The sequence below is a fragment of the Lolium perenne genome, chromosome 4, assembly GCF_019359855.2.
Source record: "Lolium perenne isolate Kyuss_39 chromosome 4, Kyuss_2.0, whole genome shotgun sequence".
Classification (NCBI taxonomy): domain Eukaryota; kingdom Viridiplantae; phylum Streptophyta; class Magnoliopsida; order Poales; family Poaceae; genus Lolium; species Lolium perenne.
Window position 1 is genome coordinate 68,883,625 of NC_067247.2, and position 71,167 is coordinate 68,954,791.

Below are 71,167 nucleotides of genomic sequence, written 5' to 3' on the forward strand. Positions count from 1 at the left end.
AGCACCGGTAGATGGCAAGGATTAGCAGCTAAGACTACACAGTAAATCCTAAGCTATGAACCATCAGTAACCCTAGATTTTCATCAGGCCAGCATATTGGCATTCATATCTAGTATGTTTCCCAAATATGCAAGCAAAGGTTGAGTAGCCACAAGATCCAACTAACTAAGTGAGCAACCAATCAGTAGCAAGGCTACTGAGGTCACATCACACTTAGCATCAATTAAAAGGAAGCCAAACCTAGCACATCATTATCCAGGAATGGATTCAGGTTCAATTGCTTGCTAAACACTCATGAATAGCCAAATCATTTGCAAGCAAGTCATTTAAATCATTCTTGCATAAGCGAGTTCATCATAATTTAATTAATACAAGCATGAATTTATCACAGATCCATGCTTAGCACCTGATAACATGCTATTAAGCAACACGGTTTAATCATCGCACCATAGCCATCGGAGCAAGTCCGGTAGCTTAAGTAAATGACATAGTGATGCTTGAGCATCAGCATCACAAGGAAATTGAATCACTTAGCCACAGTATTAATCAGTAAGCCATCACTGACATTGAATTGATCAAATGGATCAATTATAGCAAGCCAAGCTACACAGGGAAGTTAGCCAACAAGCAAGGAATGATCCAATGGATCATTGGCTTGCATAGATAGCACTGAAGCAGATCACAAGCACCACTGGCACACACACAAGTGTCACTGATGCATCACAAATACACCTAGACAAGCAAGTATGATATCCCAGTAAGAATAAGCAAGCCACAATCAAGCATAGCATGGCATAGCAAGCTTTTGAGCAAGCACAGCAGAGCATGGCAAGTACAGAGCATGCTAGGAGCAGCAGAGAAGCAAGCACAGCATAAATAGCAAGCAAATCGACATGTGCTAGTACCAGTAAATGGTAATTGGGCCATGAGCTTGCAGTAGACAGAAGCACAGGAAGATTGCGCAGCAATAGCATGGCTCTGCGTGATCACAGGACCACCAGAGAGCAACAGCGCATGAGGAGGAAGAAGAACAGTAACAAGGGGAGGCGCACAGATATGGAGAAGAGGAAGAGGAAGTGCAGCAACTTACTTGCGCCTGGAAGCAGAAGCTAGGGCATGGCGAGGCAGTGCTCGCGCGACCCTAACAGCTGCAAGTCCAGGGTAGGCGCCGACGTTACGCCGGCGAACCCAAACACGAACCAACATCACTGTAGCAAGCACCTGAGGCGACGACACGAGTACTGCGAGCAGCACCCGTGCCAGGTCAACCCCAGGAGCGCACCCATCGTCGGCGACGACGAGCGCTCGCCGGAGTTCGTCGAGGCGATTCTTCCCGAGATCCAGATCGGAGGCGATTCGCCAGGAGAGGAAGAGAAGGGGAAAACTACGCGGACAGATCGATAGATCTGCACGCGGCGGTTCTAGTTCGGTAGGTGGCTACGGCGGAGGAGCACGGCGATGGCCGGAGCGAGGCGGCGGCCATGGCGGCGACGCCATCGCCAGAGCGTCGCGAGAGGTTAGGATTAGAGGTGGACGAGAGAGAGAGAGGGCCGAGTGAGTGAGAGAGGGGTGGGCTGTTCGGCGCCACCGAGCCGCTATGGGGCAAGCCTTAGTGGGCTGTCCCATGGGCTTAGGTTATTGGGCTGGGCCCAATAAGGTCCAGGGGGGTATTTTAGTCTTTTAACATTTAATAAAAAGCCAAAACTTTACCAAATTTTAATAAATCAAATACAACTCTAAAAATCCATTAAAAAATTGGATTAATGAATGAAAAATAAACCTTAACAAGAATAAAATATGAAATGGAATTTATGAAACAAATTCAAAATTATGAATTTTCAGAATTTAAATAATAACTTGGAATTTTAAACTATTATTTCCTTGTATTTAAAAATTCAAGGAAAAATCTCAAATAAGTTCAAATACTTATTTTCAAACATTTCAAAATGAAATTCTAATATTCCAAGTCATTTCTATTGAAAAGGGTATTTTTCCAAGAAAAATACTATATCCCTTTTTATTCCAAAAACTATAAAGGTAACTCTATAATTTCAAATTATTTTTGGAATGACTAAGGAAATCATCAAGTAAAATAGTTTTACTTTGAATTGTTATACTTTGTGTGAATTACAATGATTAATACTTTTAAATCAATTGTAAATTACTGTCGAAGACATAAATCTTAAACGCAACCCTAAATTGATATAACTCAGCGGGGTAAAGGGATCCAACATAAAATAATACATCCATGATTGCATTATTTGGATTTTATAACATTGTCCTTACCGGACAATGATGCTTCTTCTGAACCGAGGTCCAGGTTCCATCAAGCGCATTGAACCGCACTATCTCGCAGTCCACAGGCAAGTTCACCCTTGCTCATGTCAACTTGAGTATTTTCTACTACTTTAATGCAAAGCTATATACTTATCATTCCTGCATCGCAAATAAAATGTTACTTTCCAACTATGAATATGACTATGTGGCTGGCAATGGAACCATGGTATGTGTTGATATGGTGGAGGTTCCATTGCAATGGGTTATATCACCCTAGGATTAATTACCAATGCCGTCCAGTGATTCTAGCGTCGTAAAATCGCGTTGACCATGAGATCTATAATGGCTTTGGGGAAGCCAGCCGTATCTTTTCCCTTCTGCACGCCAACGGATTGGTAGAGCCGGCGGGGTGTTGGAGGCACTGCCGTAGGTTGGGATAGCCTTTTAAATCCCCATCCATTAGTGATGATGGCTCTACGATCTATGAAGGATTGTCCGGAGTACACCGTGAGTAAAGCCGTATTATCGGGGGAAGTCTACTGGGGGTGTACGGTTGGACAAAAGGGTGGGTTTGCAGTCGCGGAGAAGGCGGTGTGGGCTTGGATCTTTATACCTGGCCTCACACCAAAGGAAGTGTGAACGGGGGCAAGTCCCTGCGGATGGCAAAAAGGGTGAGATCTCTTGTGGGAAAAGTAACGCACCTCTGCAGAGTGTATCAAATTGTGGTTGTCACTCCTTGTTCCGGGAAGGGAACTGAACAGCGGCAGAAAGGAACTCCACGAAGTTCTAGTCAACTTTGTGAAGACTGATGGGCATAGTTTTCATAATAAAAGCAACCTTTTGAAGAAATGATTGCAAAACATGCATTGACCTGAGATTTCCTGATCAATGGTCGTAGCTAGTGCATCAAACACTTTTTACTCTTTTAGAACTTGCTGAGTACCCCTATACTCACTTTCTTTCGACACCCTTGCTAGACTGTGATCCGGAAGTGGAGGCCATCAACGATGGAGCACCAGAAGGAAGTTACGAGCTGGTCTACGAAGAACCTGATCTTACCGGCGGAGTGGAAGGAGTAGACTATGGGATAGTCTATGGATCAGATGACACGGAGGTGGAGGAGTAGTGACATACCCTAGCATCATAGAGCCGAGCAACGTAGAACTTACCTAAATAAGTTGTTGAGCTCTCTTTATATTTGTTATGAGTTGTAATCGTACTTAAGTAGTATCTTAGGGTGTTCTCATAGGACCTGTGAGAATACCAACTTGTTAAGACAATGTTTGTAATAAAGTATGGAGTGTTATGACCTGCAATGTTTGTTGTACCACTACGGGGATATGGCAAATTGTGAAGAAGTCCCTTCGCAAAGATCATATCAACGACTTGTATACTACAACATGCAGCGGTATGCTGGGTCACCGCAGCTGGTATCAGAGCAAATGTTGCGACCTTAGGTTGGAAAAACCTAGTATAGGAAAGAAACCTGTAGGAGTCTAGTAGAAATAGTAAAGGATTCTCTAGAAATATGGTGATTATTCACTTGAGAATAGCAAAACCATATATTTTAGTGCGATAATTCTTTATTATAGCTATTATGATGCATTATCACTACTAATATTCTGCTTTTGTATACAGCCATAATGGCGAACACTTTTCCTAAGAGGACTTTGAGGAAGGTTGAGGGATGGCTTGGTGATTATGATGGACCAATAACGGCTCTCTGTGTGGGATCTTGAAGGAACTTCATTGTGATCCACGGATACACGTTATCAAGTATACCTACTATGATGGGGAAATCCTAGCCAAGTGCGAGTATCGGTCCAACTACCGGAAAAAGCTGCGATGAGTCGTATAATGCCATACGGAGAAGCCAAAACTATCACCACAGCCTACCACATGGGCCTATTCAAGGCAATCCTTGAGATAAGGCGGCATAAGTCGATGAATCGCTATGTTCGAGTTTTCTCATATACCTCATGCCGAGGAAGATGAGGATCCCACTACTGAATCATTTGGTGTTAGCACACGAAGTCCTGAAGGCTGCAGACACGGCACATGGATAGCTGTAAGTCTTTATTGACCACGATGTACCTTTTACACATGAAGATGAGAGGTGAGATTGACCACATGCTAGCTGAGTTCACGGACCCTGATAAAGTCCAAACTCGGATGCGTGATTTGAGGGCACAACCACAACATACTACACCTTTCTTTAGCCTAGACAGCTATGTAGATTTGAGTGACCAGTTATCCCATAAAGATCCACTCACACCCAACTTTGTTCCACATTATCCACATGTGTCAGCATCATATGAGTCTGGATATGGGGGAGATGATTCCAGGAACCTAAACTGCTCGGAGTCACCAATCGAGAATTCGACTGGTTGGCGTTTCGGGGAACCATTTGGAGATGAAGGAGAACCCATCACTTGTGAGTTAGAGGATGAAGGATGCGCGGTTAACCAGAATGTTAACCAAAGCTTTGGGCACGAAGAGAAAGACACCAACTCCATTTCTTTAGATTTGGAGATGGGGTTACCCAAAACATCCCAGTACGTCGTAGGTGAGAGTTCTGGAACCAAGAAAAAGAAGAAGAAGAAGATGAGGGGTCAAGTGAATAGGAATCCTCCATGGATGACAGGAGAAGATGAGTTGTATCCCACTGGGGATATATATGAGTCTTTATCTAGTTACTTTGGCATGACAGATCTCTGTCTCGGCACTTCGTCCGATTCAGACTACATACCTACGGGAAGAACCTTCATTCCGGACGGTGTTCGGAGGACAAACCGTTGTACCGGATGGACCCCAGGGATGTACGCGGAGGCGAGCTATGATGACGAGGAGTAGAGCTCCGAGGAAGAATAAAGTAATCTAGGTGGTATTGTAATAGAGCGTATTTTAAATTCCCGTTGGCTTGGGCTTTGAGCCAAATAAGTGGTTTATATATACCACATGTAATATAAGTTTGTGAGTGTGTTATGTATTATACAAAGTATATGCATAATAAATGTTTGTTTTGTATTTGCTTCTTGATTTCATTGTGTGACTAGTTCTGGGCATTGAGTTGAGCTCAGAAAGCATTTGCATGGTGTAATTATGAGTAATCGCTCTTTGTTACAGGACTAGGGGGAAATGGCATTAGTAGAAACCGAAGAGGCTCGCAGAGAGCGGGAAGCAAGAGAAAAAGAGGAGGCAGATGCAGCAGCTAGAGCAGAGAATGCACCACCACCACCACCACACCCAATGATGCACCCAGACTTCCAACAGTATATGAGGTCAATGGAGGAAGATAGGAGGCGTTACCAGGAAAGCCAGAGCAAGAACATGCAAGATTTCTTTACCCACGTCATCAATGATAGGGGTAATGAAGGCAAGGGAGTAACTCTATCGGACTTCCAAAATGCAAGACCACTACCCTTTACATCAGCTCCAGAACCAATGGACGCTGAAGATTGGCTTATGGATACGGAAAGGAAGCTGAAAACCGTTGGTTGCAACGATGAGGAGAAGATCAGATATACCACTTATCTGTTGTCAGGACCAGCAGCGTCATGGTGGGAGAATCTTGTAGCAAGACACCCTCGATAAGGTGTTCACACAGGGAGGAGTTCAAGAAGAAGTTCCGGGATGCTCATGTTCGGACGATGTGGTGGAGCTGAAGAAGAGGGAATTTGACGAACTACGACAGAATACTGCACCCATCATGCAGTATGTTCGGGATTTCAACAGGTTATCCAGGTATGCACCTGAGGATGTAGATACAGAGGAGAAGCGGAAGAAGCGGTTCATGAAAGGCATGAATCCATACATGAAGATGCAACTAAGGTTGGCACGGACTGCCGAATTCCAGGAACTGATTGACTCGGCAATCACTTTCGAGGATGATTACTGGCAAGTCCAAGAGGATAGGAGGAAGAGGGCTCGTATAGAGCCAAGGAAGTACCCAATCAGTAAACCAACACCTGATCGGAGTTTCAAACCCCGATACAGACCTACTACTGGTAATCAATACAACCGGGGAGGTCAGAATCAGAATCCAATCAGCCAAATCATCTGCAACAATTGTGGCCTAAAGGGTCATTTGCAGAAGGATTGTCAGAAACCCAGAATCATTTGTTATGGTTGTGGGAAGGAAGGACACATCAAGCCGGAGTGTCCAAACAAGGCGTCTTGGAGCGGACAGAGCTCTGGAGGACGAGGTGGAAACAACAACAACAACAACAACAATCGCAACAACAACAACAACAACAACAACAACCGCAACTACAACTACAACAACAAGAGGGGAAAGCCTTATGGAAAGCTGAATTGCACATCTTTGGAACAAGCGGAAGAGTCGGATCAAACAGTCTTAGGTACGCTAAGCATTCTTACTCATCCTGGCAAAGTATTATTTGATACTGGAGCAACCACATCATTTCTTGCATTGGAGTTTGTGGAAAAATTCGGGCTTAGATGTTCTAATTTAGAAACCCCTATAACTGTTCTATCCGCGGGGGGGACGATCTTAGTAACCCACGTGAAAGAAGCACAAGTCCTAACCATATGTGACTGTGTGTATTTCGCGGACCTATTCATCATACCCATGAAGGACATATCAGTCATCCTAGGGATGGATTGGTTGACAGAAAATGGAGCGGTGATTAACTGTGGAGACAAAACAGTATCACTTCGCAACTCCATCGGAGGTCGAATAGTATTCCAAGGAGATAAGTACAGTGAGTTGGAGATTGGATTGGAACTCAATAGTATGAAGGAGGTGAGAATTGAAGATATTCCTGTAGTGAATGAGTTTAAGGATGTATTTCCTAAGGAACTACCGGGAATGCCACCCGATAGAGAGATAGAATTCACAATCGACCTGATTCCAAGCACAGCACCAATAGCACAACCACCATATAAGATGGGGCCAAAGGAATTAGTGGAACTGAAAGCTCAGATTGATGAGTTAGAACAGAAGGGATTCATTCAAGAAAGTGTGTCACCATGGGGTACACCAGTTATTTTTGTGGATAAAAGAGATGGAGGAAAGAGAATGTGTGGAGATTACAGAAATTTGAACAATGTAACTATCAAGAACAAGTATCCTTTACCTAGAATCCAAGACCTTTTTGATCAAGTTCAAGGAGCGGGAGTCTTCTCGAAGATAGATTTAAGGTCAGGATACCATCAAATCAAGATCAAGAAGGAGGATGTACCAAAAACAGCGTTCGTATCAAGGTATGGACACCATGAATACTTGGTTGTACCATTTGGACTAACAAATGCACCAGCAATTTTCATGAATTTGATGAACAAGATATTCATGAAGTACTTGGACAAGTTTGTGATAGTGTTCATAGATGATATTCTAATCTATTCCAAAGATAAAGAAGAACATGCCAAGCATTTGAAGATAGTTCTGCAAACTTTGAGGGAACATCAGCTATATGCGAAGTTTAGCAAGTGCAAATTTTGGTTAGATAGTGTTGAATTTCTTGGACATGTCATAACCAAAGAAGGCATAGCGGTGAATCCAAGCAAGGTTCAGTCCGTATTGGAATGGAAATCACCTAAAAATGCTAAGGAGATACGAGGATTTCTTGGTATGGCAGGCTATTATCGGAGATTCATAGAGGGATTTTCGAAGATTGCAGGACCAATGACCAAATTACTCAAGAAAAATACTCCATTTGTGTGGACAGATGAGTGTGAAGCCAGCTTCCAAACACTCAAAGATAAGTTAACCATAGCACCGGTGTTAGCAGTTCCTGAACCTGGAAAGGATTACACGGTGTATTGTGATGCTTCCAAGAATGGACTTGGATGTGTTCTTATGCAAGATCGGAAGGTAATAGCTTATGGATCAAGACAGTTGAAACCCCATGAACACAACTACCCAGTACATGATCTAGAGTTAGCGGCAGTTGTGTATGCTCTGAAGAGTTGGAGACAATTTCTATATGGATCCAAGTGTGAGTTATACACCGATCACAAAAGTTCGAAATATTTCTTCACTCAGAAGGAATTAAACATGAGGCAGAAGAGATGGTTAGAGTTGATTAAGGATTACGACCTTAAGATCAACTATACACCAGGCAAAGCTAATGTAGTAGCAGATGCCCTAAGTAGGAAGAGTACGAAGAATCAACCTACGGAATGGGAGATTCCAAAGGAACTTCGGAAAGAGCTAGAGGAGGCTCATATTTTGTTTATTCAAGGTGATGATAAGGGAAGTATAGCAACCATGAGGATTATGGATGAGATGTATTCAGATTTGAAATATGAGATTATCCGGAAGCAAGCGGATGATTCGTTCATACAAGAGGAAATCAAGAGGATTGGTGAAGGAAGACCATCGGAATTCCATCTAGGGGATTTTGATTCATTATACTTCCAGAAAAGGATCTGTGTACCAGATGATCCAGAAGTGAAGTCAATCATATTAAAGGAAGCACATGAAACCCCTTATTCCATACATCCAGGAAGTACTAAGATGTATATGGATTTGAAGGAGATGTTCTGGTGGAACAACATGAAAAGAGAAATAGCACAATATGTCTCGGAATGTCATACATGTCAACGAGTGAAGGCAGAACATCAGAGTCCTGCGGGATTACTCAAACCACTAGAGATACCGGAATGGAAATGGGATGAAATCGGAATGGATTTTGTTACTGGTCTACCAATGACTAGTAAGAAGAAGGATATGATATGGGTAATAGTGTACAGACTTACCAAGAGTGCTCATTTCATAGCCGTAAACACAAAAGATACTGCAGAAAAGCTTGTTGATATATATGTGAAGGAGATTGTGAGTAAGCATGGAGTACCAAAGAAGATAGTCTCAGATAGAGGTTCAATTTTCACATCGGCATTCTGGAAACGACTACAAGAAGCTTTGGGATCCAAATTGGATTTCAAGACAAAGATATCATCCACAAACCGGAGGACAAACCGAAAGAACCAATCAGATACTTGAGGACATGCTTAGAGCCTGTGCTCTGAACTTTGGAGGCTCATGGGAGGACCATTTACCTTTAGCGGAGTTCTCATATAACAATAGTTATCAGAGTAGCATCCAGATGGCACCGTACGAAGCATTGTACGGAAGAAAGTGTCGATCACCAATTTGTTGGTTTGAAACCGGAGAAAACAAGGAGTTTACACCGGACTACATCAAGGAGAGACAAGAAGTCATCGAGGTGATCCGGGATAGACTCAAAATAGCTCAGAGTCGTCAGAAGAGTTACGCCGACTTAAAGAGAAGAGATTGGGAACCGAAAGTGGGAGACATGGTTTATTTAAAGGTTAGCCCAATGAAAGGACTTAAGAGGTTCGGAGTGAAAGGAAAGTTAAGTCCTCGATATATTGGACCATTTAAGATACTCAGTCAGAATCGAGGAACATCTTTTGAGTTGGAGTTACCGGCACAATTAAGTCAAGTTCATAATGTGTTTCATATTTCACAACTCAGGAAGTGTTTGAAGGCACCGGATGATCCCATCACATATGAAGAAATAGAATTGCAATCTGACCTAACTTATGTGGAAAGACCGGAAAAGATCTTAGAAGTACAATGGAAGAAGTTAAGAAACAGAGCAATCAAATACTGCAAAGTTCAATGGCAACATCATCCTGAGCGAGAAGCAACTTGGGAGACGGAAGAAGAATTGAGGAAGTCGTACCCCGAGATGTTTAGGTACCAATCTTAACTTCGGGACGAAGTTTCTGTTAAGGGGGAGAGGCTGTAATAACCCAGAACATAGGATCAACGAAGGGTAGATTTAGAAAGGGATTTCTAGTTTCGTGCCCCTGGTTCGTTAGTTGTACTCAGTTTTCCCCAGCCTCTTAACTTTTCCTCAGTTTTCCCCTCCCTCTAGTTTGAAACCCCTTTCAGAGGCTCGGACGGGAGGGTTGCCGTCTGTTCAGAGGCCTTCCGTTACCGGTGACGGCTAGGGAGCCGCGGTGGTTTTGACTTGACCGTTGCTTTCGAAATGTGTTGACTATTGAGTGGAAGAGCTGACCCAAAGCTTTCCCCTCTGTCCGAGACTGGAGGAGCTCACACACCGCCCCTCCGCCGCCACGCCATCCTGCCCACCTACCTTATGGCGTCGTCCGCCGCCGAGCCGGCCCTGCCCCCACCACCACCCCCGGGCTCCGCCTCCACCAGATCTGGATCTACCCCTGTCCTCTTTGTAATTCCGTCTGGTGTGCAGACTATTCCCGCCAGCCGTGGAGAAGATTGGGAATCGGAGGGATCTAACGCATGGATTCCATCTGGGTAAGCATCGTCTGCCTATCCCATGTGAATTAACAGTAGGCAGTTTTTGAGCGCCAATCGTTGTTGCTCAACTAATCGCGTTGCTTTTCGAATAGGATGGATCCAGTCACGGCTTTTCGGCTGGTGGTTAGGCTGGATTCTAGCTTTACGCGTGATTCTAAACGCTGTAAGACTGGGTTTTACTTCCCTGCGGTGGTTGCAACCACCATCTCGTTAAGGGATTTCAAAGCTAACATCTACGATAACTACACCTGGAGCTCTCTCGATGCAGTTCATTTCGAATATTTCAACAGCTCGGAGGGAAGATTTGTTCCACTAATTTCCGAAGACGATCTGGGATTTGTTTTTTGCTTTGAATGCTTCTTGCCGGTTCGGTAAAATTCGTATCCATGTGGACAGGGGCCAGGCATCATACGAGTGTTGGGGCATCATCGGGTGGTCGGGCATCATGTCTCTCTCTGCTGCTTGCCTCGCTAATAGTGTGCGTCGTGGCGCTCCTTGTAGGTCCACGAGCACCATCTGTCCTCAGGTGCTAGTGGTAGCGGATCGTTCGTACGGTCGATGTGGAGGACGATGCGAGACATTGAGGATCAGCCTCCTCAAGATGATGAGGATGAGTTGATGTTTCTGAATTGGTAGATCGATGCGGTAAGGGTGCAATGGAGGATCAATACATGGAAGATATGGCTTTTGGTGCCAGATTTGATGACACTGATGATGAAGAGAAGAATGAGAATGATGACAGCCTCGTTTTAGCCGATTACGAAGGTGAAGACTTGCCAACAATTGAGTGGAACAGGGAGAATCCCCAGCTTGTAGAAGGCACCGTGTTTCAAACGATGATGGACTGCCGTAATGCAATTACTACATATCACATTCTCACTAAGAATAATTTTGAGGTTATTAAAAGTGAGCCAGGTAGGTTCACAATTAAATGCCCATACCCAAGGTGTAGGTTTAGGCTGCATGCATCCACAATGCGCAGAAGCAGCTTGGTTCAGGTACTACGCCAACCAGTTGTGTATTTAGATTACGGTGTAAAATTTGTTATCTATTACTGACATCCCTTATCATACACATGCAGCTCTAGGAAGCATCTGTTTCATTTGGATGTGTTGTATAAACAAAAACCTGGGGTGAAGGAGTACTTGGATGAACATCATGGTAGGGTGTGGTCAAGAAGCTAATTCAATGAAATTTGCAAGGTAGACTATGTAACAAGTAACCTTGCGGAGAGTTTCAATTCAAAGGTCAGGTCATTGAAAGGGCTTATGCTGTGGCAAATATTTGATAAGATTAGGCAGATGATCATGATAAAGATCGATCTGCGTCAAAGAATTGCATCCACAAATTATGTTGGCCATCTCATGATCCCATCTTTGATTAAGTCTTTGCATGCCAGGGCAAAACAATTGAGGATGCAATGCGTCAGAAAAGGAATGGAGGCTGAGGTAACCTACACTGACAAAGAAAACAGGCAGTGGAGGTATCCAGTGAGTTTGGTTGATAGGACATGCCATTGTAGGGGATGGCAGATCCGTGGGATACCCTGCATACACGCATTGTTTTTCATGAGTGTTATAGGGGGTGAAGATGGTGAAGTTGATCAAGATGTGTCGAGTATTTCTCTGTTGCCAAATTTAGGGCTGCATATGCTATGAATGTTCCTACCTTGTTGGGAAAAGACCAATGGATGAAAGTCGATCCGGGCTTCAAACCGTACTCTCCAAGATTGACTAGACCGGCGAGGTAGGCCGAGGAAGAATAGGATCGAGCTAGTGCAGAGGGTGGTGCACCAATTCGAAAACGTAAGTGCAAACGTTGTGGAATCCCTGGACACATTGCTAGGCTTTGTAAAAATGGAGTTGACCCGGCTTTTGGAATGGAAGATCAAAGGGAGCGAGAAAATGCAGAGGAGAATGAAGCAGCAATTCAACTTGAGATTGAAGCAGCAGTTCAACATGAGGTGATTGAAGCAGCAAATGCAGAGGATATTGAAGCAGCAGTTCAACATGAGGAGATTGAAGCAGCAAATGCAGAGGAGATTGAAGCAGCAGTTCAACATGAGGAGATTGAAGCAGCAAATGCAGAGGAGATTGAAGCAACGAGTTCAACATGAGGAGATTGAAGCAGCAAATGCGAGAGGAGATTGAAGCAGCAATTGAACATGAGGAGATTGAACCGATGGATCGAGAGCAGAGGGAACAGATGGATGTAGAATGGCTTCAACCGATGAGTCTAGAGGAGAGGGAATGATAGTCGAGAATGCCTCGAAAGTAGTAAGGCCATGATAGAAGCTAACTTCGAAGAGTACATGGCGAAGAAAAAGCACAAGCTTTGCGAAGAAGAAGAAGAACAAGAAAGAGGGCAAAAGGAAGGTAGACACGGTAATATCCCTGGTAGGGTTACCCTGAGTAAGATGGTGGCCCCGCGAGTCACACCAGGAGCAAGAGAAAGATTTTATTACGAACAACTAATTTGAATTTGTATGAACAATTTGTATTGTGGTTCCCTTTGTATTAGGGATCCCTTTGTGTTGAACAATTTGTATTGGGGATGCCTTTGTGTTGAACAATTTGAATTTGTATGAACAATTTGTATTGTGGTTCCCTTTGTATTGGGGATCCCTTTGTGTTGAACAATTTGAATTTGTATGAACAATTTGTATGCCACATTTAAGCCACATTTATCATTTTAGGGTTTTAGGGTTTTAGGGTTTTAGGGTTCAATTCAAAATAATTCAAAACATGGTGGAACCTTCCCATGGAGCCTTGTTATGTTACCTACAACCTAGAGAAATAATAATGGAAAAGGAAATATAGAGATATGAAGTTTTTATGCCAAAAGCTTCGAAACCACTTCCTAGTCCATGAGCTACTAGATATGAAGATGCAGGGCTTTCTGCTCAATACACCTCCCAAATACCCACTATGCTTACAAACTTTGTCCAAATGAGTCCAAATTCGTCACACTTGTGTATCTTTGAGTTGCAAACAATATCTAGTCGGCCAAAATGTAATATATTGTTCAAATAACACAATTTTACAATTTTTATGCCAAAAGCTTCAATTTCCCTTAGTCCGTTTATTATTTGGGTGTCCCTGTTTTACTTAGTGTTACTCAGTTTTCCCCCTCCGGGCCCACTTGTTTTACTCAGTCATACTCAGTTTTGCCCTTCCGATAAACATTTCCTCACTTTTCCCCCTCTTAGTTCTACTCAGTTTTCCTAACTTGTACTCACTGGCTGATCTCTGATTGGTCGAGATGTATGTCACATGGATCTTGGTTAGTTGAAAGCTCAACGAACACTTGCACCGTTCGATCATTTATGATCGGACGGCCTGTATCTCTCTCTCTACCACGATGGACGCATACGGAGACAAGAGCAGAGCACATACCTACCAACCCTGGCAGTCGCATATTCCAGTCGCATCCTCCTCTCTCGTATTTCCTCTCTTACTACGGCGGATCTAACCGTGCGTGCGGCGGCGCGGATCTAACTGTGCGTGCGGCGGCGTGCGGCGGCGCGGATCTAACCGTGCGTGCGGCGGCGTGCGGCGGCGCGGATCTAACCGTGCGTGCGGCGGCGTGCGGCGGCGCGGATCTAACCGTGCGTGCGCTTGTTGCTGCCAAAACCCACCGGCGGGCAGCGACGGGCAACACCGTAGAGCCGGGAACAACCTAGGGCTGCGGCTGGCCGAGGTCCCTCCGAGCGACGGCCCGCAAAGCCTCTGGTACACACGTCCGATGCTGATGCAAGGGCGTGCCACCTGACCTATACCTGGTCAGGAAGGTGATGGAGATGCCTCGCTTAGTTTCCTGCATGGCATACACGTAAGCATTAAATACGAGCCTCGATCGGCTCTCAGGTTATCCTGTGAATCGGCTCAAGGAGCCGATCCACCCATGATTCGTACGAGGTGCACGAATATATGGTGGTCCTGCTTGATCAAGATAAAGCTAATGAGATCTACGACGATTTAGGGTTTTCACCGCATAATCGGATCATCCTACTCACGATTGGGCCTCGCGGCCACGCACGGTGATCGTAAGCCGATCCTAGGTAGGGCCTAAAAACCAACACGAGGTTGATCCCCGGAACATCCTGCCTAGGACTAACGAACGACACCCTACGTACCGCTGGATCCTCCAACCCTTTGTAAGGCCTAACTATTGCAGATATTAAACTAATCCTTGATGAACAAGGAGCAACCGTAACGGATCGGATCTACTAAATAATGATCAAGCGGGGTGCCGCCCCTACACCTAAGATAGGTGTAAGGGCGGCTAGATATGCAAGGGTTGCACTACGATAGCATGTTACGCGAAGAACTATGCTAACCCTAACACATCTATGATAACTACGTTGCTCGCCATCAAAAAGGCTTCAGTACGAGCAACGCATGAACAACATAAAGCTTATGCTGCCTAGATCGCAAGATGCGATCTAGGCAGCATGATGCTTACCGGTAGAAACCCTCGAGACGAAGGAGTTGGCGATGCGCCGAGATTGATTTGGTTGGTTGAACGTTAGTTGTTGTTTATTCCATAAACCCTAGATACATATTTATAGTCCAGGGGACTTTCTAACGTGGGAATAATCCCAACCGTGCACGAGGCCAATTCTAACTAAAACGACACGTAATCTACTATGTTACAGATACACGGGCCAACTAGCCCATATTTGCATATAAAGGCTGATCCACATATTTCTTCCATGTATATCCTTCAAATCCATCTTGATCGCGGCCCACCTCTGACTCGGTCAAATTCTGGTGATAACACATGCCCCCCTGGTTTTGGAATTGGTAATTCCAAAATCACTCTGCTTTTCCTTCGTTGGGTCATGTCGTGGCAGAACCGTTGCAGTATCCGTCATCATGATGCCTTGCCTTCTCAACTTCTCCGCGTGACCTGGCAGTTTTTTTTTTCCTTTAGGCACCACTTCCTCGGAAACTGCTGTGGCATTGAATTTCCACTATATCCCCTTTTATTTAACCGCTCCGCACAGTTTATTTCCGCATCTTCTTCGCATTAGCACTTCAAAAGCCCTCCTGCGCCACCATGTCTTCCTCCTCCTCTGCTTCATCGGATCTTTCCACCCAGTCCTCTTCCTCCCGCGAGCCGACGCCAGAGCCAAACCCGGCGGAGGTCCACGCAGCCAACACCCGCCGCGCCATTGAGGCCGGGGAGGAGTCTAGCCATGACTTCTCCATCTGGTCGGAGGACGACAAGTCCCTGACCGACGGGGAAAGCGACCTCTGCTTCCTCGCCGGCGGGGAAACGGAGGAGGAGAGCGACGACGATCGCTTCTCCTGCGACTTCACCTCTCCCGAAGAGGAGGAGGAGGAAGAAGAGGAGGAGGAGGACGACACCTCCTCCGACGAGCCACCGGCCAAGCGGTTCTGCCCCTGGCCGGGCAACCTCAGCGACTTCGACAGCGACGACGATGACGCTGACGAAGAGGACGAGGACAATGAGGGCCCGGTCGGCGGCCATTGGAGCGACGACGAGCCCGCCGGGAGCAGCGCCGACAGCGGCGACGACGGCGACGACGAGGGCAGCGACGGCCCGTAGATAGGACCTCTAGTATAGGACCAGTTGCAGTAGATGGGGCAATGTATCCCCTAGTACTTCCTTTTGAGAGCAATCAGCTCTTTATGTAAGAAATCTCGCCTATCAATGAAGAACCTTTCCCAATTTGATTTTGCCGATTTCCTTTGAGCTTAATTTAGCCGATTTCCTCTCCTACTGACCTTGCCGATTTGTCCCCTTTGCCAATGCATAATGAGCCGATAGCAATGCATCGGTCCTTTAAAATTTACCCTTCCATTCTTCAACTGATGATTTTGAAATCTGGTTGATAATGTAGAATCTTCAGGGAAGCCTTTGAATTCTTCCAACCAAACCTAATGGTCTTTTTAACACTCATCATTTTGTGAAGAAGGTTGCGATGAAAGATCAGCCGATGGTACCCCAATCGGCTCTTAAACAGAGCATCCACCAGGCCCGCTGCCCCCCGAGCCTTACTCGACGCGAGAATGTCAGAGAGGATGCACCAAAGCCGATCACCTTTCCTCCTTAGAAAGCCGATATACCCCTTCTGTCAACACGGCTGAATTAGTACCAAAGGTTGAGAATCCTCGACAAGAAGGTTCAGGAACCCGGATCGGCTCAAAGCAGCTGAAGAAGTTCTCATTGTTTTACCCCCGCGAAGAAGCAGAGGGTCCCACAGCTGAACTGGATTTGGTGGAGATCCGGTAAACCTCGTATAATTGCACTAGAGTCGATGGCTGCGCATCGGCTTCGTTTCTTAGTTCTAAAGTCGATGCCCTTGCATCGGCTGTAAAAAAATTTTTACTGGCCGATTTTTTCCTATCGGCCCCAATATTTCACTGCACACATGTTCTGCACACATGTTCTCCTGCACCTGTTCCCATGTTCATCGTGTTTAGGTGCCCCCCGAGCCGAATCTGTCAGGGAATGGCAGATATCGGCTCTGTAATTCGCACATCAGCTCCGATAGGATCAAGGACAAACACAAGCAGATCATGTGGTGAGGATAATTTTGGCCGATTACTGGGATCGGCCACCATAATGATTGAAGCGCTGACTGAAGGTTCTGTAATGTCCCTTCATAGAATTTTGGGGCCGATCACAAGGATCAGCCTCGTCACGTTTGCTCATCACTTTGCTTCAGCTACATGGTCAGGCCAGTGGATAAAACCAGCTTAACCCTTCCATTCGTCACGTCGATGCGCTCGCAGTCATCCAAATTGATACCTGAGAGGGGTTCTTGGCCTTCTGCTTCCCATGCGTTCATGCCAGCCGTTGAAATTTCGGCTGAGTCATCGGCCTGGACGACCTCTACCTCATCTCCATCCCACTGTATTATGCATTGGTGCATCGTGGAGGGAATGCGGCCGATTGGCGTGGATCCAATCTCTTCCTAGCGGAACAAAGCATAAGTGCTCGTGCTATCGACGATGAAGAACGTTGTAGGGATAGTTTTCCTTCCTATGGTCGGATCCACGTTCGTAACACCTTGTGCGTCGACGCTTGGCCGTTGAAATCGCTCAATGTCACGTTGGTCTTGATTAGATCCGAGCTAGAGCGTCCCGACGTAGCATAGAGTACGGCATGATGTTGATCGCCGCTCCGGTGTCCACCAGACATCTTATTTACAGTGCCTCCCATCGATATAACCTCGCAAGTACAGTGGCCTTCGGATGTCTCGTAGCTCCTTTCTCGTGGCTTCTCAAAGATAACCGGCCGTGGGCCGCGATCAAGTTGTGCCACGGTGCCTCGTCTAATCCTGGAGCACCTTTGAACTCCGAAGGAGGATGAACACCATGTTTGTGCCGCCGATGTTTCATCATCGGCTTTCCTTTGCTTGGGGCGCCACTCCATTTTCGTGGACGACCCTCTTCGTCCAGGTGGTTCGCTGAACTTTCGCAGCCGGATCAGGTCGTGCCTTCCTTAGCGTATGCAAGTATAACCTTTCGGCTTCCTCCAGGCCGCGCAATCGCTGAACCCTGCGCTTTTGGGAACGGCTGAGTCCATCAGGGCACCACCTTGGACGGTGGTACCTGTCTTCTTCTTCTTGTCCCTCGTCTTCTGAATCCTCGTGATCTTCCCATCGAGGGGACTCAGCGCGTTTACTTTGTGGCGGGAGAGGCCCTAAGCGCCTGAACACAGACACGTTGGCTGCCTCCTTCTTCTTCTGGTTGCATTCTGGGCAATTGCCGATTGTGGGCAATCGGCTCATTCCTGAATCCCGGCGATGTACGAAGAAAGGGCGGTCCGGTGCTGTCGTTGTCGTCTTGCTCCCTTGATTTTTCTTTGGCACGGCGCTCGTGCTCCTCCTCATCGCGATCATGCCGACGATATCTTCTGGCTTCTCTAGCCAGACGATCTCTTTCATCATCATCGCTGGATCGTCGGCGTTGGTCATACTGACTCACATACTTGTTGAGGAGGTGATCAGAGGGGTCGCCGATATCTTATGTTCTTCACTTCTCCTCTCGTGACGTAGCGCTTGCCATCATGACGGAGCCGATCGCGTGGAGCGGCCTCCTCGTGTCCTTGCTACGAGAGCAGCTGCCCTCGTCTCCATCTTTGCCGAGTGGTGCCTGTGTCCTACCATGTTGATGTCGAACGAGGACCCCGTCGGCAACCTTCAGGGTAAGTGCATTCTACCATGTTAACGGCGGGGAAGGGTTGGGTGTCGACCTTCATGGCGTACTGGTTGAAAATCAGACGCCCTTTTTCTATCGCCGCTTGGATGTGCTGACGCCACACCCTGCAGTCGTTGGTGGCATGGGAGAGCGAGTTATGCCATTTGCAATATGGCTTTCCGTTCAGCTCTTGTGCCGTGGGGAATTTGAGACCTTCAGGAATCGTCAACTGCTTCTCCTTGAGCAGGAGGTCGAAGATTTGCTCAGTCTTGGTCACGTCAAAATCAAACCCCCTGGGCGGGCCTGGTGGCTTTACCCATTTGCGGGACACGGGGTTCCCCCGAGTCCATTCAGCCACTGCTACCTCTTGATCTCCCGCAAACTTCGTCTTCCTCTCGCATCGACCAGGACTACGCACGCTTGAATTTGTCCCGCATGTCCGGTGGCGCTGTTCATATGCCGACGCTTTCTGAACCATGTGCGCCGGTGAGGGATAGTCCGCTTGGGAGGCCATGTCCTTGAGCGGTGTTGCAAGGCCCGCTATCCGCCAACTCGATCGCTTCCTTTTCGGTTATACGAACCGAATAACATCGGTTCCTAAGATTCCCGAAGCGCTGGATGTATTCTCGTCACGGTTTCTCCACGCTTCGACGTAATTGTGCTAGATCGGCAATGCCGGACTCGGAAGCCTACGAATGGTACTGCATATGGAACTGTTCTTCCAACTGCTTCCAAGTCCGGATCGAGTCCGGTGGCAACGAGGTGTACCACCCGAAAGCCGATCCCGTGAGGGACTGTGAGAAGAGCCTCACGCGTAGTTGATCCGACACTGAGGCCGGTCCTAGTTGTGCCAAATATCGGCCTACGTGCTCGATGGAGCTGGAACCATCTGATCCACTGAATTTGGAGAAATCGGGGAGCCGATATTTAGGTGGTAGCGGGATCATCTCGTAGTCGTCGAGTACGGCTTGGAATAGCCGATTGCCCTCCTTTTCGGCACCATGCCGAACTGATCTCTCGCATGGTACCGATCGATCCGTCGTGCCGGCTGCAGGAGTCGAACTACGAAGATTCGCCGGGGTGGCGTACTTAGCCAGCCATGTTTGCTTTTCCAGCTCGAGCCAACCGCAGGAGCTGAGCTCCGGAGGTTCGTCGGGGTGGCGTACTTGGTTAGCCACGTCTCGCTTCTCAAGATCTGTTGCCGACGTCCCTCCCGTTTTCCCGTAAGTCCCCGATGTTGTGGCCTGGTTTGTGAGCGCCCGATATCGCAACCGGCACATACGTGCACGTGTACCCGTGAGGGATCTCCTTAGGCGCCTCAAGCAAGAACCGGTAGTCACTAGGGTCACCACCGATCTTGTAGACGACGAATGCCGGTGAAGTCGGCACTTCGGTGCTGCCAACGCAAATGGCAGCGGTGGACGGGACTGGAGTGGCAATTCTCCTTGATGCGTCCCGAGAGCTGGTCCTGACGGCGAGTACTGGTGCCTCATGATCTCCTGGATCACGCGAAGAGCGACACGCTCCAACGTGTTTACCAGGTTTTCAGAGTGGCGGTGTAGCGAGTGAGCCACCAAGTAGTTGATCTCCTGCCGCAGGGACCTGGTGCGTTCTTCTGACGGGGTAGAGAGGTCTATCCCATCGAGTGCACCATTAGGCGAGAACCCCTTCCACCTGATGCCATGTGAACGGGTTCTGTGGAAAGAGCCGATGAGGTCGGCTTCGAGGATGACTTTGATCTCGTCATACTTCTTCTTGAGCTCGTCGGTCAGATCCTCGTACGTGATCAAGTGGCGTGCCGTCGCCATCTCGATGTAGATGGCGATGTGGTTGATGTGGAAGCTTGTCCCACCGGGCGTGCCAGAATGTGTTGCTGCCAAAACCCACCGGCGGGCAGCGACGGGCAACACCGTAGAGCCGGGAACAACCTAGGGCTGCGGCTGGCCGAGGTCCCTCCGAGCGACGGCCCGCAAAGCCTCTGGTACACACGTCCGATGCTGATGCAAGGGCGTGCCACCTGACCTATACCTGGTCAGGAAGGTGATGGAGATGCCTCGCTTAGTTTCCTGCATGGCATACACGTAAACATTAAATACGAGCCTCGATCGGCTCTCAGGTTATCCTGTGAATCGGCTCAAGGAGCCGATCCACCCATGATTCGTACGAGGTGCACGAATATATGGTGGTCCTGCTTGATCAAGATAAAGCTAATTGGATCTACGACGATTTAGGGTTTTCACCGCATAATCGGATCATCCTACTCAGGATTGGGCCTCGCGGCCACGCACGGTGATCGTAAGCCGATCCTAGGTAGGGCCTAAAAACCAACACGAGGTTGATCCCCGGAACATCCTGCCTAGGACTAACGAACGACACCCTACGTGCCGCTGGATCCTCCAACCCTTTGTAAGGCCTAACTATTGCAGATATTAAACTAATCCTTGATGAACAAGGAGCAACCGTAACGGATCGGATCTACTAAATAATGATCAAGCGGGGTGCCGCCCCTACACCTAAGATAGGTGTAAGGGCGGCTAGATATGCAAGGGTTGCACTACGATAGCATGTTACGCGAAGAACTATGCTAACCCTAACACATCTATGATAACTACGTTGCTCGCCATCAAAAAGGCTTCAGTACGAGCAACGCATGAACAACATAAAGCTTATGCTGCCTAGATCGCAAGATGCGATCTAGGCAGCATGATGCTTACCGGTAGAAACCCTCGAGACGAAGGAGTTGGCGATGCGCCGAGATTGATTTGGTTGGTTGAACGTTGGTTGTTGTTTATTCCATAAACCCTAGATACATATTTATAGTCCAGGGGACTTTCTAACGTGGGAATAATCCCAACCGTGCACGAGGCCAATTCTAACTAAAACGACACGTAATCTACTATGTTACAGATACACGGACCAACTAGCCCATATTTGCATATAAAGGCCGATCCACATATTTCTTCCATGTATATCCTTCAAATCCATCTTGATCGCGGCCCACCTCTGACTCGGTCAAATTCTGGTGATAACAGCGCTGTGGATCTAAGAGTGCCGGTGAGGATCTAACCGTCAAAAATAGTTGAAATGTCTCTCTCTGTCTCTCTCTGTCTCTAACCGGTGAGGATTCTATTCTCAGATCTGTTGAATGATGAAGAACACCAAGACGGCGGCCGTGCCGACAGTGGTCATCGATGCCACGAACATTGAAGCCATCGCCTACAACATCGCTTCGACGGCGCAGACCCAGCCTTCAATGTCGGAGCCTGTTGATGTCTCACTTCCGGTGCCGAGAGTGCGAATCGATGCCCAGACGATTGAAGCCATCGTCTACAACCGCGCTGCAAAGCCGCCGATCCAGCCCTCCGCAGATCCGTCGCTGATGAAGTACACCAAGACAGCGGCGGTTCCGACACTGGTCATCGATGCCACGAACATTGAAGCCATCGCCGATAACATCGCTTCAACGTTTGATGGCGCAGATGACCGTGTTCGACGCCGCAAATTGGGATAAATCATGATAAATTTGTATTTTTCAATTTCCAAATGGGATAAAATTGTTCGAACTACTACCTCCGTCTCAAAAAAAGCTTCTCCACGTTCTTGATGTGTCCATGTACATCCGTATGTATGATTTGAATTCTATCCCAACTTGATTGGGAAGATATTGATATGTATTTGATCCGGAGGCTGGTACATGCTTTCACTTTTGGGATCCCTTCACTTTTATAAAATGTTCATGCATTCTAAAATTATCGTGCGCATTACTTAGCACAAGTAGGAAATTGTACACCAAAATACAGTGCTTAGAGCCACAACAAAATACAGTGGTTAGAGCCATCTCTTGAATAACAATTCTATACTAAATCGTCTACCGAACCACATAACCGCTAGGACAGGGATGACACCTAATAAACCGCACGAGATGAATCTACTTTTCTCCTCTCCCATCACTTTAAGTTCATGTTCTAGATTTTCTACCACTTGATCAAATACGGCAAGATCTGTCTCAACTCTCAACTTCTCCTTGCGAATAAGCTACGAATTCTTCTTTTCTTCCTCCACAATACGCTTCAGCTCGAATATCATCAGGTTTTTACGGGCCAATTCATCACCTAAATTGGCCACCTTCTCCTCCAAATCCATCCTCTGGCTACACCACCGGGTTGATTCATCTTGGTATGCAATGTACCATGGATCATCGGCTTGTTCGGCTAACTGTAACAATAATGGAAAAAAGAACAACCGAAATCACCCCAACGAGGCCATGGCGGAACTTCAAATTCAACGGTAGTACAGAGAGCTGAAGCTAGATACCCGCACTTCCGACGAGGTAGGAGAAGTAGAACGTGGCCACGACATGATCGAATCCCCACCCTCGCCGGTGTACCCGCTACGACCGGACATTGAGGACTATTTCGCACTGCAAACTCCAATAAATTACGGGAACCGAATCGATTAGGGGGCGGGGAGGCGAAGCGGAGGTCTTACCAAGCTATACCAATTGGTGCGCGGAACAAATCGCGGTCGTCGTGGGCGGCGGATCCGCTTGCGGCGGACTTTCTGCGGTGGGTACAATGCGTGCGGACGAAACAAGTCTTTGGAGCCGTGGTTGACGTGCAGCGCCGCGATTCGTCCGACGCCGCCGGGGGACAGAGCCGGCGGCGCGACGAGGCGCCGGCGATGGCTGCTCCGTCCGACGGTGGGGAACGAGCTACCAGCGGTTCTCCGGTCTAGCTTAAGAATAATTAATTAGCGAACTTGTTGCTTCTCTCTATGATATTCTCTAAAGACATATATCAGAGCGGCAATATGTGAGTTTTCCTGAAAAATAGACGACCCACTGGTCATTGGCTGCGGCAGCCCCACAGAGCGGCAATATATGATTTTTTCTCTCTAAATAAGTAGACGATCCCACTGGTCATTGGCTGCGGCAGCCACACAGAGCGACAATATGTGTCTTTTCCTGAAAAATAGACGACCCCACTGGTCATTGGCTGCAGAGGCCCCACAGAGCGGCAATATATGATTTTCTCTAAATAAATAGACGACCCCACTGGTCATTGGCTGCGGCAGCCCCACAGAGCGGCAATATATGTCTTTTCCTGAAAAATAGACGACCCCACTGGTCATTGGCTGCGGAGGCCCCACAGAGCGGCAATATATGAGCTTCTCTAAATAAATTGACGACCCCAGTGGTCATTGGCTGCGGCAGCCCCACAGAGCGGCAATATATGTCTTTTCCTGAAAAATAGACGACCCCACTGGTCATTGGCTGCGGCAGCCCTATAGAGCGGCCCCATTTGTCATTGGCAGCACCGCGTATAAAATCATGAAATAAAACGGCCCACACGTCAGCGATAGATGGATGGCTGCTCCGACGTGTCTCCTGACCCTACCCGTCAGCACGAGACGGCCAGGGAGGAGCTGCCCCTGTGCGGCCCCACCCGGTCAGACTAACGGTCAAGGCCTCTGACCTGACGGCTACCGGCCGTTCCAGCACTTGTGCGTGTTTCAAACTAGAGGAGGGGAAAACTGAGGAAAAACTAAGGGACTGGGGAAAACTGAGTACAACTAACGAACCAGGGGCACGAAAATAGAAATCCCATTTAGAAATGGGATGTGCATTTCATCGCAAAACGGGGGAAATATTCGCGCCTTATTGCAACTAAACCTAAGAGGGATCGAGGTTCTCTCTCATTTTGCACTTAGGGTTAGGCAATGTGAGTTGGGGAAATTTCGACATGATCTCTTTTGTAACTTGTTACTTTGGGGAATATTTGCATTTGATAAGTGTTAAACAGTTAACTATAAACATCACACCATATAAACAATGAATTTAAAATTCAAACCTAAGATATAAATTCAAATCACTTTGAATTTCAAAGTGAATATCAAATAATATTTTATCAAGAATATAAACATTACATAATACAAAGCTCATAAACCAAAACTTGAGCTTTATTGATATACAACACAATTACAAAGTCTTTACAATATTCTTGATACAAGAATTGAGATATAATGAACAGAATAAAAGAAAAGGAAAGTTACAAGTTTAATTCTAAACTAAACCTAAACTAAGTGTCTTGAGGATGATCTTCTGGCCATAGTATAATTTAAACCTGCAAAATAACACAGAGAACAAGAACTAGCCAGAATACAAGTGTTAGCAAGATTCAGTTTAGGCAGTTAGCAGAAATAACACAAAGTTCAGTTTGGACAGTGAAATCACACAAAGACACTTGTGCTTGTCCAAAATCCCGGACAAGCACCAGATAAACATAGGCAGATTCAAAGACCGAGCAAGCCACAGGGGCTCAAGTTTCACCATATGAAGGCTGTTGCTAGGCAAGCAACAGCAAGGCAAGGCAAGGGGTGAGTCATAAAGTAAATGAGCCTGTGTGTCATGGCCAGGGAAGAAGTAGAGGCCATATAAATAGCACACAAACCCTAGAACCATGACAGTCGATCAGAATTGCAAATCACCAGGTAAGGGTGAAGCAAGAACAAGCACAGTTCATCCAGTTCATAACCAAGAACAGAAACCAACACAACCAACTTAGCCACCAGGAATCATGGTGACACGAGAAGATCAACCGTAACTGGAGGTGAAGGGTGTGAACAGAAACCCCAAGTCTGCATCAACCAAATATTTCACACCAGGAGGCTGGAACAAGGTATACCAAGTTCCTGGACAGATCCAATGGATTTGATCCATCACATATGCATGAAATAAGCATGGGAATGAGCAGATGCTCATATGGGTAGATCATCACTTGGTTTTCACCAAGGATTACTGCCAGTCAAAAGCTACTAAAAATAGAAAGCATCTAGATACATATCTTGTACACAGAAACTAGCACATATGCACAGGTGCACACACTAGCCAGATTAGATGCACAGATAGCACCAGTAGATGGCAAGGATTAGCAGCTAAGACTACACAGTAAATCCTAAGCTATGAACCATCAGTAACCCTAGATTTTCATCAGGCCAGCATATTGGCATTCATATCTAGTATGATTCCCAAATATGCAAGCAAAGGTTGAGTAGCCACAAGATCCAACTAACTAAGTGAGCAACCAATCAGTAGCAAGGCTACTGAGGTCACATCACACTTAGCATCAATTAAAAGGAAGCCAAACCTAGCACATCATTATCCAGGAATGGATTCAGGTTCAATTGCTTGCTAAACACTCATGAATAGCCAAATCATTTGCAAGCAAGTCATTTAAATCATTACCGCATAAGCAGTTCATCATAATTTAATTAATACAAGCATGAATTTATCACAGATCCATGCTTAGCACTGACAGTAACATGCTATTAAGCAACACAGTTTAATCACTGCACCATAGCCACTAGAGCAAGTCCAGTAGCTTAAGTAAGCAACAGCATAGTGATGCTTGAGCATCAGCATCACAAGGAAATTGAATCACTTAGCCACAGTATTAATCAGTAAGTCATCACTGACATTGAATTGATCAAATGGATCAATTATAGCAAGCCAAGCTACACAGGGAAGTTAGCCAACAAGCAAGGAATGATCCAATGGATCATTGGCTTGCATAGATAGCACTGAAGCAGATCACAGGCACCACTGGCACACACACAAGTGTCACTGATGCATCACAAATACACCTAGACAAGCAAGTATGATATCCCAGTAAGAATAAGCAAGCCACAATCAAGCATAGCATGGCATAACAAGCTTTTGAGCAAGCACAGCAGAGCATGGCAAGTACAGAGCATGCTAGGAGCAGCAGAGAAGCAAGCACAGCATAAATAGCAAGCAAATCGACATGTGCTAGTACCAGTAAATGGTAATTGGGCCATGAGCTTGCAGTAGACAGAAGCACAGGAAGATTGCGCAGCAATAGCATGGCTCCGCGTGATCACAGGACCACCAGAGAGCAACAACGCATGAGGAGGAAGAAGAACAGTAACAAGGGGAGGCGCACAGATATGGAGAAGAGGAAGAGGAAGTGCAGCAACTTACTTGCGCCTGGAAGCAGAAGCTAGGGCATGGCGAGGCAGTGCTCGCGCGACCCTAACAGCTGCAAGTCCAGGGTAGGCGCCGACGTTACGCCGGCGAACCCAAACACGAACCAACATCACCGTAGCAAGCACCTGAGGCGACGACACGAGTACTGCGAGCAGCACCCGCGCCAGGTCAACCCCAGGAGCGCACCCATCGTCGGTGAGGACGAGCGCTCGCCGGAGTTCGTCGAGGCGATTCTTCCCGAGATCCAGATCGGAGGCGATTCGCCAGGAGAGGAAGAGAAGGGGAAAACTACGTGGACAGATCGATAGATCTGCACGCGGCGGTTCTAGTTCGGTAGGTGGCTACGGCGGAGGAGCACAGCGATGGCCGGAGCGAGGCGGCGGCCATGGCGGCGACGCCATCGCCAGAGCGTCGCGAGAGGTTAGGGTTAGAGGTGGACGAGAGAGAGAGAGGGCCGAGTGAGTGAGAGAGGGGTGGGCCGTTCGGCGCCACCGAGCCGCTATGGGGCAAGCCTTAGTGGGCTGTCCCATGGGCTTAGGTTATTGGGCTGGGCCCAATAAGGTCCAGGGGGGTATTTTAGTCTTTTAACATTTAATAAAAAGCCAAAACTTTACCAAATTTTAATAAATCAAATACAACTCTAAAAATCCATTAAAAAATTGGATTAATGAATGAAAAATAAACCTTAACAAGAATAAAATATGAAATGGAATTTATGAAACAAATTCAAAATTATGAATTTTCAGAATTTAAATAATAACTTGGAATTTTAAACTATTATTTCCTTGTATTTAAAAATTCAAGGAAAAATCTCAAATAAGTTCAAATACTTATTTTCAAACATTTCAAAATGAAATTCTAATATTCCAAGTCATTTCTATTGAAAAGGGTATTTTTCCAAGAAAAATACTATATCCCTTTTTATTCCAAAAACTATAAAGGTAACTCTATAATTTCAAATTATTTTTGGAATGACTAAGGAAATCATCAAGTAAAATAGTTTTACTTTGAATTGTTATACTTTGTGTGAATTACAATGATTAATACTTTCAAATCAATTGTAAATTACTGTCGAAGACATAAATCTTAAACGCAACCCTAAATTGATATAACTCAGCGGGGTAAAGGGATCCAACATAAAATAATACATCCATGATTGCATTATTTGGATTTTATAACATTGTCCTTAGGACAATGATGCTTCTCTGAGAACCCGAGGTCCAGGTTCCATCAACTGCATTGAACTGCACTATCTCGCAGTCCACAGGCAAGTTCACCCTTGCTCATGTCAACTTGAGTATTTTCTACTACTTTAATGCAAAGCTATATACTTATCATTCCTGCATCGCAAATAAAATGTTACTTTCCAACTATGAATATGACTATGTGGCTGGTAATGGAACCATGGTATGTGTTGATATGGTGGAGGTTCCATTGCAATGGGTTATATCACCCTAGGATTAATTACCAATGCCGTCCAGTGATTCTAGCGCCGTACAAATCGCGTTGACCATGAGATCTATAATGGCTCTGGGGAAGCCAGCCGTATCTTTTCCCTTCTGCACGCCAACGGATTGGTAGAGCCGGCGGGGTGTTGGAGGCACTGCCGTAGGTTGGGATAGCCTTTTAAATCCCCATCCATTAGTGATGATGGCTCTACGATCTATGAAGGATTGTCCGGAGTACACCGTGAGTAAAGCCATATTATCGGGGGAAGTCTACTGGGGGTGTACGGTTGGACAAAAGGGTGGGTTTGCAGTCGCGGAGAAGGCGGTGTGGGCTTGGATCTTTATACCTGGCCTCACACCAAAGGAAGTGTGAACGGGGGCAAGTCCCTGCGGATGGCAAAAAGGGTGAGATCTCTTGTGGGAAAAGTAACGCACCTCTGCAGAGTGTATCAAATTGTGGTTGTCACTCCTTGTTCCGGGAAGGGAACTGCGAACGCGGCAGGAAAGGAACTCCACGAAGTTCTAGTCAACCTGTGAAGACTGACGGGCATAGTTTTCATAATAAAAGCAACCTTTTGAAGAAATGATTGCAAAACATGCATTGACCTGAGATTTCCTGATCAATGGTCGTAGCTAGTGCATCAAACACTTTTTACTCTTTTAGAACTTGCTGAGTACCCCTGTACTCACTTTCTTTCGACATCCTTGCTAGACTGTGATCCGGAAGTGGAGGCCATCAACGATGGAGCACCAGAAGGAAGTTACGAGCTGGTCTACGAAGAACCTGATCTTACCGGCGGAGTGGAAGGAGTAGACTATGGGATAGTCTATGGATCAGATGACACGGAGGTGGAGGAGTAGTGACATACCCTAGCATCATAGAGCCGAGCAACGTAGAACTTACCTAAATAAGTTGTTGAGCTCTCTTTATATTTGTTATGAGTTGTAATCGTACTTAAGTAGTATCTTAGGGTGTTCTCATAGGACCTGTGAGAATACCAACTTGTTAAGACAATGTTTGTAATAAAGTATGGAGTGTTATGACCTGCAATGTTTCTGTTGTACCACTCTGAGGGATATGGAAAATTGTGAAGAAGTCCCTTCGCAAAGATCATATCAACGACTTGTATACTACAACATGCAGTGGTATGCTGGGTCACCGCAGCCATCCCCCCGACATCAGTCCCCGAAGCTAGGAATAATTGAGCAGCTTGGGGAGGAGGAAGAAGGGGGGTATAAATACCCCCTTCCAAAATCCAGCCGTTGGCACATTTCGGGGGCCGTATAATCCGGTGTAAGTGAGGGCCGGAAAATCTGCCCCCCTGGAAAATCCTGCCTCAGGGGATTTCTGGGCAAATGTCCAGCCTCCATCCAAGGGGTTACTGAGCCACATCGCCAAAAGTCCTTAGCCGATTTTGGGGGGGGGGGGGGGGGCGAATATTTTGCAAATATCCAGCCTGGAGAATATCAGCCTGCTTCTTTTTATATTGTTTTTCCACACAAAACAACCATATATATACACATATATATTCTCTGCACAATCTCATCAAACATTAGAGTATCACATATATTGTCATGAAACATTCAAAACATAAACGGAGAGATGTTCTTTCAACTAACCACTCGCGGGAGGTTTTATCATGACCCCCATCACCCATTACCTTTTCTCGAGTCTGTTGAAAAGGGGGCCACAACCTTGGTTTTATTTTCCTATGCCATGTATGCCATGCTTTAATTACTGTTGCCTTCAGGTGTTTACCTCATGTTGCCTTCGGGTGTTTACTTCCTGTTGCCTACGGGTGTTTATATTATGTATTGTACATTGCAGGACGTTTAGCAAAGCGTGTGGTTTTCACGCCTAGCCGCCGGCGCAAACCCTGAGTCCGCCTCGGAGTTCGGCCGATTTTTTTCACGGGTTGCTTAGTGGGGTGCCCCCTAGAGTTTCTTGCAGAACTAGGAACGGTCTTATCGTGATATCTTTCCTTCGTCTGGTTGGAGGATAGAGCGTGCGTGTATGGGAACAGTAGTGCACCCCTGTAGGGTAAATCTTTTCGGAAAGCTGTGTCCGCGATTATGGACGACTTGGAGCTGTTTTAACTCGATCATAGAACAACTTACACCTAATAGCCATTGTTAATAAACCTGCTAATAACTTGCGTAGTAAGTTAGCATTACTTCAACGGTTACAAAATAAAATTGTCAAATGTGTGTGTGCCTTTGCTAGTACTTCTTCGCGAAGGGGGATCACATCGGCAGGGGATTGTTTGCACAATATAGAACTGTTAGCTTATGCGCTCTCTCATCTTCTCTGATAGACGATTGTTGTAGCATGTCTCTATAAGTTAGTTCCTGCTTTGCTGCCGCTAAACTCCACATATAGCCGGGCAAAGTTTATACAGCCCACCGGTGAGCACAGTCGGTCTAGTCTCGCAAGTACGTTCCATCGATACTTACGCTCGTTTTTCTTTCTCTTTTTCCGGAAACCGTTGTTCGACAAACATGTACGGCAGATGTTGATCAGTACGCTAGAGGATACTTCATTGAGTTCACGGACGACGACCTCGTCGAGTAGCAGGATCACTCCTAGGCAGTAGCATGTGGCTTGTTGGTTATGGACCCGTCTGGTTATTTATGGACTCTTAGTTCGATTTGGATCTTGTCTGTACCCAGACTTTTTTCTTCAGCTATGTATGATGTACTGCTGGGACATGTTGTCTGTTGAGTGTCATTTGGATCTTGCTCAGTAGAGCTTTGCTATATAAACATTATTTCCATATTTTATGTCGTAGTTGTTTATGCTGTGATATTATCTCGGTATTCCACCCTTGTACCCTGTGCACCATGCGTGTATGTTTGAAGTGCACAGAAAGGTGAAGCACCCAAGCCTAGGAAACTAACCGTGAGCCTATGAGGTCGGTGTTGCGTGTATGAGCGTGTCGAGCTTTGCTTGGCCTACCCATAAGCTTGGGAATGTGAGGCGACCTGGCGGTCCCTTGTAGTGACCTCATACACAGAAACCCCCTCATACCTGCGCGCTCTTGGTTTCTCTACTCTTGGGGCTTACAATTGAGCATTGTCTCATCCTCTCTTTGGTTGTTTCGAGTCGCCACCACTGCATGTCGAGGACTATGTTGTCGTTGTGGTGACCTTGATCTGCGGTTTCCTACTTGCCTTGGACTGTTACGACGTGTAGATCTTGCGGGTTCCGGGGCAATCTCTCTGCCAGCTATCGCTGCCCCCATAACACCGATACCCGTCATTGCAGTTTGATAGAAAGATGCATGGGGATCACTAGGAGGTGGCCTGGTTGCCATCATATATGCATGTGTTGCCATGTAAGCTGCTTCTCGCGTCTTTGGTGTTATATTTCCTCTCGAATATATCAACAAGAAGGATGTGTCGAGATCTTGGACCAAATGCTTTCCTCGCTGATCTTCGGGTATGTGTGCCATTCGAGATCGTGTTCTTCCTCCAGGTGCCCTGTTGTTGTTTGCTGAATTCCTCGAGTGTGCACTCAGGTTGGCCCGACGTTCGCTGGATGCGTCAGCTCCAGCCTTTCTTGCGTCTAACTTATCTTGCATTTTCTCCAATTCGCGTCTTGTGCGACTGAGTTTATATTGATATGCCATAAGCTCTGCTGCTGCTACTTGCATCGTCATTGGTTCTGCATCGCTTATTGCCCTTGCAGCTCTGTCCCATGCAGCTTGGGGGAGTTGCACTTGCTCTCTTGGTTCACGTCCTTGATATTTACTTCCTGGTCCTCTGGTGAGATCCGAGGGATCGACGAAGGGATTTCCCAACGAGTCAAAAGCCTCTGACTACGCATCTTCGTCTGTTTGGCGACCCGACACTGTGATCACGCATATATGGTGATGGCTGGAGTCTGCCTATCCTCGAACTCGTGGTTCCGAGTCACCGAGTTTCCTCCCTGCGGTGCCGAGTATGGCATCTGTATGTCACAAACGGGATAGGTGACACCATCATATAGATCGGTGAGGACCTCCTCGTTGTCGATGAAGTGTTTGTTGCTGAAGTCGAAGTTGATGAAGTTGTCGGAGTCGTTGCTCCACAATGGGTTGTTTTCGACGGTTGACCCGAAATTTAACCCGCCGAATAGATCGACGAGTTTACCGCTCTCAGCGGGCTTGGTGATGCATGGCGGCGATGTCTCCTCATCACCCGAATCGTTTGATCATGTAGACGATCCGGAAGACTCCTGGCTGGCCGCTGACGGTCCCAAATAAATTGGGGCCGAAAAACAGTGTGCTCCTTCTCTCCCGACGAGAAAGCGAAAGCTTCCGAACGTCATGTCTATCGCTTCTCCCAGATTAGCGTGTGCAGACAAACAAGCGGGAGGGTGAGGAACAAAATCGATAGGGCCAGATTGGATCTATTTACCTCCTTCCATCGCGTTGCTTGCTGCCGACGATGATGATGATGTCATCGAGATCAGGACCTTGCTGCCTCAAATCCCCACGGTCGGCGCCAATTGACGAGGGTTTAGTTCGTCAATGCCTACGGATCGTAGACTTAGGGTTTCTTGGAATATGAGGGCAAGTAGATCTCGAAAGTTGTTGATGCGGCCTAAGGCCACGTGGGTTGCCCGATCTCACGAATTGACCGAGGAAAACGCGGGGGAGAGGAAGAACACGAAGAACACGGCGAAGAACATGATGAACACACGCGAACGCACGCAACACAACCCGATACAATTCCGGTTTACTCCCGATAGCCCGAACCACTATCCCGATAGAATCTCTCAAGGGAGAGACACATGGTAGAATCCCCGAGAGGAAGATCGGTATACGATCGGTGGAATCACACGAGTGAGAGACCGGTGGTAGAATCACAAGTGTGAGAGACTAATCATATAAGGAGTGCCTTGTACAATAGATTTTGATAATCTAAGGAGGGGGTTACCCTAATCCCAAAGGGATGGTGGAGACATGAGCCTAATTCTCTCAAGTTCATTCCTAACCTAATGAAGGGGGAGGTGGGGGCCTATATATAGGGAGCCACTAAGGAGGGGTAGTTTAGGCATACAAAGAGCATAGTGGGGTGGTTTATATTATGAGCTTCGCAGTGGGAACGGCGGTGTCAGCGTAGGCATGGCGACAGTGTCGTCTTCCTCCGGCGTCGAGCAGGGTGTCAGTGTCGGCCACTCCATGGCGGTGGTGCCAGCCTTCCTAGACGCGTCTCCTTCTTCCGTCTCCTCTTCCATGCTTTCGTGACGTCGGACTTGAGCGTAGTTCTTGATGATGACCATGATGCGGATAAGACCGAAGGTCGCCCCGTATCAGTTGTCAAACGAACAAAGGCGCCTAACTCGAAAGTTTACAGTAATTGGTGGGTTGATGAATAATCGATCCCTCTTTCGGCTCTTGGCCTCGCCTTTATATAGGAGGCGAAGCCAAGGCTTTCTGTGTCGTACAAGAAGTCATACATCGGGTCGGTTTGGACCTTTCCATATACTATTACATATATTTCCTATATTGACTAAGTCTCTTCAAGCCGCACGTTCTGATATTCGTGAGCCTTCGATTCTTCAGGTCCAGGGGCCTTGATCTCCTTCGACACTAAAAATATAAACCAGAGACATATATATGACATGTCCATTAGGCATAGCTATGTTAGTAGCCCCCGAGATTTTATTTGAGTCGTAGAATTGAGTAAAATCTCCATCCTTCATCTACTGTCACATCGCAATATCGCCATATATGCCACCGATGCCGTTAGATTAGCACAACATGTAGTTCCATCGTCGTAGTGTTATTTTCAGGCAGAAGGGGCAAACAGAGGAGTCGTGGCTCTAATAACGCTTCGGCTACCCTTAATCGTCTCCGGGTAATTGACGTGGAACAAATATCGTGTGGTTGCAACACTTTTGACTCCGGTGTCGCCGCTGCCTCATACTTGTAGATATACCATGTAGTTCCATAGTTTTAGTTTCTTTGAAACGAAGGAGAAAGAGAGAAATCGAGATTCCTAATAACACCTCGACAACCCAAGATCGTTTCAGGGTAACGTGGAACAAATAACGTTTGTGATTTTCCAAAACAACAAGTTTGGGGTTTTGACAATTCTGTCTCAATTTTGATCCTTCTCCACGCCTCTACTGTCACATCACAATATCACCATTCTTGGTGTTAACATTTATTCTCACACCATTCTTTCTGGTCGTCGTCCCTCTTTCCTCTCTATTTTTTTTTCCTTTGAGGAGGTGACTTTTGTTCTTTATTTTAAATTTGACTATTCTTCTCTATAACACAACGAGAGAGATGTATACTTCATTGAATAGCTTCGAACGAAGGACCATGCACTCTTGGTTTCTTAAGAATCAACATGTAGTTGGATGGTTAGGAGGACAGTAGCACCCGTAGCTCACCAGGGACCAAATCTTATGTTTGACTATTTGGTGTCTCATAAAGACGAAATATTCTTTCAGTGGGAGGCAACGTTCCCGTCAATAGTGAGACGCCTGTGGTTACTTCGTCAATCCCAAGACTTGCTGGATGAGTGTATCAGTTTTGTATGTGCTCATAGGGATGAGATGTATTTCCATCCATAGGGATGAGTGTATGTAGATATTTAGGAATGTTTTCGAGAGAGAAAACCTTGGTGTCTTGAAGATAGAGGAAAAAGAACTCTTGTTCATCTAGTCTGTTATTGTAACTTTTGATTTCAACCTTTTAAAACCTTAATGAAAGAAGATGGGGCTGGCTGGCTACTAGCTAGCTAGGTCTCGTTTTCAACCCTCGCTCGCTCGCCCGGCCCGCACCTTTCCTCTCTTCCTCCTCACCGCATTCGCATCTCCGGATCCCCTCCCCCGCCGCGCCGCCATTCCCGCCGCCTCGATCTCGCCCCTCCTGATTCAACGAGGAATGCCGCTAGGACGCGAGCTGCCACGCGGCTAATCTCCTCTCACGCCGCTGGGAGCCCTCTCTCTCTCGCCGACCTAGAGGGATCCCGTCGCGGCTGCACCACCCCCTCGTCCCCATCTCCCCTGGTAGTAGAGCCACCACCAGCATCCCCGTTCTTCTAGGGTTTGCTCGGGGGACGCCCTCCCCGATCTCCTCGTCCCCGCTCGCCTCTTCCTCCTCACGCTCGCCCGCCCGCCCGCTTCGTCTGGCCCCACGGCGGCAAGAGGGTCTTCGTCACCGGCAACTTCACCAGGTTCGCTGTTTATCCCTCCCCCATCCCGACCTATCATACCCCCTCTGATTACTGACTGCCATTCTACCTGCTAAGTTGGACAGAACTTGTCTACCATGGCAAAATAAAACGCAAGACATCAGTCAAAATCATGAATCGAGCGCAAATTGTAACAGTCCAAAAAAACCCCACTCCCCCCCGCCTGATGCACCTGACGCTAGTCACACTAGTGTGATCGGGAAAAAGGTATTAGAGCTAACACTTACCCCAGCGACAGTGAGAGACACACTTTGATGAATCATTCCGGGGTAGGGTGTTTGGGCAGAAGCGTATGATGTGGGGGGCGTCATACTAACCTAATGAGAACTCAAAGCAGGTAGAGACCTAGCTGCAACAGATAGAGACTGTGCACCGGCATGCCCACAATCTGCGGAGGGCAGTGGGGTTTAAACTAATCCCTGGATAACAAAAGGCCCATACCTCAAAAAACCAGTGGCCTGCAGTGCGGGCGGTGGGATCGAGCCAGCGGGAAAGCGACGTCCTGGTGAGATGGAACGGGAACGTCGCCGATGACGCGCGTGAGCGGCGGAGAAAGGGGGTGGCGGAGGGGACGGGACTGAGACGCGGGCGGAGCTACGACACGGCGGCAGCTCTAGGCTAGGGTACAGATTTTACAGGATTCGGGAATGAGCGATGGGGAACGAGTGTTCGGTTTTCTTTTTCTTCTTCTTTCTTTTCGTTATTCGGTGACCGATAGCCACGTCCTCCAAACTTTCCCCAAAGTTCCTCCTTCATTTCTCTCGTCGCGCCTCCTTTCGTCCTCTCGCCACGTTCCAATGTCATCCTCACGCAAGAGTATCCTCGCCGCGAACGACTTCGAACGCGGCAGCCTCACGGTGTCGGAGGCGTGGTCGATGTACCACGCGCGGTACCCCGTCCCGCCGGACATGCGCCTGCCAAGCAGCGGCGGCTGGAGGCTGGCCGTCAAAGGGATCGGCGCCCCGCCGCCGACGCCGGGCACCGATCGTTGGAGGGAGGCGATTAGAGCCCAGCGCGCGCGCCTCAGAGCCGAGGAGAGGGCCGATCCCACCTAGGCCACCACCGGACTGGTGGGCGAACTTCTTCCAGGCGCATTACAACGCCAACATGAACAGCACCGACGGCCTCGTCGGCCGGAGGAACACGTGGAACAAGGAGGGGCGCGTCCGTTTCTGGGGTGTTCCCGTGCGCACCCTCCCGAACATCGTCGACGGCATCCACAACGGCGCTCCAAGGCTGGAGATGCCACCTTCCCCGCCACCATCTCCTCGGGCTTCGGCGCGCTGGCAGCCGAGGAGGACGTACTCGTCCTCCTCGAACTCTTCTTCCTCGGGGATGGCGCGGTCGATGCCTTCTTCCCGTGCGCTCGATTCATGATTTTGACTAATGTCTTGCGTTTTATTCTGCCATGGTAGACAAGGTCTGTCCAACTTAGCAGGCTGAATTGTTGCTCAAGAGTAGTTTACTTGTAGGCGATGTTCTAATGTGTGGCAACGAGACATGGACCATGCTATTGTTTTGGATCATCTACTCTACTGTCATGCTTAGCAAGTGTAGGCGTTTCAAGTGCCAAGTCTAATTTGTTTTGTTCTAGTAGGTGATCAAGTTTCTGATTACCTTTGGCCCTTCGGAAATCAATTGATTGCCCACTACTGAGAATTTCGAGCACATTCGACGACAAATCCTCATTCCTATGAAATGTCACTGCTTAGTAGATTTTTCTACAAGCGGCCTCCCGATGGATTACTGGAGTTCATTGACAGGATCTACGGTAAGCTTGTGAAGGATTATTGGTTTGTTCATTTTTACACTGGTGACCTCATTTGTTTATTTTCTATACCAATTGATTTTGTACCTCGCCATGTTGTGCAGTTTTTGATTCATGCTTCTGCACTGAAGTTTTGCCGCATGGAATGTACCCTGTCTATTTGAATGGGATCATTACAGAGTTGCATGAAGAACACACAGAGTCTTCTTTTCTGGCGATTAACTTCAGAGATGGGGATAAGAGAAGCCAGCTTGCTGATATCCTACATGAATACGAAATTCCAGTAATTGACTACCCGCGTCATTTTGAAGGCTGCCCAGTGCTCCCTCTATCTCTTATCCACCATTTCCTTCGTGTCTGTGAACACTGGCTATCTACTGGGAACAGCCAAAATATTATACTGCTCCACTGTGAGAGAGGGGGCTGGCCATCATTGGCATTTCTGTTATCTTGTTTCCTTATTTTCAAGAAGTTGCACGGCGCAGAACATAAAACTCTAGACATTGTTTATCGTGAGGCGCCTAAAGGGTTCCTGCAGCTTTTTTCTGCACTCAACCCAATGCCCTCTCAGCTCCGATATATGCAATATGTAGCCAGAAGAAACATTTCTCCAGAGTGGCCTCCATTGGAGCGGGCACTCTCTTTGGATTGTCTGATTCTCCGAGCCATTCCAAATTTCGATTCTGATAATGGATGCAGGCCATTGGTCCGCATTTTCGGTCGAAATCTTCTTGGCAAGAATGCTAGCATGACCGACATGATTTTTTCAATGCCTAAGAAGAAGTCCTTGCGCCACTATCGGCAGGTATGTGATAAATGTAATTGAATGCAATCTTGATTTCTTTTTTGATCTTGCATTAATCTGCATTGTTTTCATGCAGGAGGACTGTGACGTGATAAAAATTGATATCCAGTGTCCGGTCCAGGGAGATGTTGTTCTGGAGTGTGTGCATCTTGATCTTGATCCAGAAAAGGAAGTTATGATGTTCCGGATAATGTTCAATACTGCTTTTATTCGTTCAAATGTACTGATGCTGAATAGTGATGATGTTGATATACTATGGGGTTCAAAAGATCGATACCCGAGGAGTTTTAGAGCAGAGGTAAGAGCGATGCACCTACTCTTTGAAATTTTCTAGGGTAAGAAATCAATTACTGATGCATATTTGGAAGTACAGGTGCTGTTTTGTGAAATTGGAGGCATCTCTCCTCCAAGGGCTCCAACAGCAACATTGAATGGTGATATGAAAGGTGGTTTACCAATTGAAGCCTTTTCAGCTGTTCAAGAACTCTTCAATGGCGTTGAATGGATGGAAAGCAGTGACAATGCTGCCTTTTGGTTGCTCAAAGAATTCTCAGCAAACTCGCTCCAAGATAAATTTCAAAAACTAATACTGAGCGACATGAAAGAGCTCTCAAAGTTCCAAGCTAAAGTTGGTCTGCAGATGCCACTGATGTCCCCACTAGATTCTGATGAAGAAAAATATTCCGTGGCTTCTGATTCTGTTTCTTCAACTGATTATGAGAAGGATCGTGCTCTAACCACTGAAGATTCTGAATCTATCGGTACATTGATCGTGCTCTTACTCAAGTCATTTTCCATGTTAACCTTTATTGCTGTGTTCAATAATTTGTGCAATGCGCTTTAAGAACACTTGCTTCTGTTTCTGTGCTTGATGATGCTCCCTGTTATCTCTTTTTTTCTTGAGCACGTGCCTAATTGCTCCACATTCTCTCTCTGGTATCTTTATTAGAGTCTGATTCATAACCATCACAATTTGTGCAGCTACTTCCTCAGTGAACGCTTCATCTCCATCTCCTCCACGTGGCCGATCTTCTAGCCTTTCAACTGAACAAAGCCTGCTGCCAGCAGAATTACAGCAGGAGTTACCAAGTACCAGGCAGCTGCCGCAATCATCAGCAGAAAATGGAGATAAACGTGTAATATCTGCACTGGTGCCACCACCAGCCACCGCAAATGGAAGCGAACCTGTTTTCTTGGCACCGCCGCCGTCACCACCACCACCACCACCACCACCACCACCACCACCACCAAGTGGCAGCAAACCTGTTTTCTCGCCACCGCCGCCGCCGCCACCACCGCCACCACCAAGTGGCAGCAAACCTGCTTTCTCACCGTCGCCGCCACCACCGCCACCACCACCGCCACCACCAAGTGGCAGCAAACCTGCTTTCTCACCGCCGCCGCCACCACCACCACTACCTCAGAGTAGCAACTTATCTTCTCCACAGCTTCCACCTGCTCCACCTCCGCCACCCCTACCAAATTCTCGAACAGGAACACTTATATCTGCACCGGCACCGCAGCCACAGCAAAATGTTCTTTTTCATCCAGTACCACCACCTCCATCCCAAGCTAACGGAATAGCTAAGAAATGCCCTCCGCCTCCTCCACCCCCACCCCGCCCCCCTCCCTCTTCTAACAGAGCACCTACAACTGCTGCTGGCACTCTGTCCAAAGGACCACCTCCTCCACCCCCACCTCCACCTCCACCTGGTGCTCATTGCCCACCGCCACCTCCACCTCCACCTGGTGCTCATTGCCCACCGCCACCTCCACCTCCACCTCCACCGTTGCCAGCAGGCGCTATTCAAAGAACTCCAGCGCCACCACCTCCTCCCCTGATGACAGGGAAGAAAGCTCCTGCACCGCCACCCCCACCACCTCAAGCACCAAAACCTCCTGAAACTGTACCCCCTCCAAGCTCAAAGATCTCAAACGCACCTGCACCACCCCCATTATTGGGAAGGGGAAGAGCAGCAACTGGATCAGGAAAAGGTCGTGGCATTGGATTGGCGCATCAAAGTAACCCCCCAAAGAAAGCTTCCTTAAAGCCTTTGCACTGGGTGAAAGTTACACGCGCAATGCAAGGAAGTCTCTGGGCGGATGCACAGAATCAAGGAAGTCAGGCTAGGTAACTGATATGCTGTTAATTTTTAATGATTTAATTAATTTTTGATGTTTTTACATCATTGATACCGCTAGGTGATACAAAAATATGGCAGTCATTGTTTATGGACTATCATGCTGCTTTCCCCCCTAACTATATGAACTTGATTGGTGCATCTGTTCTCTCATGCTAAATTTTGTTATTTAAACCTTGGTCTGGAATTCCTTTTCCTTGTTTAACATGTGGACAGTCTCTGCATTGAAACTTTATTTACTCGTGCACTATTTTGCAGGGCTCCTGACATTGATTTATCTGAGTTGGAGACCTTGTTCTCCACTGCTGTTGCAACCAATGCAAGTGAGAAAGGAGGAACAAAGCGTGCCTCAGCTGTTAGCAAGCCAGAAATTGTTCACCTGGTATGGAAACTTTCACTTTCTTAATGTACTGATTTGCTGTAGAGTACTCGGAAGTTTTTGCCCTTTCATTCTTGTGCTTTTACCTTAAACACTTGAATTCTCTCAAAGTTGTTTCAGTAACCTTGTTATTTGTTTTTTCATGATATGTTATTGAGCTCCGAGTCTCGGATTTGTCAAACCATTCTTCTTCATTAGAACCATTGCATGATAATACGATTTACATGATTACTGCTCTTTTTTAAGTCTATCTATCTATATATTTATTTTTTCCTTGCATGTGCTCAACTGAGTGACATTGCATCTGTGTGTTGTATTATCCATTTAAAGTTTGAAAATATGGTTTTCATATGTACGGTACTCTATGCTGCAATCAATTTCCTTATAAAGTGTCATTTAAATAGTTTTTCTTTCTTATTCTCGCCAGTATACTGGTTTCACGTTTTGACATCTTCAGTCATTTGCAGTCAACATAATTCTATTCTTTATATGTTAATAGACTAGCATGGTGATTATTCTGTCAGGTGATGAACTAATTGTTCCTGCTACTTGTATTACAGGTTGATATGAGAAGAGCAAATAATTGTGAGATCATGCTTACGAAAATCAAAATGCCCCTTCCTGATATGATTGTGAGTATCCTTTGTAGGTTAACTACTCTGTGACAAAAAAAGGAGGCACGTTGATTTTTTTCCTGTGGAATAGTTTCTGAATATCTAAAGCATGTATTCATATTATTTTGCATTTTTTTCCGTTCTGCTCTTTATATGTTAATAGATTCTGTGGCGTACACATGTTTTGCTAACATCTTCCACACACTAAGCATGAAAAATTCTTAAAAGCACAAAATTAGATGCTATAACTCGTATTGTTTAATCTCCACGCATACAGTGTTATAACCTTTGGGCTGCCTAAGACTACAGAATCTTTTTACACTCTTCTGGTAAAGTAAAACCACTGTATATGATTATTGTATGTGCAAGTTACTGATGATCTGTGTTGGATTTCTCGATCCTTGTTTTTTATCTTCTAGGCAATTTATCACTTTGATGACACTATTATTCTACTCAAATGATGCTGTTAACAACTGTCTGTCAGCCTGCTACTTTGTTATGTGCTCCTATGTAATTTTCTTCTGTAAATGGTTGTTCTCGCAGAGGGCGATCTTGGCTTTAGATACTTCTGTTCTTGATAATGACCAAGTGGAGAATCTCATTAAGTTTTGCCCTACAAATGAAGAAATCGAGATGTTGAAGGTACTTCTGAATTATGATAGCTATTTTTGCATTTCATGATATGTAAATTAGACTTTGAGTTAGCATCTCATGCTGTTTTGTTCTAAATTGTTATTGTTTTTGTCCGTGCGCTCAGAACTATAACGGCAACAAAGAAATGCTTGGAAAATGTGAACAGGTTTGTTTAATATTTTGGTTGCATATATAGTGCTCCATTTTGAATATTGATGGAAGCATAAACTCTGCTGCAGTTTTTCCTGGAGCTAATGAAAGTTCCCCGCGTGGAGTCCAAACTAAGAGTTTTTGCTTTCAGAATTGCATTCACGACACAGGTCCGCTGTCCTCCTTCCAGTTAATTTACTGGGATTATCTCAGTTTCTCTATGAATTGCAGTTTGTAATTGTGATGTCTTACCTTTTGTCAGACGGATGAGCTAAGAACTAATTTAACCACCATAAATGATGCAACAAAAGAGGTGCAACATCGTATATCTCATCTTGGGTAAATTTTGTACATATATATTCTCATACACTGACTTGTCTTAATTTTTCACTTCATGCAGGTGAAAGAGTCTCTGAAGTTACGGCAGATAATGCAGACCATTCTCACATTAGGGAATGCATTGAATCAAGGAACAGCTCGAGGTATCAAATGATTGTAGAAAATTAGCATTTGTCTGATAGTTTGTCTGATATGGTGATGGGTTGAACAGGTTCTGCTGTTGGCTTCAGATTAGACAGTCTTCTTAAACTATCGGATACTCGAGCTAGGAACAATAAGATGACACTAATGCATTATTTATGCAAGGTATGCGCTTGGTGTAAAGTGTTAATTAACTTAATAGTTTTGTATACTAAAATTCCCTGATCAATCTTCATTGCTGGCCATACCTCGCAATAATTCAATGCTGGTTTGGATTTAATATCTTACTGCAGTCAGTGAACTGTGCCACTTCTGATGGACTTATGGTACATAATCATGTTGTCCTAGTGCAGAACAGTAATTTACCTGAGCCCTTAGTGTTGAGAATCATGTATAGGAAGAGAGACCACTTTTCAATCTAAACTGTGTCAGAAAGTCATTTTCAACCCTGAACACTAAAATTGAAGAATTGCAACCCTGAACCATTGAAATACACGATGGCTTTTGGTGCCGATTGCTGTAGTGTGCTTGATATTATCTTCCACGGGTCAGCTCTGGGTTTGTTCGCTCAGATCAAGCAAACAATTATAGGGTGCTCTGAAGGCCAATTATCAGTCTGTCACCAGGATATGTTTCAACCTGGTGGCTTGCCTTCTTCATTATTGGTGAATTACTGGTTTGTTGAGGGAGCATCTGATTGGTTCAGTTTTTCTCAAAAGCAGACCCATCTGATATTTGATCCGAGCTTAGAATTAGAACAAGTCTGCTTCAGGCACCTCAATACCTTTCCTGGATATTTAATCTTGAGCTGCCTTCATTTGAGAATAATACCCTATATAAATTACAATCCCAGGTTAGGTAGGTGAGAGGTCGATGGCGTAGATGGTAATTGATAGCTTCCACAGGAGATGTTAGTTGGATGTGAACTATTGTTGTATAGATGCAATTAATGGTATGATTGCAGATAGGTAAGCATGTGAATGATATTATGAACTGTTGATGCATATGCCACCTAGGTTCACTTACATGTTTTGAGGCGCTCTCATGCACTATTTTTCAAGTTAGCTGTGTACGAGGAATAGATGCACTACTTGAGTCTTGGTTTGAATGTGATCAGTTTGGTAGGCCTCATAATGTGATGCTTGGGCCGTTTAATACTATAAGCACATTTTAAGAATTCCGTCAGCTCTCAGTAGCTATTGCAAGCTTGTTGAACTTAGCTTATCTTTCTTTATTACATGCTAGCTTCTCGCTGAAAAGTTGCCTGAGCTTCTTGATTTTGACAAAGACTTGATTCATCTGGAAGCAGCTTCTAAGGTAATGCAGATGGATTGATCTGTTAATAGCAATTCTGGGTGATCATCGAGCTACTCACCAAAGATGTTTCTCTGTGATTGCATTTGTTAATCCCCCCCAGATCCAGTTGAAGTTGCTTGCTGAAGAAATGCAAGCAATAAACAAAGGTCTTGAGAAGGTCGAGCAAGAATTAGCTGCTTCAGTGAATGATGGTGCAATATCTATTGGCTTCCGTAAGGTAAGAATACCTTTTGTCTACTTTTCACAGTTGTTGGATGTTGGGCATATTTGTTCTGTTTACGATTAGTCCACTGCTTAAGGAGCTTATAATTTTACTCATTCAGGACAAGAAATGGCATATATAACTTAAACAGACCAAATTATTGAATTAGCTGCCCCCTGATATTCATTGAGGACTTACTATGTTTTAGTTTTTCTCTGATTTGTAATTTTACATACTATAGTAGACAGCAGGATAAGTGCATACTTTTTAGTACCATTCATTAATCACTTGTATAACGGAATGTAAATAAGTACACAGCCTGACATGCATTTGCACCTTTTCTTTCACAAATGTATTGCTCAGAACAATCATGAATGTACAAGAGTAGATTGACTTACGGAAATATTCTGCTACCTACCGAACACAATTGTTACACCATTTGGGAAACCGTCGGCGTGCACTTTTGTGATCCAGCACAGCAATAACGCCGTGTACAGTCCGAACTCTGGACTCGATAGGAGTAGTGATGTTGCGGGACCCTTAACTCTAAAGCAAGAATACCTGCTGAGACTTTGCAAGTGAGCAAAACAAATGGTGATTCTTTTACGAGTGAACTAAGATCAGTTGCTTTTACAGGCATTGAAAAGCTTTCTTGACTCAGCAGAAGCTGTGGTTAGGTCCCTCATTTCCTTGTATGCAGAAGTGGTGAGGCCCTGCTCTGAAGTTATATTTTTTTGTTCGCGCCTTGTGTTTGTGAAAGATTTCAATTACATCTGTTTTGCAGGGAAGAAATGCTGATTCCCTAGCTCAGTATTTTGGTGAAGATCCAGCCCGCTGCCCTTTTGAGCAAGGTTTTGTGTGACCTTTATAAAATTTTGCAGCTTTACTAGGCCATTGTTCTCTTAATTATATGCACAGATGTAACTCATCCGATGACGAAGTTTTTGATTGCACTAGCACAGTTAAAAAAACTTCAAAATGTTATCTCTTGCCCCTTGAGGAAGTTTCGCTCCAAACAGTCATTTACCGGAATATATATTTATTGGGAATGATCTATCAAGTGGCATTTTCTTTCATTTTAGTTCCATTACGAGTTGAATCTATTGTTTGACTGATATGAACTCAGTTTTTTTTAGCATAGCTGTATTTACTTGGGGATCTTTCCTTGATGATTTCTTGCTCTTTCTATTTTCAGTTACATCGATTTTGGTTATATTTGTGAATATGTTCAAGAAATCACGTGATGAAAATACTCGAAATGCGGAAGCTGAAAAAAAGAAATTGGAAAAGGCGGCCATAAAATGATTGGAGTGAGGATATATCTACGCCAATATTCCATCACCGTGCGGTCGGACCATGTTTGGTCCCACTGAACAGCTGCAGCAGAATCGACGTGCAGGCTGCTTTTTGATGCTCAATACAGTATATATGCAGAGGTGTAATGTCAGAAGGCTCGCTGGGTGAGCATCATCCACTAAAATGGTAATGTCTTTAACTGCATTCCCTGTTTGAGCTATTATTAGGTTGGATGTTCACCAGTAATCAAGTAGTAGTGTTATACTACCGATATGGTGACTGGTCCGAATGAACTTTGTGTTCCAGAAATCATGTATCTTGATAAATAGCTATTCTGATAAATAGTTACTGGTTTCAGTTTTCATGCTTATTTTCTTAATAAAAATATATGCAGGTTGCTCTCAGATTACAAGCTATGGAACTTTTTGTGATAAGTCACCAGCAGGGATGAGAGGTCTTCATGCCGCTGTAGTGTTGTTGTACATATAGCAGTTGCCGATATATAGCTGTCTTGTATGTACATAAAGTTAGCGCAAGTGGAAACAAAAGCAAAATGCATCGTTGTAAAATTCTCTTGTATTATCAACAGCCCCATTTTCTCATACAATGTACTGTGCATTTAGGCAATTCTTGTACCCTCCTGAGGGTGGTTTCTGGTGAAATAGGGTTCAATTTATCAATAAAAAATATCTAGAAAATGTTTACCAATACTTGATTTTACTCTACTCACCGATATAACACTCGGTAAGGCACCTGAGTTGCAACTGAGATGGTTCAAGGAAACACGCAGAGAAGGCCTTGGAGACCAGAGTGGATGCAATTACAACATTCTATTGCAAACATGGTACATTTTCCTTAGGTACTACTTCAGACTAACGTGGTATGTTTATTTGATTATTTGTTCATTCATTCACCAAATAACTATTTCTTTTGGACAGGCCCATCCAGTCAGACTCGACAGCCATTTCCTGACGTTCTGCTATTCATGTCCGTGACATGCCGAGGAAGGTGAAGATGAACCGGACGTAGTCGTATCGGTGCGGTAGAGGTGGCGCATCATGGCGATCTTCTGCTCGTCCCAGAAAAATTTGAAGCAAATTTGAAGCGTGGCCTCTGATGTTGCCCTTTTCAAGTCTCGGAGCTCCTGAAAAATCAAAAATACTAATAGAAGGTGTTTTCTGCTATACAGAGTTAATATTAGAGGAGAGGAGATTGTTTAGAAAATCCCAAAAACAATATAAAACATGGAAATAATATTATATAAGATGTAAATATGTGAGAATATGTATGAATGAGTTTTAAAGTTCATGTATGCATTTTACATGCATCAACATCCCCATGCTAAATCCATGCTCGTCCTCGAGCATATATGTGATAAAACTAACATGGAATTTAGAGTTTATTGCATTGCTTTTATATCAATATCATGCAAAGTTTCATTAAGCATTTTGGTGTATCAATGGAACTGGAAGGTAAAGGGAGACCCCCACTTAGATGAAGAGAAGGAAGCATGTTCAGCTGGCCCGGTGCAAGCTGTGGCACCGGCTGGCTCGGCAACCACCGGCTGTGGCACCAGTGCTAGCCGGGCAAATTCCAGGGAGCTTGCTCAGCTGGCCCGGTGCCTGGTGACATAGGCATCCCAAATGGGCCTGCCGAAGATGGTACCCGGGGTTTACTGGAGGCCCAATACCCGAAGAATAAGAAGATTCGGGAGCCCAAGATTTACTAAGGAAAGATAGAGTTGTAATAGGAAGTGTTGTTTGTAATCTGGCGGGACGAGTTAGAAACCGTCCCGGACTCTGTAAACTTGTATAGCACGAATCCCTCGGCTTCACCTCATATATAAGGGGGAGTCGAGGGACAAAAGAAAAAACCCGAATCATTGTCTGCAAATCCTAGTTTTCACAATCGTCGAGTACTTTTCGGCTGAAACCTTCGAGATCTACTTACCCTCTACTTCTAACTAAACCCTAGCCTACAATCCATAGGCATTGACAAGTTAATCCCTTGTCAATTGGCGCCGTCTGTGGGAATTAGAGGCGTAAGGAGCTGATCTCGATGGCACGCTCAAGATCTTCGACATCGTCAACCGCAAGCAACACAATGGATCGAGGTAAACAGATCGCTACTGGTCTTGTCGATTTTGTTCCTCACCCACCCTCCCGTTTGGATGCATATGCGTATCTGGCGGAGCCCATGGAGATGACGTTCGGAAGGTTCCACTTTCGCGTCGAGAAGGAAGGATCGTATCGTGTCGAAATTCCGATTTCGTCGGGATCATCAGTGGCCGATTCCGATTTTTCAAGCTATGCATCGTCAAACGAGTCAGGAGAAGAAGAAACCTCGGCTACACGCTACGTCAGTATCAGAGCAAGAGAGAAACTCGCCAAGATCTTCAACGACATATCGTTTGAGTCATCTGCGGACTCGTATATAAGCGATGGCTCAAGCGATGTCGACGATCATGACTTCATCGACAAATCTCTCACGGTGGGCAAGGTCTTCATCAATCTCAACGATGATGTCACCAAACCCAACATAGATCCGAGTACAAGGTATCATCAGATTTACGCCATTGAAGGTCAAGAGGAGACATTCGAGGCTTTCGACGGTTTGGGAAATCCATACGTCGATCCCTCCAATCTGCGACAAGGCTTGGGCAACAAATACGTCGGGCCAGAGCCGCGAGATAGAGTTCAACTTTCACAAGCAGCGTGGGACAGAGCTGCGAGAGCTATGAACGGCACAGAACCAATGGCTACCACAGCCACACCAGAAGAATTGCAAGCATATCAATATAGGCTCGCACGAGCTGCCAGGGAATTGGAAAAACAGACATTGAGTTGAACAGGAGAAAGGAGGCAGCTTACGCATCCGGCGGGAGAAGGGCAGATCTAAGTCGACAATCTAGAACTACGGGTGACAGCCATCGGGAGGCGCGGAACAGAGCAAGATCAAGGCTGCAACACATACCCGAGGCAGAAAGAGAACACTTGGTTCAAAACCTCGACATGTCCTTTTTGTCGATAGATACAACAGGAAACATCATCCCTAAGACACCAGAGGCTGGGTATATGGCGACACATGCTTTTATCCTTGCATCTAAACCACCTCCGGGTGACCCAAGGGAAACAACGTACAATATGGCGGTAGCAGGAGTTGGAGCTATGGGGACAGCGTTTATATCAACGCCTCCGAAGGAGTGGCAAGGCAAAATAGTCCGCGACCCGCAAAGAAGACAACGGCGGCAGCACCTGAAGGGCCAAGTGGAGCAAGAGACACAGCAGCACAAGCAAGAGTCGACAGAGCGCGGCAAAACAGAAGGGATCATCGGCAATCCCCAGAACTCAACGACGAAGATATGTGCGGCTTACCATGCTTCACGAGGAGAGTCCGAAAACGCGAGTCCCCTCGGGATTCAAGTTACCCGATAATTTCAAGAAATTCGACGGCCTTCAAGATCCGGAGGATTGGCTAGTCGACTATCCGGAGACGGTGAAGCCGACGGGAGGAACTAGGGCAACAGCCATGCAAAGCATCCAGGTGCACCCGAGTGGTGCCGCACGATCATGGATAAAGAAACTCGCTCCGGGATCCATCGACAGTGGGAAAGTTTCGAGGACGTGTTCGTCAAGAACTTCAGATCCACGTGCAAAAAACCCGCATCGTTAGAGGAGTTGAGAGCGTGTCGACAAAAGCCAGATGAGCCAATGAGAAAGTACATCCAGAGATGGAATATCATCAAAAACTCGGCAGAAAACATATCTGACGAAAGAGCAATAGATGCGTTTGTCGCAGGAGTCAGGCGTGGAGACTTTGTCGAGGATTTGGGAAGGACCAATCCAAGGACAGTATCCGCGTTAATGGAGATAGCAAATAAATGGGCAGATGGAGAAGACGCTGTCCACAACAAACGACACAGGTCGCCAGAGGAGGACCGTGGTCGAAACTATCAACCGAGGCGAAGATTTCCTCGGACGTATCAGAACTACGACGCTCCAGGACAAATTTCGGCAGGTTTTCGGACAAATACAGGAGGCAATAGAGATGATTACCAGAGAAGCAGTGAACAACGAGGTGATAATAGGGATGATTCACGCAACAGGCAAAATAGTGGGCCGAGGTTTCCAAGACCTTTCGTGTCCCCCGAGGAAATGCTGAACGGACCGTGCCAGATGCACTTCTTCCTCGACAAAGAACGGGAAAAGACAGTCAGGGCACTGCAGAAAGACTGTCGAAATTTTCAGGCAATGTTCGGATACGCGAGAAAATGCTCACGCTCGAGCAGCACAGAGAAACCCTCGGGAGCCTAGGAGCGAGATTCATCTACCGCCACCTCCCGCGATTACAGAGGACAATCGACACCAGCTAAGAATAGCGGCAGCACTCGCACCACCACCCTATGTTGATCCTAACTCCAACGGAGCAGTGTTGATGATTCGAAGGGAAGGCCGTCCAATAGAGCTCAAAAAGTAATCTCACGACAGGTGTTTATGGCAGAGAAAATGCCTCCACCAACAGTTGAGTACCTTAATTGGTCGGGACAAGATATCGGCTTCACAATAGCAGATCATCCGCAGCAAGTTCCTCGACCAGGGTCAGCACTTATTCTCGGCCAGCTATCGCAGGATTTGATGTCTCTCGAGTGTTCATAGACGGCGGCAAGAGCTTGAACCTCATGTATGCAGATACATTGAGGAAGATGAACATATCCTTAGCAAACTTGAAACCAACAGACACAAGGTTCCACGGCATCACACCAGAGAAACCAAGTTATCCATTGGGAAAAATCAATCTCGATGTTCAATTTGGGACCCGAGAAAATTATAGAATCGAGAAGCTCGAATTTGAAGTCGTGGATTTTCCATCACAATACCACGCTCTGTTGGGACGACCAGCATATGCTAGATTTATGGCAGTACCACACTATACATACCTGTTGTGGAGGTTGCCGGACCAAGAGGACCAATCACAGTCAAGGGAAGCTTTGCCTTAGCCGATAAGTGCGACAAGGATTTTCACAGGTTGGCAGAAACTTTCGGGATGCAAGCCGAGTACTTGGCGTCAAAAAGCATGACTGATTACGACGTACTGCCAGACGTTGGAAGGCCAAATAAAGAATCAACTTTCAACACAGAGAAAAATTCTAAGGAGGTGCAGATTCACCCGACGGATCCAAAAAAGACGACATCTATCGCAAACGATATGGATATCGCATAGGAAAGCGCGCTCGTCAAGTTCCTCCGTGAGAACTGGAAAATCTTTGCATGGTGTCCAGGTGACATGCCAGGAGTACCAGGGAACTTGCCGAGCACCACCTAAATTTGGATCCAACAGCGAAACCAATCAGACAACCTTTGCGGCGTTTTTCGGAACCAAACCGCAAAGCCATGCTTTCAGAAATAAATCGACTCGAAGAAGCTGGTTTTATCAGAGAAATATCTACAGAAGCCACATGGGTAGCTAACCCAGTGATGGTGCCGAAGAAAAACACGACAGTCCTTCGCATGTGCGTCGACTTTACGTGTCTCAATAAACATTGTCCTAAGGATCACTTTCCCCTCCCAAGGATCGATCAAATTATCGACTCCACGGCAGGTTGCGAACGTCTTTCCTTCTTGGATGCATACTCTGGTTATAACCAGATCAGATTAAAAGAAGATGATGAAGCCAAGACAGCGTTTATTACACCTTACGGCGTGTTTTGCTACAAGACAATGCCCTTTGGTCTAAAAATGCGGGAGCAACATATCAGAGGATGATGCAGAAGTGTTTAGCAACACAGATCGGGAAAAACGTGCAAGTATACATCGATGATGTCGTCATAACATCAAAAAAGGGGACAACGTTGATCGAGGATCTCAAAGAAACTTTTGACAACCTCGACAAATTCTGCCTCAAGCTGAACCCGACGAAGTGTTCTTTTGGCGTCCCAGGAGAACTTACGGGGTTTCTAGTTTCGGCAAGAGGGATTGCAGCAAAGCCCGACAAAATACAAGCCATAGTAACAATGAGAAAGCCAACAAAGTTGAAAGAAATACAGCAGCTAAGCGGGCGAGTCGCAGCTTTGAGCAGGTTCGTCGCCGGGTTAGGAGAAAAAGCGTTACCATTTTATGCGCTGATAAAACAAGGAGATAAATTCCGGTGGAACGAAGAGGCCGACAGGTGAGCTTTCGAGGATCTGAAGCGAAAAATCTCGACACCACCAATCCTGGTGGCTCCAAAGGAAAAGGAACCTCTCCTGCTATATATTGCAGCCACGCCCCAAGTGGTTAGCACGGTATTAGTTGTCGAAAGAGAAGAAGAAGGGAAAATCCATGGAGTGCAGCGGCGGTATACTTCGTGAGCGAAGTCTTGTCACCTTCAAAACAAAGGTACCCTCAGTACCAAAAACTAGCATATGGAGTGTTCACGACAGCACGAAAATTGCGCCACTATTTTTCGGCACACCCGATCATAGTGGTCAATGAAGCTCCCTTATCAAATATCTTGAATAACCCGAAGCTACGGGTCGTGTCTCCCTTTGGGGAATAGAACTTTCCCTCGGGACATCACGTATGAAAAGAAAAGCAATAAAGTCGCAAATACTGCGGACTTCATCGCGAGAATGGATGGAGTTGCAAAATACGGGACCTCCAGATTTATCGAGAACTTGGACCATGAACTTTGATGGGTCCAAGAGACTAGAAGGAGCTGGCGCAGGAGTAGTACTCATATCACCTGAAGGAGACAAATTGAAGTACATCCTCCGGATGACGTTCCTTAACGCTTCTAACAATGAAGCAGAATATGAGGCTCTTATACACGGGATGAAGATGGCGAAAGCATGCGGAGCAACTCGATTAAAAATCTTTGGCGACTCACGAGTTGGTGGCTCGGCAAGTTATGAACCAATGTGATGCAATCAATGATAGCATGATGGCATACAAGGAGGTGTACAACGAGCTTGAGAAGTTATTCGATGGATGCGAAGTAAATCATATTAGCAGGTTGAGCAACGACGAAGCCGACGTTCTTGCAAACATCGGGTCACGGTGCCTTCCGGTCCCGCCAGGTGTATTACGGGAAGAGATAACAGAGAGATCCACTAAGCCAACAAAGTCAAAAAAGAAGGAGAAGAAACCCTCGGGAGCTGCCAAGGAAAAGCAAGAGGACGAAGAAGAGGATCAGGACTTGGTCATGGTGATACGGATACCGTGGATGCAGCCGTACATATCATACATCATGAGGAAAGAAATACCCGATGATCCGGTTGAAGCAAGGCGAGTAATTCGACGCTCCAAAGCTTTTACGGTGGTCAAGGGAGAATTGTATAAGCGAAGTATTTCAGGCGTTTTGCAAAGGTGCGTTACACCCGAAGAAGGAAGAATAATCTGAAGGATGTACACGAAGGAATATGTGGCCACCACGCAAGTAGTCGAGCTATCGCAGCCAAGGTTTTTCGGGCAGGATTCTCTTGGTTGACAGCAATCGAGGACGCCAAGGACATAGTAAGAACTTGCGACGCATGTCAAAGGTTCGCCGCAAAACCTCACTCTCCAGCGAGAGCTAGCACCAATACCATTGTCTTGGCCCTTTGCTCAATGGGGACTTGATATGGTGGGTAAGTTACACAAATCCTGGCCAGGAGGAAAGGAGTACATGCTAGTAGGCTGTCGATAAGTTTACAAAGTGGATAGAAGCGAAGCCGATAAATTCACCGAGATGGAGCATCCGCGATAAAATTCGTAAAAGGCCTCGTCTTCAGATTTGGAGTGCCCCACAGCATCGTCACAGACAACGGCAGCAACTTCACATCCCATGAATTCAAAGATTATTGCGAAGAGGTGGGTATTAAGCTGAACTTTGCGTCGATCTCACATCCTCAAACCAATGGGCAAGTCGAGAAAGCCAATGGCATCATCTGCAATGGTATTAAGAAACGCTTGTTAGGACCACTGGAAAAAGCTCGACATACCTGGCCAGAAGAACTACCAAGCGTGTTGTGGAGCATCCGAACAACACCAAACACAGCAACGCAGAAACTCCGTTTTCCTGGTTCATGGAGCGAGAGGCGGTACTACCAATCGAGATAGAGCACAACTCTCCACGTGTCGCTGAATATGATGAAGAAACGTCGAGAAGAGTGCTAGAAGACGACGTCGACGCACTTGATGAAGCTCGAGATGAAGTATTATCTCGGGTAACCAAATATCAACGGGACTTGAAGAATTACCACGGTCGACGTTTGCGGCCAAGATCTTTTCAGGTGGGAGACCTAGTTCTTCGGCTCACGCAAAAAAGTCATGAAAAACTCGAGTCACCATGGCTTGGCCCTTACATTGTCACGGAAGTAATTGGAGGAGGAGCATACAGAATAAAGGACAAGAAGACAGGGGTGGAGGAGCCAAACCCCTGGAACGTGGCGCAACTTAGGCGTTTTACGCCTAGAGTCAAAATATAGTCTTTGTAAAGCTTCAATGTCTTGAAACGCCCGCGAGTTTTCAGACGCACTCTTTTCCTTTTTCGGGGCACCGAGTGGGGCCGGAGAAGGTTTTTAATGAGGCGGGCTCGCGGTGCTGCAATATAATAAAGATAGTGACAATATAACTTTTCTTCCTTATCGACATGACCAAAGTCTTCGCTCCGACGAATTTCAATATAGTTCATCGACAAAAGGAAAAACTTGCCTTGGTATTCAAATACCTCGTGAGTCAACAAAAATACAAAATAGTGCTCAATAAAAAGCTTGGGGGCTCATATTCGCCTTAAATATATAAATGCCTTGGTTCAAAACCTCGCAAGTATACAAATATAGTAAAGAGTCACCGAAACACTCGGGGCTAAACAAACAGAGAAATATAATGATTGCTTTACAATATAGTCATGGATTACAAAGAAGAAATATCTACAAGAAGAAACTAACTAGTCTTGATTCAATATGTCATCAAGAGTAACCCTGTTTTCCTCGGGAGCAGCACCAAGAAAATCGGCATAATGGCCATCGGCAAAAAAGTCGGCATCCATCCGAAGTAGGTCCTCAATCATTTCTTCGGCTATAGGCGTAACCTTCGTGTTAATCCTGTCAACACCAACTCTCCGCCGTTTTACTTTTTGGTGAACCTTCTCGACAACTTTGGGTAAGGTCAAGCTTCGAGTGGCAGATTTGGAGCATGATAAGAGCAAATACGGCACCAGCTACTAGTTGAGCTTTGACAAAATCATGGATACTGCGAGCATCCTTGAACCTTTCCATCAATTCAGGAAGAGTTTTTGGTTGGACGTTGCGAGGAAACATGGAGTTGTAAACCATGGACAAGGTCTTGGTACAGAAGTCGAGGAAATCGCGAGTTTGAGAGGCGCGATCTTGAAATCGACAATTTGGCGGGTCCTTTCCGGGGTAGCCCAAAACAAAGAACCATGGTCCAAGGAGAGATTAACAAGGAGGGTTGTCCTAGCATTCACCCTCTCTTCCTCGGCAGCGACATCGGTAAAGGCACCTATCAAAACAAAAAAGCGGAAACCTTCAAAGAAACAATAGTATGCAAATAAAGGATATCAGCGGATGAAACAGGCATACCCGACATATACTGCTGGCTTCATTCATTAATTCGAGCATGAAATTTTCTCGAATAGTCGCCTTTTCAGCCTCGGAAGCAGCAATTTCCTTAGCAGCTACGGCCTCGCGAGCTTGTTGAAGAGCAATTTTTCGGCTTCAGATGACTTACGAGATTGCTCCATCATCACAAGTGTTTGCTTCTTCGCATACTGAAGTTGTTGCGAAGTTCATCCAGTTCTTGCGACATGGTATCGTCGACCGGAGCGGGATCTCCAAAAGCTTTCCTCGCGCGGGAAGAAGAAGGCGAAACATTGGAAGGAGCAGAAGATGGAGTATAGTTATCAAATATCAACTGAAAAATAAACAAGACAACATCAAATAACAAGCAAAGATAGAAGTCTTCATTAATCTCTTGGAATAATTACAAGGGCATTACCGGGGAGTTCAGAACGTACGTGTCGCCAAATGACTACTTTGGCGACGAAGCAAAAAAAACAGAAGAAAAACAGAGGCATGCAACTAGACCTCCGGCCTCGAGGAGCTAGGAGTTGAAGCTGGCTTGATCCCAGATACGCCAATATCTTCTTCGTGTTGGGCTTGGCCGCCTTGATCAGCGACCTCCATCTTGTTGCTCTATCTCGACCGGTGTCGCCAACCTTCATCCAATCAAGCGTACGTTGGCTGTCCGCAACCGGGGCAACGGTACTCTCGACAGCAACCTTCATATTCTCTGACGCATCTTCAATCCCAGGTCTTCCGAAGCATTAAACATCTTGGCGAGGTTAAGGAAAGTTGCGGGTTCTTCTTTCTTCGGGAAGAAATAAGGGAACAACGCTGACAATCCTGCATTAGCATTTGCCACGCCTTCACGAATTTCGCGCCCGTGAAACTCCAGAAGAGAAAGTGCGTCAAGGAGAGGATCGTTGACAGGATTATCCAGATCAAAATCCTGGTTTGTTTGGGCTGCCACACGAGACAAGACATCAGTCAACAACCAAGAAACAGGAAGTGCGGTAAAATAAAAGGGATTGATAATATTACTCGAGTACGTCGACTTTGCGACTTCAAACGCTTGAGGATTCCTTCGTCACGAGAAGCTTGTGCAGCTTTGTGCTCATCCAAGGCAGTCGCATCCTCAAGTTTCTTCTGCAGTTCCTCGACACCAGCAGCTTTCGCCTTAGCTTCATCAGCTTCGACCTTGGCTTTGCTAGCAGCGAGTTCAGCTTTCTTGCGAGCCGCCTCACTTTGCTCAAGTTTTTGAGCCAGTGCGTCGGCGCGTTCGTTAGCCTCTGCAAGTTTCTCTGTCGAGATATGGAAAAAAGAGAGAAGAAAGATCAAAAAATCGCGGCAAGTAACAGGAGTGACAAATTAAGGAAAAACGACAAGTATGAAAGTCGTTACCTTCGGCTCTATTAGCATATTCACGGTACCCAATAAATTGGGAACCGATGCGGAGAAGATCCTTGATCATAGGCTGTTCAACGTGAACACAGTAAGAGAAACATCGGCATAAAAAAAAAAAAAAAAAAAAAGATGTGAAGAAACAAAATAAAGAAAATATAGATGTCGACAAACTTACATCATCTAGGAGAGGGGGCGACGAACCGCCCAACCGAGGGGCAGGATCAACAATATTTTCAATCCGTGCCCTTTTTGGTAAAGGGGCACGGGGCTCGAAAGGAGTAGATGTATCAACATTTCTTGAGGAGGCGACGATTCCTCCCCTTCAACTGGTTTTTCTGAAATAACTAAAGTATGTGACGTGCTCGTTCGAGCAGCCACATCTAAAGTTGGTGTTTCTTCATCATCACTGTGACAAAATAGTGGCAGCATAAAAGCAAGGCAAAATAAAATTCTTCAAATAAAAAAGGAAAAGAGCAAGGAACCTACGAGTGATGATACTCTCGATGTATGGATCATAAGCTGCTTTTCGAGGTGCGGGAAGCGGTTTCTTCGGGTTTCGAGGTCCCGGAATCTTCGGCATTGCTCCTTTTCCTTTTGCTCTTCGGAGAAACAGCAGGAGGAGGAGATTGTGCTGATGTTGTATCTTCAGAGGCAGCATCCTTCTCAGTAGATCCCGCAGATTTTCGAGAATCTGCGGGTTCATTCACAAAAGAGGGGGTCTCTGGTTGACATCATCGACAACGGCTCTTTCTTCGACCTCTCCATCCTCAGGAAGAGGAGGAAGGGAAGCCATAGTAGGATGATTCTACAAAGAAATAGTGACAAAAGAGAATAAGTGAGATACCACTGCAAATAAGATACGAGGAACAGTTCAAAACAAGATAAAACTTCGAGAAGAGAAAATACCTCGGGAAGAGGATTGGAAGCCTTTGTATGGTTCCACTCGACGGGAGGAGGGAATAGGATCCTTCTTGCCTAATCGAGAAATTCTTCGAACCAATTTTTCCAAGTCCTTTACAGAAAGATCTTGGAGATTCTGTTGGCGTCATTTTCACCGAATACGTCCAAAGGGGATTTTTGCGAGCTGAAGAGGCTGCACTTTAATCCTAAGGAAGTAGGCGATAATTTGAACACCAGATAGCTCTTTGCCTCGAGTGTTTTGAAGATGACGGATACGAGCCATGAGCGCCTCTGTCGCTTTTTTCTCTTCTTCGAAGCTTCGGCATCCCAGAACGGCGACGCTGAATCACGGCACTTCCGTCGAAAGGAACTATGTTGTGCTCCACAGAATTGGCGCTTTCTTCGTGGATGTAGAGCCACTTTTTGCGCCATCCTTGGACAGAATCAGGAAACTTGACGTCGAAATAATCGACATCAGTTCGAACACAGATAACAACGCCACCTATGTTATAAGTGACGTTGTGGGAGCCATTACGGCGGAGGCAGAAAATGCGCTTCCACAGAGCCCAATTGGGAGTGATTCCGAGGAAGCATTCGCAAAGTGTGATAAAAATAGAAATGTGAAGGATGGAATTGGGAGTCAAGCGGGTGCAGTTGAATCCCATAAACAAAAAGAAGGCCGCGGAGGAAATCGTGGATTGGGGTTGAAAGGCCGCGGATCGGGTGATCAACAAAACTAACCCGATACTCCATTGGAGGCTTGGGGTAGCTTTCTTCGCTAGGAAAGCGGATGGCGTCCTCCTTCGTCATGAGGCCGAGCCTCTTCAGCGTGTTGATGTCTTGATTGGAGATTTTGGATCTCTCCCACTCAAGATCCTCGGCGGCCATCTTGGATTCCGGCGTCTTGTGGCGAGTCGAGACGCGTGCGTGGTGGCATCAACGGCGGTGGGCAGAGCAATGTATGTGCGTACGGAAGATTGGAGAGAGTTGGGCGCGGGGAAGTTTTGCGAAGAGGAACAGGTGAGCGGCGCAAGTGAGGGGATGAACGAAGGTTGAAGAAGGGTTTATATAAGATTCGGGTGAAGCGGTGTGCCGTTGGATGAAGAAATCGTGTGGTGAGGATGGATCTTCTAGACACAAGGGCAAAAGAGTATTTTAATCTGAAATAGGCGTTACCGTACGTGCGCCGGGAAAAGCGGAGGACGTGTGTCCACTACTTGCACGACGTGTCAACGTAGTCGAAGCAATGGACCCACAGGCAGAAAAATCACGACTATTCGAGGAGGATGAAGTAAATTTGATTAAGGGAAGTATGTCGACAAGAAAAACGGCGACGTAAAGAATTATTCAATACCTCGGGAACCTTTGGTCAAATACAAGTTTTTGCCCAAATGCTCGGGGGCTACTTCAGAAAAAGTAAATTTTCGAGTATGATAAATATAGAAATTGCGGGAGCCTACAACCAAGCACAAGTCCTTGGCTGTAGCCTCGGGGGCTACTCCCATCAAGAACGCTGTTCGCGCACCCGAGAGATAAAAAAAAAGAGAGAAGAAGAAAGAGATCATATTGGGAAGTAATGAAAATATAGCGACAAGGTGGACTAAAATGTTGAGCCTACAACCAAGCACAAGTTCTTGGTTGTAGCCTCGTGGGCTACTCCCATCGGGAACGCTGTTCGCGTGCCCGATGAAATTAACAAAAATAGAAAAACAAGTGAGTATATTTCGAGTTATAATTAACTCTACATATACTCCCATCGGAAGAACAATATAAGTCATATATGACTTCGATAAAATGTGCCATTCCAACAGCCGGAAAAGCACTCGACAATATATTCTCAGAACGCCGAAGTTGCGATCAATTTCTGAATGCCGCAAATTTGCGAAGGTAAGACCCCAGATCCGTTCTGCTGGGCGTGGCATCGCCAAAGACTGCGCTCTGCTACTTTTATCCGTATCAACAGATACGAAGAAAAATCCTAACGGACGCGTTAGGTACCCGATAAATTTGACTGGGACTCGACAGAATGGTAAGACCTTAAGCGGCACCTGTCGACGTTACACGATATCCGAGATCATGTCCGGGGACGTGATTTTGAAGTAGGTTTTTGCGGATTGCCACTAGAGCAGTTAACTAGTACCTGATCCGTCAGATGAACTAGCCCCAATTACCAGTATCCCTGTACAATATAGAATTTTATGTGAAGAAATATAAAAGGTTAAAGCTTTTGAGTAAAAATAAACAATGGAGATTTTCCCTGACTCTACGATTCAAGCAAAATCTCGGGGGCTACTGACATAGGCATCCCAAATGGGCCTGCCGAAGATGGTACCCGGGGTTTACTGGAGGCCCAATACCCGAAGAATAAGAAGATTCGGGAGCCCAAGATTTACTAAGGAAAGATAGAGTTGTAATAGGAAGTGTTGTTTGTAATCTGGCGGGACGAGTTAGAAACCGTCCCGGACTCTGTAAACTTGTATAGCACGAATCCCTCGGCTTCACCTCATATATAAGGGGGAGTCGAGGGACAAAAGAAAAAACCCGAATCATTGTCTGCAAATCCTAGTTTTCACAATCGTCGAGTACTTTTCGGCTGAAACCTTCGAGATCTACTTACCCTCTACTTCTAACTAAACCCTAGCCTACAATCCATAGGCATTGACAAGTTAATCCCTTGTCACCTGGCCTGGCGGCCACCGGCTGTGGCACCGGTGCCAACCGGGCACATTCTAGGGAGCATGTCAGCTCGCCTGGTGCCAGCCCGGCAGCTGCCGGCTGGTTCGGCAAGACCGGATGCCACACCGGCTGGTCCGGCGCCTGGCCTGGCAGGCCGGCCTCTTCGACCAGATGCTGAGCTGGACACCCTCCAACGGCTCGATTTCGAGCTGAAGTATAAATACCCCTTCACCTGCCTCAGAACAGCTAGTCACTACACTACACTATATTCTGTTATTGAGCTCTTTCTCTCATACTCCTTTATTGCAAGCACCAAAAGCTTCAGATCTCCCTCCTCCTCCACCCAAACTCAAATCCCTCCGGGGAAAAGCTAGAGGAGGTCTTGATCTACAGTCTCACCGAGCCAAATCTTGTTCCCCCTTGTATTCTTCAAGTTACATGTTCTCTAGGGTTTCTTGGGAACCCTAGGTGGGCAGAATCGTCCGGAAGCATCCGGCTGTGGATTTGCTCCTGACAAGATTGTGAAGGTTCGGAGGCTGCCTCAAAGTCTACCACAAGTGAAAGGGCTATTCCTTCGTGGGATAGGCTTGGAGAAGAAGGTGAGGCTTCGTGGCGTTGGGAAATCCTTCGTGGGATCCCCACATCTCCAAACATGACGTACCTTCTTGCAAAGGAAGGGAACACGAGAATACATCTTCGTCTTCGCGTGCTTTCGGTTATCTCTAACCGAACTCTTTACTTGTGTTATCTAATCTGTGAGATCCTTCATGCTTGAGTTACTTGCATTATCATCTAGGTTGCCTCACCTAGTTTGTACTAGGTTCACACTTATATTCCGCAAAGCCTAATACTACAAAGAAAGAATTAAAATTTGTAGAAACCTATTCACCCCCTCTAGGTTTACCATCTCTGAACTTTCAATTGGTATCAGAGCCTGGACTCTTTTAAGGGCCTTACAACCTTAAGAGTGAGATGGATAAACTATTCAAGGGTTTGGATGAAAATGCTAGCCTTTCGGTTAAGGAGATGAAATCCAGATTCTTAGCATATGAAGGTGAGAAAAAGAAAAAAGAGGATGATCTCCATAACCGAATGGAAGAAATGAACGCCATGATTAAGAATCTAAGTAGTGGGACTTCGATCTAGTGGGGTTACTATCCCTATAGAGTCCTACAACCAAGTTAATCATGACTATCCTAAAAACACTCCACCCATGCCTCGTATAAACCATAGTGGGAATGTTCCCCATTTTGATGGAACTCACTTTTCATTTTGGAAATCGTCTATGGAGTCTCATATTCGCAGCTGCAGTGTGGAGATGTGGGAGATCATTATTGACGGATACCTGTTATCACCAGATTTTGGACAAATCCAGAGGTGGGCCGTAAGAGAGATGGGCTTGGAAGACTACACGTGGAAGATCTCTGAAGCGGCCTTGCACGGAGAATTTGGGCTAGTTTGCCCGTGTATCTTTAATTATAGTAGACTATGTTTTAGATCAAGATTAGAGTTTGTATCGTGCACGGTGGGATATTCCCACGTTAGAAAGTCCGCTGGACTATAAATATGTATCTAGGGTTTATGGAATAAACAACAACACAACGTTCACCCCAAAACAAACCAATCTCGGCGCATCGCCAACTCCTTCGTCTCGAGGGTTTCAATCAGGTAAGCGACATGCTGCCTAGATCGCATCTTGCGATCTAGGCAGCACGAGCTCCACGTTGTTCATGCGTTGCCCGTACTGAAGCGTCTTTGATGGCGGGCAACGTAGTTATCATAGATGTGTTAGGGTTAGCATAGTTCTCCGTATAACATGCTTACGTAGTGCAACCCTTGCATGTCTAGCCGCCCTCACACCTATCTCAGGTGTGGGGGCGGCACCCTGCTTGTTCATTATTTAGTAGATTTGATCCGTTACGATTGCTCCTTGCTCTGCAAGGATTAGTTTAATATCTGCAATAGTTAGGCCTTACAAAGGGGGGGGAGGATCCAGCGGCACGTAGGGTGGCGTTCGCAAGTCCTAAACAGGATGTTCCGAGGATCAACGCCATGTTGGTTTTTTGGCCTTGTTTAGGATCGGCTTACGAGCACCGTGCGTGGCCGCGAGGCCCAACCTGGAGTAGGATGATCCGATTATGCGGTGAAAACCCTAAATCGTCGTAGATCTCATTAGCTTTATTTTGATCAAGCAGGATCACCAAGTATTCGTGCACCCCGTACGAATCATGGGTGGATCGGCTCCTTGAGCCGATTCACGAGATAACCCGAGAGCCGATCGAGGCTCTTATTTAATGTTTACGTGTATGCCATGCGGGAACTAAGCGAGGCATCCCCATCACCTTCACGACCAGGTATAGGTCGGTGGCACGCCTGCACTTCGCATCGCCGCGTGTGACCGAGAAGAGCATTGCGGGCCGTCGCTCGGAGGGTCTCGGCCAGCCGCAGCTCTAGGCTCTTCCGGCTCTGCTTGTGTTGACAAAGCCGCTGCCCGCCGGTGGGTTTTGGCGATCAACACATTACGCACGCCGGTGGGACAATCATCTACATCAACCACATCGCCATCTACATACGAGATGGCGGCGAGATTGCACGCCGATCACCTACGAGGAGTTACCTGCCGAGCTCAAGAAGAAATACGACGAGATCAAGGTCACCCTCGAAGCCGACCTCATCGGCTCTTTCGAGAGAACCCGTACCCATGGCATCGGATGGAAGGGATTCTCACCACAAGGTGCACTCGATGGGATAGATCTCGCCCCGTCGGAGGAACGCACCGAGGGCCTACGGCAGGAGATCAACTACTTGGTGGCTCACTCGCTACACCGCCACTCGAAAACTTGGTCAACGTGTTGGAGCGTCTCGCTACGCGCGTGATCCAGAGATCATGAGCCACCGGTACTCGCCGTCGGGACCAGCTCTCGGGACGCATCAAGGAGAGTTGCCACTCCGATCCCGTCCACCGCTGCCATATGCGTTGGCGGCACCCGGCTGAAGTGCCGGCTACACCGGCATTCGTCGTCTACAAGATCGGTGGTGACCCTAGTGACTACCGGTTCTTGGCTGAGGCGCCTAAGGAGATCCCTCAAGGATACGCGTGCACGTATGTGCGGTTGTGGCAAGCGGCCACTCTCAAACCAGGCCACAACGTCAAGGACTCCGGCGCAAACAGGAGGAACGTCGGCAACGAGCTTGAGAAGCGCACGTGGCTAACTAAGTACGCCACCCCGACGAAACTCCGAGCCCAGCTCCTGCGGTTGGCTCGAGAGCTGGAAAAGCAAACATGGCTGGCTAAGGACGCCACCCCGGCGCATCTTCGTAGTACATCTCCTGCGACCGGCCTGACGGCGGATCAGATCAGTACCATGAGAGACCAGTTCGGCATGGTGCCGAAAAGAAGGGCAATCGGCTATTCCAAGCCGTGCCCGACGAGTACGAGATGATCCCGCTGCCACCTAAATATCGGCTCCCCGACTTCTCCAAATTCGGTGGATCGGATGGCTCCAGCTCCATCGAGCACATCGGCCGATATTTGGCGCAACTAGGACCGGCTTCGGTGTCGGATCAGCTACGCGTGAGGCTCTTTTCACGGTCCCTCACGGGATCGGCTTTTGGATGGTATACCTCTTTGCCAGCAAACTCCATCCAGTCTTGGAAGCAATTGGAAGAACAGTTCCATATGCAATACCATTCAGAAGCTTCCGAGTCTAGCATTGCCGATCTAGCACAACTACGTCAGAAGCGCGGAGAAACGGTGACAGAGTACATCCAGCGCTTCAGGAATCTTAGGAACCGATGTTATTCGGTTCGTATAACTGAAAAGGAAGCAGTCGAGTTGGCAGTAGCTGGCCTTCCAACACAGCTCAAGGACATGGCCTCCCAAGCAGATTATCCCTCGCTGGCGCACATGGTTCAGAAACTATCAGCATATGAACAGCGCCACCCAGACCTGTACCAAGACAAGTTCAAGCGTGCAGTAGTCATGGTCGATACAGAGGAAGGTGAAGTGCCTGCGGGAGACCAAGAAGTAGCAGTGGCTGAGTGGACTCGGGGAGGAACCCCCGTGTCCTGTAAATGGGTAAAGCCACCAGGGCCGCCCAGGGGATTTGATTTTGACGTGACCAAGACTGAACAAATCTTCGACCTCCTGCTCAAGGAGAAACAGTTGACGATTCCTGAAGGTCTCAAGTTCCCCACGGCGCAAGAGCTAAACGGAAAGCCGTGCTGCAAATTCCACAACTCGCTTTCCCATGCCACCAACGACTGCAGGGTGTGGCGTCAGCACATCCAAGCGGCGATAGAGAAGGGGCGTTTAATTTTCAACCAGTACGCCATGAAGGTAGACACCCAGCCCTTCCCCGCCGTTAACATGGTAGAAGTCATCTACCCTGAGGGTTGCCAGCCAGGTCCCACGTTCAGCATCAACATGGTAGGACTTGGGAACCACTCTGGCAAAGATGGAGATGAGGGCAGCTGCTCTCATAGCAAGGACACAGAGGAGGCCGCTCCACGCGATCGGCTCTATCATGATGGCAAGCGCTACGTCACAGAGGGAGAAGTGAAGAACATAAGATATCAACGACCTCTCTCTGATCACCTCCTCAACAAATATGTGAGTCAGTATGACCAACGCCGACGGTCCAACTATGATGATGAAGGAGATCGTCTGGCTAGAGAAGCCAGAAGACATCGTCGGCAGGATCGCGATGAGGAGGAGCACGAGCGCCGTGCCACAGACAAGTCAAGGGAGCAAGATGACAACGCCAGACACTGGGACTGCCCTTTCTTCAGACACTGCTGGGATTCAGGAATGAGCCGATTGCCCACAATCGGCAATTGCCCAGAATGCAACAAGAAGGAGGCAGCCAACGTGTCTGTGTTTGAGCGCTTAGGGCCTCTCCCACCACCAAGCAAACGCGCTGAGTCACTTCGTTGGGCAGATCTTGAGGATTCCGAAGACGAGGGACTAGAAGAAGAAGAAGACAGGTACCACCGTCCAAGGTGGTGCCCTGACGGACTCAGCAATTCACAAAAACGCAGGGTTCAGCGGTTGCGCGGCCTGGAGGAAGCCGAAAGGTTATACTTGCACACGCTAAGGAAGGCACGGCCTGATCTGGCTGCAAAGATTCAGCGAGCCCTGGATGAGGAGGGTCGTCCACGGAGAATGGAGTGGCGTCCCAAGCAAAAGAAAGCCGATGATGAAACATCGGCTGGCACAAACATGGTGCTTGTCTTGCCGACAGAGCTTAGTGCTCCACGATTATACGATGCACTAAAGGTGGATGACAGCAGGCGCATCAAGTCAGAGGTTGGGTTGGTTTTATCCAGCCTAACCGAGTAGCAAGATTAAAACAATGAGCAAACCGGGTGAGGCTGATCCTTGTGATCGGCCCCAAAAAATTTATGGAGGAACATTACAAAACCTTCATCGAACAAGCAATGTGGAGGCCGATTCCAGCAATCGGCTAAAATTATCTTCTGCACATATTCTGTTTGTGGTCAGCAACGATCTACTGGGCAGCGGCCACGTCGGCAGATGAAAGTCAGCATGCATCTTTGCGAAGCCGACGTACAAGTGCAGTGCCCTGACTAACCATGAAAGCCGATATCTGCAGTCATTTGGCAGATTCGGCTCGGGGGGCATATAGTCAGATGAACATGTGCAGGTAACACGTGCAGACTTGCGTGCAGTGGAATATTGGGGGCCGATTCATTCTAAGAAATCGGCCAAATAAAAAAAAAACAACAAAAAAAAAGGGTTTAGCCGATGCAGATACGTGGCCATCGACTCAAGAGGAACAGCTGTTATGAGCAGAAAGGGTCAATGGAGCAGGAAGTGAGTCACGAAGAGAGATTCTAATGGAAGAGCTCCTCAGTTGAGTGCCTTGGTGACTTCGGTTTTCTCTTCAACAACCTCTGGTTTCCTTTTGCGAGTAATGTGCAGATCAGGTTAAGGATGGGTTGCATCAGATCCACCACAGGGAAGGAGCCGATCTGACCTACAAGGCGCGAAGTAGACTGAAAAAGCCCGGGGGGCAGCTCACCCTGAAGGTTCTCTGCTCTGGAGAGCCGATTTTGCTGAAATTGGCTGGTTCCGCATCATGACTTGGGAACCGATGGCGACACATTTGGTTAGTTCACTGGTATGCTCGCCTTGATAGAGGCTCGGGGGGCAACTGATGGCACAGAACTTCCGTTCTTAAGAAGCCGATTGAGATTTCATCGGGCTGAAAAACCCAGTGGTATCGACTTCAGGAGCAAGTCGTGTCGGCAGTGGTTCTGGGGCTCTCGTGAGAACGTCGATCTGCCTAGTTGTCCGCCAGAGCTCAAAGGGATGGGACATTGAGATACCGGTGCGTTGTCATCAGCTCGTTGGGCATTGGCTAAGTAACGATCGGCGGGGTCAGCAGAAGAGGGAATCGGCTCAATTAAACTCCTAAGAAATCGGCAAAATCAAATTGGGGAAAAGTTCTTCATTAATAAACCAGATTTCTTACATAGAAGAGCTGATTGCTCTCAAAAGGGAGTACTAAGGGGATGCATTGCCCCGGCTACTGTTGCTGATCCTATTCTAGAGGTCCTATTCTACGGGCTGTCACTGCCCTCGTCGTCACCATCATCAGCGCTGTCGGCGCTGCTCCCGGCAAGTTCGTCATCGCTGCTGTAGCGGCCGCCGGCAGGACCTTTGTTGTCCTCGTCCTCCACGTCGTCGTCGTCGTCGTCGCTATCATAATCACTGAGGTTCCCTGACCAGGGGCAATGGCGCTTGGCCGGCGGTTCGTCGGAGGGGCTGTCGTCGTCATCCTCCTCATCCCCTTCCTCCTCCTTCACCTCGGAGGAGGTAAAGTCATCCCAGGAGAAGCGATCGTCATCGCTCTCCTCCTCCGATTCCCCGTTGGCGAGGAAGCGGAGGTCGCTCTCCCCGTCCGTCGAGGACTGGTCGTCCTCGGACCAGATGGAGAAGTCATGGTCTGACTCCTCCCCGGCCTCAATGGCGCGGCGAGTGTTGGCCGCATAAACCTCTTGTGGGCTCGGTGCTGGCATCGGCTCGGGAGAAGAGGACTCGAAGGAAAGTCCCGACGAGGCAGAGGAAGAAGAAGACATGATGCGCAGAAGGGTTTTTTGGGGTGCCGATGGCTAGAACAGAGGAAGGAGATAAAGATAACTAATCAGTCGGCACGGTTAAATAATGAGAAACCTGGTGGGAATTACTGCCATTACAGTTTCCGAAGGGGTAATGTCAGAGCTGTCAAATTTTGCAGAGAAGCTGAGAGGACAGGGCATAATGATGACGAATGCTGCAAATGGCTCTGATCTGCCACGACATGACCCTTCGAAAGGAAAGCATAATGATTTTGGAAATGTTATTTCCAAAACCAGGGGGGCATGTGTTATCACCAGATTTTGGACAAATCCAGAGGTGGGCCGTAAGAGAGATGGGCTTGGAAGACTACACGTGGAAGATCTCTGAAGCGGCCTTGCACGGAGAATTTGGGCTAGTTTGCCCGTGTATCTTTAATTATAGTAGACTATGTTTTAGATCAAGATTAGAGTTTGTATCGTGCACGGTGGGATATTCCCACGTTAGAAAGTCCGCTGGACTATAAATATGTATCTAGGGTTTATGGAATAAACAACAACACAACGTTCACCCCAAAACAAACCAATCTCGGCGCATCGCCAACTCCTTCGTCTCGAGGGTTTCAATCAGGTAAGCGACATGCTGCCTAGATCGCATCTTGCGATCTAGGCAGCACGAGCTCCACGTTGTTCATGCGTTGCCCGTACTGAAGCGTCTTTGATGGCGGGCAACGTAGTTATCATAGATGTGTTAGGGTTAGCATAGTTCTCCGTATAACATGCTTACGTAGTGCAACCCTTGCATGTCTAGCCGCCCTCACACCTATCTCAGGTGTGGGGGCGGCACCCTGCTTGTTCATTATTTAGTAGATTTGATCCGTTACGATTGCTCCTTGCTCTGCAAGGATTAGTTTAATATCTGCAATAGTTAGGCCTTACAAAGGGGGGGAGGATCCAGCGGCACGTAGGGTGGCGTTCGCAAGTCCTAAACAGGATGTTCCGAGGATCAACGCCATGTTGGTTTTTTGGCCTTGTTTAGGATCGGCTTACGAGCACCGTGCGTGGCCGCGAGGCCCAACCTGGAGTAGGATGATCCGATTATGCGGTGAAAACCCTAAATCGTCGTAGATCTCATTAGCTTTATTTTGATCAAGCAGGATCACCAAGTATTCGTGCACCCCGTACGAATCATGGGTGGATCGGCTCCTTGAGCCGATTCACAGGATAACCTGAGAGCCGATCGAGGCTCTTATTTAATGTTTACGTGTATGCCATGCAGGAACTAAGCGAGGCATCCCCATCACCTTCCTGACCAGGTATAGGTCAGGTGGCACGCCCTTGCACTTCGCATCGCCGCGTGTGACCAGAAGAGCATTGCGGGCCGTCGCTCGGAGGGGTCTCAGCCAGCCGCAGCTCTAGGCTCTTCCCGGCTCTACACTGTGTTGACAGGCCGCTGCCCGCCGGTGGGTTTTGGCAGTCAACAATACCGGAAGCCACAAGATCCCACCAGGTTGACCTCCACCGAATTCTACAACCGTCAACTCAATGCTTCTGCATGGGACAAGATTAGAAGTGGCATCAACCGCAAGCTGCTTGACCAAGTCAATGGCATTGATTCAGCTAAAGAGCTTTGGGATAGGATTGTAGTACTCCAAGAGGGAACCAATCTTATTCAAAAGTCTCTTTATGAGTCAGCCAAGACTGAGGCTACCATGTTCATGATAAAGGATGGAGAATCTATTGTTGATGCCTATGGAAGACTTGGAGCTCTTCGAGTGAAAGTCAAGGGCCTTGGATGTGAGAAATACAATGATGGCTTTGAGATGAATGAAGAGTTCATAAAGTTCAAGATTATTGCCATGATTGTTGTCAAAGCAAAGTACACCAACCTAGCCCTCAATCTGCGAATCCTCACCAACCAAGCAGATCTATCCGCAGATGATCTTGTGTCCTATGTGGCTGCCAATGACAATATGGACAAGGAAGGAGAAAGACTCATGGTGATGAACCGTGCTGATGGTTCCTCTCACAATCTTGCCTTGAAGGCCAGGGCAGTCCAAGGAAGGGAGGAAAGCTATGAGATTGCGGAAGAAGAAGAGATGACTTCAACCAGTGACATTGGCACAAATTTTGCTTTGTTTGTCAAGAAGTACAAGAAGAAGTTTTTTGGGGGGATGGCCCCCGGTAGGCCAAAGGCCTGGCAAACTTGCCCTGTTTTATCTATCAAGATACCAGATTAAATATTAATCCGGGTGACCAAGTTAAGCTGGTTAATGCTAAGTGAAAGTGTACCGGTATCCCAGGAGGGGTATACCGGAATGCGGTAAACCTGAGAGAGGCTGGAGTATCGGCATGAGCTCAACTGTAGCATGTCGGCATTCTGGTCAAAGATTCCATAAGGACTAGAGGACAAGGATGAGCGAAGCACATCAGATTTAATCGAAGCTCTGAAGCCAAAGCAGAAGGTGACGTAAAAGGTACCGGACGAGGTCATCGCTCCCTGATTAAAGACAGAACCGGTGTCATCAAGACCAAAGAAGCTTTATAAAGTAGCTTAGCTCATCAAAGATGCCATTGGGGTTCCTTTCATTGTAAGCCACCCTATCCCCTATATAAGGAGAGTGGGCACACCCCTGTGCGGGAGGGATCACTAGATAGAAGTTGGCTCGCACAACTTGTAGGACAGGATCTTGTACTTCGTACGTTCTTCAACCTCTGGCCAAGGGCCAAGTTCATCAACCTATACCGGAAATTCTTCCCAAATCCTTCCCCTTGTTACCAAAACTCTCCCCCGAATCCTCTAGCGCACATTCGGCCCCAACTTAAGCCATCCCATGGCATCTGTTTGTTCACCACGATGACAGTTGGCGCCCACCGTGGGGCCAGCAGCTGCGCTTGCTGGAGTTTACATTCGGGCGGACCTCCTCACCGTCTCCGGCGAGCGCGTGGTCTCTGGCCTCGTCTACCGCCTCGGCTCGCTGGACTTCATCAACGACAACGCGGGTTGCTTCGCCAACAGCGGCCGCGACCCGCAAAACGGCCGCATCATCGAGTTCGGCAGCCACCGCGTCTACCTTGGCACCGTCAAGGAGCGCCAGTACCCCTCGCCAGTGCTGGTGGCGCCTGATCCGCCAAGGTATTCACCAACTCGCGGACCGCGCTCCGACCGCGTCGCCGATAGCGTGGAGGTGCTGATGGCTGGCGCGGCAGCCGCCGGCAAAGAGGCTGCGGCAGAAGGTGTTGGGCAGACCAAGTCCATGCGCACGGCAAAGCCGCCCACCGAGCGCGACGAGGTTTTCGCCGGAACATCTACAACGCCACCGGAGACACCTCTCCAAGCGGCCATGAGCGTGTTGGCTATGCCCATCGCGCAGAACATCGATCCCACCGCAGCTCAAGCCGAACTGGAGGCGCAGCGACAGAAGTTGCTCTCCGGCGGAGCGGACATCATCAAGGCCCAACGGGAGCTCAACCTAACCCTACGTGAGTACAATGATGCCCATGGATTTGCTTCCGTTAGTGCTAAACCTGCTAGGGTAGCGGAAAACCGGCTTAGAGGCCGCAACCTAGATCAGGATTTTCGCCGGGAGGTTCTTGCCAGAAAAAGCACGTCGGTATCTTTGAGCCTGGTAGAAAAACCTAAGTACAGCAGTCCGGATAAAACGATAAAAGCTGCTAGGGATGCAGTAGAGATGTGTGAATCGCTTTCTGGCGAGGCTTTAGCAAAACAACAGGATCGAGTAAGAGAATTGCTTGATCAAATTGAGGCACAAAATGCTGAGCTTGCTAGAATTAACAAAGCAGCGGCGTCGAAATCGGTACGTTCGGCAAAGAATGCCGGAAGCAAGTCGCATGGGCAGGCATGATGGCGTGTATTTCACACGTTCGTTGGGCAACCCCAAGAGGAAGGTATGATGCGCACAGCAGCAAGTTTTCCCTCAGAAAGAAACCAAGGTTTATCGAACCAGGAGGAGCCAAGAAGCACGTTGAAGGTTGATGGCGGCGGGATGTAGTGCGGCGCAACACCAGGGATTCCGGCGCCAACGTGGAACCTGCACAACACAACCAAAGTACTTTGCCCCAACGAAACAGTGAGGTTGTCAATCTCACCGGCTTGCTGTAACAAAGGATTAACCGTATTGTGTGGAAGATGATTGTTTGCAGAAAACAGTAGAACAAGTATTGCAAAGAGATTGTATTTCAGTAAAGAGAATTGGACCGGGGTCCACAGTTCACTAGAGGTGTCTCTCCCATAAGACGAACAGCATGTTGGGTGAACAAATTACAGTTGGGCAATTGACAAATAAAGAGAGCATGACCATGCACATACATATCATGATGAGTATAGTGAGATTTAATTGGGCATTACGACAAAGTACATAGACCGCCATCCAACTGCATCTATGCCTAAAAAGTC

The 71,167-nt window shown here is 47.0% G+C and overlaps 1 protein-coding gene across 3 annotated transcripts; it reads left to right on the forward strand.

Moving 5' to 3' along the window:
• The first annotated feature begins 34,900 nt into the window (after window positions 1-34,900).
• Window positions 34,901-45,862, forward strand: LOC127292890 (formin-like protein 3). Of its 3 annotated transcripts, XM_051322412.1 has the most exons (21): window positions 34,901-35,349; window positions 36,965-37,138; window positions 37,240-37,940; window positions 38,017-38,238; window positions 38,314-38,701; window positions 38,922-39,674; window positions 39,717-40,071; window positions 40,340-40,463; window positions 41,021-41,092; window positions 41,618-41,716; window positions 41,832-41,873; window positions 41,947-42,027; window positions 42,120-42,170; window positions 42,258-42,339; window positions 42,408-42,502; window positions 43,583-43,654; window positions 43,755-43,871; window positions 44,493-44,561; window positions 44,641-44,707; window positions 45,052-45,338; window positions 45,547-45,862. In XM_051322412.1, the coding sequence occupies exons 2-20, from the start codon at window positions 37,066-37,068 to the stop codon at window positions 45,159-45,161; spliced, it is 3,573 nt and encodes a 1,190-aa protein (XP_051178372.1). In that variant the 5' UTR covers window positions 34,901-35,349; window positions 36,965-37,065; the 3' UTR covers window positions 45,162-45,338; window positions 45,547-45,862. The 3 variants fall into 3 exon arrangements, with proteins under 3 accessions (XP_051178372.1, XP_051178371.1, XP_051178370.1); XM_051322411.1 differs by having other exon boundaries at window positions 36,962-37,138; window positions 38,922-40,071; XM_051322410.1 differs by having other exon boundaries at window positions 38,922-40,071.
• Window positions 45,863-71,167: the final 25,305 nt, after the last annotated feature.

Coding starts and splice junctions, on each gene's coding strand:
- LOC127292890 (XM_051322411.1), top strand. CDS start 37,066: ATGTCACTGCTTAGTAGATTTTTCTACAAGCGGCCTCCCGATGGATTA. Junction 40,072..40,339: donor AATCAAGGAAGTCAGGCTAG/GTAACTGATATG, acceptor ACTATTTTGCAG/GGCTCCTGACATTGATTTAT. Junction 40,464..41,020: donor AGCCAGAAATTGTTCACCTG/GTATGGAAACTT, acceptor CTTGTATTACAG/GTTGATATGAGAAGAGCAAA.